General features: G+C 37.5%; 5 protein-coding genes across 8 annotated transcripts in view; all 5 read right to left on the bottom strand.

Moving 5' to 3' along the window:
- Positions 1 to 2923, bottom strand: part of LOC110776381 (ras-related protein RABA4d) — a 4755-nt gene extending 1832 nt beyond the window's left edge. The window contains exon 1 of the mRNA XM_021980937.2: positions 2294 to 2923. Within this exon, the coding sequence (XP_021836629.1) occupies positions 2294 to 2520 (227 nt within the window). The 5' untranslated portion in view covers positions 2521 to 2923. The remainder of the gene's footprint in view (positions 1 to 2293) is intronic.
- Positions 2924 to 4039: 1116 nt separating this feature from the next.
- LOC110776380 (transcription factor bHLH130) lies at positions 4040 to 8109 on the bottom strand. The gene is made up of 6 exons (XM_021980935.2): positions 7039 to 8109; positions 5208 to 5473; positions 4962 to 5132; positions 4813 to 4878; positions 4660 to 4728; positions 4040 to 4446 (listed from the first exon to the last, which is right to left on the bottom strand). Exons 1-6 carry the CDS (start codon positions 7496 to 7498, stop codon positions 4405 to 4407), a joined length of 1074 nt encoding a protein of 357 aa, XP_021836627.1. The 5' UTR covers positions 7499 to 8109; the 3' UTR covers positions 4040 to 4404.
- A 12911-nt stretch (positions 8110 to 21020) lies between these two features.
- On the bottom strand, positions 21021 to 26642 carry LOC110776379 (10 kDa chaperonin, mitochondrial). 3 transcript variants are annotated; one of them, XM_056840161.1, is made up of 3 exons: positions 25180 to 26145; positions 24516 to 24655; positions 21021 to 21301 (listed from the first exon to the last, which is right to left on the bottom strand). In XM_056840161.1, the coding sequence occupies exons 1-3, from the start codon at positions 25282 to 25284 to the stop codon at positions 21190 to 21192; spliced, it is 357 nt and encodes a 118-aa protein (XP_056696139.1). In that variant the 5' UTR covers positions 25285 to 26145; the 3' UTR covers positions 21021 to 21189. The 3 variants fall into 3 exon arrangements, 2 of the variants coding, with proteins under 2 accessions (XP_056696139.1, XP_021836626.1); XR_008930341.1 differs by lacking the exon at positions 21021 to 21301 and adding an exon at positions 26182 to 26642 and having other exon boundaries at positions 24596 to 24655; positions 25180 to 25252; XM_021980934.2 differs by lacking the exon at positions 21021 to 21301 and having other exon boundaries at positions 24512 to 24655; positions 25180 to 26169.
- A 5516-nt stretch (positions 26643 to 32158) lies between these two features.
- On the bottom strand, positions 32159 to 39015 carry LOC110776378 (receptor protein kinase-like protein ZAR1). Its single transcript, XM_021980933.2, has 2 exons — positions 37059 to 39015; positions 32159 to 33060 (listed from the first exon to the last, which is right to left on the bottom strand). The coding sequence occupies exons 1-2, from the start codon at positions 38422 to 38424 to the stop codon at positions 32426 to 32428; spliced, it is 2001 nt and encodes a 666-aa protein (XP_021836625.1). The 5' UTR covers positions 38425 to 39015; the 3' UTR covers positions 32159 to 32425.
- Positions 39016 to 42895: 3880 nt separating this feature from the next.
- LOC110776376 (OVARIAN TUMOR DOMAIN-containing deubiquitinating enzyme 4) lies at positions 42896 to 60029 on the bottom strand. 2 transcript variants are annotated; one of them, XM_021980931.2, is made up of 7 exons: positions 59905 to 60029; positions 59446 to 59543; positions 48293 to 48977; positions 46061 to 46182; positions 44669 to 44709; positions 44184 to 44282; positions 42896 to 43572 (listed from the first exon to the last, which is right to left on the bottom strand). In XM_021980931.2, exons 3-7 carry the CDS (start codon positions 48894 to 48896, stop codon positions 43398 to 43400), a joined length of 1041 nt encoding a protein of 346 aa, XP_021836623.1. In that variant the 5' UTR covers positions 48897 to 48977; positions 59446 to 59543; positions 59905 to 60029; the 3' UTR covers positions 42896 to 43397. The 2 variants fall into 2 exon arrangements, with proteins under 2 accessions (XP_021836623.1, XP_056696138.1); XM_056840160.1 differs by lacking the exons at positions 59446 to 59543; positions 59905 to 60029 and adding an exon at positions 56643 to 56744.
- Between the last annotated feature and the right edge of the window lie 11857 nt (positions 60030 to 71886).

The raw sequence follows: 71886 nt of genomic DNA, 5'->3' as shown, positions 1-71886 counted from the left end.
AAGGAATTTGGAGGGAAGAGAGATGAAGGATCCATTATTCGTTGGTTGGATATGGGATGGCGAATGGGAAGAGGATTGGAGAATTTATCATTTCCTTTTTAATAAAACCAAATCTTTTTAATGTTAAAAAAACAATCTTAATACCCCTCCCCCATCCCTTCTATTTTCTCTTCCTCCTCTTCCCTCCCATCCCCTTCTCTCTAAGATTGTCAGCCAAAGACGAAGCAGCAGTTATACGCCTTCCTTTTTCTCTAACTCAAGCTAAGTCCTGAACATATTCATTGTTGTTTCATTCTTTCCAAATTCCAGGGATCCTCTTTTGTTGCGATGTTGTCTGCATGTCTTTAAGAGTCGTTCTCAAACTCAGATGTTCTGTACATCCTAAGTCAGAATCTAATGACTGATGATGCAGACTTGATGTTATGATGCCTAAATCAAAGACTATGAAATAAACGACACCAGTGTTAACTGGAAATCAGTATGTGTTCTGATACTTGGAACAGCTACAAAAGCTAGTTTTGCTAAACTAGTCCACTGATCAATGATTCAATGGTTTAGCAGAAACACAAATTACAAAGACCTAATATTTTTAATTTCAGTTGTAGGAAGTACCAAAAGTTGTCATAGACGAAAGTCCGAGAAATGATGAATGTCTAGCTGCTTAGGAGGGAAAAGAAAAAAAATTGCCAGGGTAAATACAAACTAGATTTCTCCGGCTGTTTAAACAAAAAATACACTATTCCATATCATTCTTTAAAAGTTTCAGGCGAGTTTAATGTTGACGATTAATTTTCTCCTTAAAACACAACATATCTCTGAAGCTGGCACATTAAGAACTATCTGGTGTTTGCATAATACATCAAAGTATGAAACAACAATTGAAAGCGTCTTGCTGTTTCGGGAAATAAATTAATGTTATAAGAGATAAGGAACAAGATATTGAGGTTAAGAACGAAAGGAATAACAGCTAGAAATGATAACACAAGCCTTATCGCACCCACAACTGCAACCCAAAAAAGGTCAGAAACATCTTCAGTAGAGATAAAGAACATAAGCAAATGAAATGAAGAGTCAGAAGTGAAGATAGAGAGATGCAATAAAATTAAATCATCAACACTTCTAAAGAACAATAAAATGAAGCCTTAGGTCATGGACCATACTGGTGTAGACAAATGACATATTGTCTTTCTTATGAATCAGTAAATACTTATCTCATTTTTCTGGGGAATTATCACAATCATATCAGTATATATATTTTCTAAAGAATACAGCAAGGAAAAAAGTTATAACAAAAAGAATACAGAATCCCAATATGAACATTATGAAAAGGGAGCACGCAAAACATGTGCAAAAGATGAAGCTAAAACGAAGGCCACAAAAAACCTAACAAGAATTAAAGAAAGAATTAAAGAAAACATGTGCTCAAAACAGCCAAATCAGAACAAGCTTCCAACAAAATCTACTCTGTATATAGCAAGAGGATATGGCAGCTTTCCACTTTCCTCCCAAAAAAAGAGAGCTCTTATCCAACTCTCTCATCAAAATCTTTATCCCCACACAAAGCACACTTTGTTTATCAACGCCCCACGTGAACATTAGAGCCCGCAAAAGGTACCTCATTGTAGATAACATAGAAATGGATGGAAACATGATATGAGTACTACTAGGAAGACAAGTATAAAGCAACATGATGAAAAGAATGGTGGATTTCAACTTTTCCATAAAAAAGTTTAATCTTTATCCAAAGTTCCTTCTTCCCAATCTTTCATTTCAGCATTGAAAATGTTTCGTACCTCTATTTCTAACAAGAATATAAAACACCAGGTACCTAAAGCCAATTCTAGTGCTCAATTGGCCTACTACTAAAAATCAGTTGTATTATGGGAAGAACTATGACATTCTAATGGATTTCAAATGCTCCTAAAAATAAGTACTCATTAATAGCTAACCCAAATGTATCCCATGTAGTAAAAACTCGATTCCCATGTGACACAGACACCCCCAGAAAAGCAATTTGAAACAAATGGCTGAGTCCAATCATCACCAAGAAACAATCATCCAAAAATCTTTAAAAGGAGAAATACTGCAATTCTTGGTCAACATTACAAAAGTTCCACACCACAAACAAAACAATAACCCGAAAACCACCACAAACATACAGCAACAATGATCATGCTGAAACGAGAAGAGACACAAAATGCGCTAATCAACCAGAACAGGCGATAAACATAAGTGATCACAAAATAATTTAATGACATCGCAAGAAAGTGAAAGTGAAAATGAAAATGCAAACCTTTCTTGGCCAGCAGTATCCCATATCTGAGCCTTGACGATCTTCTGATCAATCACAAGGGTTTTGGTCTGAAATTCAACCCCAATTGTTGCTTTTGAATCAACACTAAATTCATTCCTCGCAAATCGAGCTAAAAGCTGGGATTTCCCCACAGCTGAATCCCCAATTAATACCACCTTAAACACATAATCGATTTTCTGATTAAAATCTCCGTATAAATTCGACATCCTTTATTCAATCGAATATCAAATGCAAAAATTTGACCTAAATCCCCTAAATTGCTTTTCAAAATCGGTTATTATTGATCGCAGATTTTATGATCGTACGACAATTAATTTGTACAGAAGATCGGTAATTGAATAGCTAAAATTTCTGGGTATTAATGTATGATCGAAATAAACATGAATTGGTAGAGGGTTCGGATCGTAGAATAGGGTTAGGGTTCGAATCGATAAAATAAAATTGAGAGAATTGGAGCGAAGATGATCAATGGGAAAACTGGAAGAGAAAGAGAAACAGAGGAGGGAACGAGGAAAGAGAGATCAACGGCTGAAGCGGGCCCAATTTAACGGCTTTTTACTACCTGCCTTTGTTGGAAATTTTCAGAGCCAAGCTCATCTCACTTGATTATTATTATTATTATTATTATTATAAACAAATTATTTAAAGGTTGGCCAAAGTCATCTAGCAATTTTTTAAAAAGGACATATGGGCCAAATGGCCATATTTAGGCGGCTAATGATGTGATTAGAGTTTGACTCGATTTAATGTGTGTCTCTTCACCTAAAAATTTTACAAAAATGTTTTATGTTTGAAATCATATCTTATCCGGTTAATGAGTTTCAATTAGATCTTATAAGTTGGCACTCTTAAGTTAATTTACTATCTTGTAATCAGGTCTGAGCAAATGCAATAATTTCTAATCATATCAAGTCAATCAGATTTAATCAATTTCAATAAATTGAGATAAATTCCTTTCATATAAGTTTAAGTTTCGGAAGAACACACCCTTAATATACATAGAGTTCGAAAACTTATAACGTGACTCGATTTAATAGTTAGAAAGTTCAAAAATGTATAACTCAACTCAAACTCGTAACTTTAAAATCAAACAAGATTTGTTTTATGTCTATGTTTGTCCCAAATGAATAGGACAATTTCAACTATCTTGGTCTAGTTAACTTATCAAGATTTAAACAACGCAAGTTCTTCTTATTAGAGTCTGATGATGATATAAATTTTTATATTGATTTACCAAAAAAAAAAAAAAAAAGTTGTTTTTGCGATGGACACTACTTGGGGCATGAGTTATATTAACTTGCAACTAGGAGTAAAATCCACAAGTTGTCATTATTATGGACAACTTTTGTTGATCACAGCTTGAAGAAAAGAGTAAAAGGAAGTTGGAAACTCAAGTTCTACACTACAAGGAAACCATAAAAAAAGGAAATGAGATTAAAGTCATAAAACCCATTTTTGTGAGAGGTTCAAGTACTTATTGATCTAACCCGGCCTAAACTAACCTACACCCGTAACCGTAAGCGACCCAATCTAAAAGGTACCTGCTCCAAATATGAACTAGATAGAGGGGAATTAGATATTGTTCAACCATCAAATCTTAACTGCTCTGGGAATTATTAAGGTTGTTGTTTTGTTAAACTTGTACTGCTTCCATCATCTAGTACGAGATCTAAAAGGCAACAGAAAACTTTAATAAAGTAGTCCCTCCTATTATTAAGATATTAGTGGATCCCAAGTAGGGAAATTGCTAGTTTCTATACATATTTATTGCCATATTTTTGATCCTCAAGTATTATTAAGTTTTCCACCTACATGGAAATAAGCAACAATAATTCATCAAAATCTACATTTCTAAGAAAGGTATCAAAGATCCTCCACATCCTTTGGACGAGAGCAGAAACACCCTGAAGTACAGTCCAAAACTCGGAATACCCTACTTGTTATTATTATGGAGTATATGTATTTATGCTACTCCGTATATATAATATATTATGCTGCTACTACTTCTCCTCTTCATCTTCCATCTAAAGGTCTAAGCCCATCGTTTGCGAGGAAACTGAATTGCTATGCTATGGTTGATGATTGCTGATTTAGTTAATGCACTTGCACTTTGCTCGATGATCACTTAGAACCTGCAAACAGACATAAACGTTGATAACTGTTGGATGAAACATATATGCCTTAGAGCCATTTTGGTTGTTTCTTGAAGACCAAATTGTAATTAGACAACAGTAAGAGCTTTTGAGGATCATATATACTACCTGTAGACTGTAGTGGCAATAAGCCTGAGTTTTTTACTAGAAAATATGATTCTATGAGCTGATATCGATGAGAAACCTTCTTACCTTATACTGGTCTTGAAGGTTTTTGATGTAATCAACAGCTAAATCCAGCATATCAGATGTGTTGGTTTGCTATATCATAATTCATAAAAGAGATGTTTTAATAAACACAAGTATCATGTTTTTGAAGCACATTCTACATTCACATGGACCAACCTTGTCCATGTTTGGAACGAGTTCTTGCAATTTCCTCATACGTTCACTGATTCGGTTTCTTCTCATCTGAAATCAAATACAAGTAGATAATTAAGTAGCATGCATGATTACTTTTATTAAAAACCAAAAGTTTCACGTACTAAGCTTACCCTCTCAGCAATACTTCTAGGGTGTGTTGCACAACCCCTTTTGGCTCTGACCTTACAAGGAACCACATCCTGGAAATGCAGCAGCTTCTCAACGGCAGCCATTTCAGCTGAAGTCTTAGGCAAGCTCAAATGATGCGCCAATACAGCAGGGCGGTTTGTGAGCCCACCATTCTAATAATCATTTGAAACAACAATATTAGAGAGCTATAAAGCAAGAATGGAATATTCCACAGTATAGACATTAACCTCGGAAAGACGGTGAGAAGCATCTGAGGTAGAATCATTCCAAGAAACATAAGAGTATCCTGTGGGACTGGTACTGTCAAACCCAGCATCAGTCTCATGGTTTCTGAACTTGACTCCGTCTGGACTTGATTCCTTGACAATTTCATTCCCGAGCTCAGGAATTCGTGGCAAGTGGCTCATATTCAGCCTAATAGCACGAGGACTAGATTCACCACTAGTACCATTCGCTACTCTCAAGTTCCCGAGACCCCTCATAACAGTATACCCTACAAGTTATTATCAACATCTTAATTAATCTAAATACTAGTCATTTAATTTTATTCTTCTACATTAGCACCATATGTATAGTGTAAAACTACCTTAAGAAGGCACAGTCACACAGACTAGAGGTCTAGACTCTAAAGGTGGATGCATTCAGAATCGCTAATAATACTAGAGGTGGAAGTACTCCGTATGTAGTAGGTGGTAAATTATACGCTAATACATTCTTAAATCTTAATATAATCCAAACATATCGATCAATTAATAATTAAGATTTCACATAAGCTTAAGATATTAAACAAAGCTCTGTAGTAAATCACAAAATCCAGGTATAAGACACCCAACAGTCCAACACAGCTCAGAATAAGAACTGATATACGTGGAACGAACAGTACGTGAGCCAACATATACGGATATACCACACATTTCAATCAAAATACTAGGTATCTACAATAGATAGTTTTAGTGAAATGACGACAGTAAACACAAAAAAGGATATGGCACCAAGACTTGCTGAAGTGACCACTTGATTAATTGTTCGAAAGTCAAAATGGGGATACATCATACATACATGACTGATGACTATAAATCTATGGCGCACAAACAATTCAAAGGTCCAAATCAAGGACATCAAAAGAAAGCAGCTTAATTAATTTATTGAGCTCCCATGATGGGAAGTTGGGAAGTGACTGCTACATACTGATTTAGCCATAAAAATCCATTTCTACTTTCTGCTGATCCTACCTACTAATAGTAACATTATCATTTCCGTCATTTTTACCTTGTTTTTTTTAGCTTAAAGTCACGTTCAAGCTTTTCTTACTTTTGCCACTAATTTTTTTTATGGTTAATACTCCGTACTACGGTTACTACCAAGTACCAACCCAACAAACCCCACTAGAAGTCGGGGCACTTTCAAAGGGCCTTGCCAATGCCAACTGAGTCATGTTAACCCATACGAGTTTACGACCCAATGGAGCCTTCTACTTAACCCCCCAAAAAAAAGGTACTTATAAATTACTTTTATGCAAATATAGAAAAAGGTTGTATTCCCTTTTAATCCTAAATTATGCAAAATATAGAAAGAAAAAAAATAAAGTAGTATTCCCTTTTATTATCCTAAAATTAAAAAAGTTATTGCAATAACAATCAAACTATTACCTCGAGTAAATTTGAGAAACTATGCAACAATAATCACACTGCATCCTATTATAGGCCAATGTGAAAACCAAGCTAGTTCACTTAAGGCGGTGGCGTACTACACTACTGCATTTAAAAACAATAAAGAACTCGAGGCGGCGGTGTTAAGATTTAAGATAACACTTCCTATCATTACCCAGCCATTACTCCCCCCGTCTGAAATTCATTGTCATGTTAGATAATGTAATCCGATTACTCCCTCTGTCCGGAATTAATTATCATTTAATTAATATTTATGTCCGTCCAAAATTAATTAATTAATTATCATGATAATGTAATTCGATTCAGTAAAATGACAACTGAGGTAGTACTAGACCAATACTCAAACTAGAAACTTGAATTGGTTTGCAAAATTTTAAAAAAAAATTACCATTTTGGGTGTTATTAAGATGATTGAAAAATCCAGCAGGGGAGCTATTCTGGCGATTAAGATTCAAACCACAGTTCCCCGGTCTCGTCACCGCCGCCGTTGTTGAGAGATTGATTTCCATGGAACTTGACCTTTCCAATGAAGAAGAACAAGTGCTTATACCACTCTGCTTTGGATATTGAGGAGGCAAATGAATACTCTGTTCACCCGCCGCCATTTGAGCTGAGCTTGAATATCCATTTTGAGTATTCAACCTTGGTGGCTTTCTTTCATATGATTCATAATCACCGCAATTGTGGGTGTATTCGTTGAATAAAGAACTCGGGGCCGAACGAAATCGCAACAACCCTGAACTATTATTATTAGTATTATTGTTCTGCTGCTGCTGCTGCTGCTGCTGCTGCTGATGATTATTATGATGATTATGACTAAGAAACTGGGTTTCCATATAAGAATCCATAGCAGACAAAATCTAGAAGAGGAAAGTATAGCCGCAAAGTAATCTTTCCAAGTTTAGGAAATTCAAAGTACAAGAAACAATGATAGGTTTCTATAATCGGAAATTTCTAAAAGAAGAAACGGATCTAAAAAATGGGGCAAATTTGACCTGAAAAGAGGGAGATGAACACAAAGTTGACATGGGTCAACGAGTACATCTTAGAAAGTTTAGGAAAATAAGAGAAGGGTCATTAGTCATTTGGGTAAAGTTTTTGGGAATTAAGGGGTAATGAGGATTGAGGAGAGAGATTAGATTTTGTGTAAAGCGAATCTAATCGCTAGATTTGGAAGAGATATGAAGATGGTTATGTATTTGGTTATTACTATACTGGTCGCGCCGCTTTAGCGAAATCAGAGAAAACAGTCGATGAAAACATTAAAAGAGAGGCGGTAGGCGAAAGCGAAGGCTTGAAGGGTGTGGGACTTCTGTGAAAGAGGGAGGAGAAGGAGGAGGGTGGTGGCCTGGAGGGAGAGTGTATTAATGAAAGTGATGACGGTCAAGGAGACAGCCACAGAAAATTAAACTAAAAAAATTATATAAAAATGAAGAATTTGTTGGGTTGATTTTCAATTTTCAATTTATTTGAACATTTCTTTCCTAAAGTGGAAGTGATACGGGTACATCCACTTAGATCGAACATATCTTTCTCTCATTCCTTTCTCCTTTGGTTGTCACCGTGTTTTGCCTCCTGCCGCCGCCCTTTCCCATAATTTTAACAACATTTCATGCAAACTTTATGTTCCGGTGTTGTAAAGATGGAAACAATGGGCTTCGAATGAAGGCCCTTTTGTATGTGTTGAAGATCTTGCTTGTTTGAATGAGTGGAGTCCGAATTCACCTGCACAAGAGCAAAGTCACTAGCCTCGGGGGTGTTTCCGAGGAAAGCCCCTCCGATGCCTAAGTAAGAATGATGCTCGGATTCTAGAGAGAAGTTCTCTAGAAGAGTAGTCTTAAGGCGGTAAATTGGACGTACCTTGAGGTGTGAGCCTTGGCGGCCTATTTATAGTGTTTGCATAATAAATGCTCATAGGTCATTTATTGTTATTGGGCCTTGGGCCTTAATGGATGGCTGAATAGCCATTGGTAGGTTTGATGTTGTCGTTTAGAGCCATTGGGCTTTGGACTTAGTGGCCCAATTGAGAATCAATTGGGAGCCCAAACAACATGCCCCCCAGACCCGGTCCATTTAGAATTAAATGGGTGGGTTTCCAGCTGTCAGAAGTCCGAAGGTTCCCTCTCTTTTTTGAAAAGGGATGATTTGCATTGATGACAAGTGTTGGGAATTGTAATGTGTCATGGAGATCGTGGGTTTGAGGAAGTTGATGCGCCCTTTATCTTTTCTATAAATACTGGGTGCTTTGCTCCCTTTGAACTTTTTACTCCTTATTTCAAACCCATTCTCTCTCTAAATTCCGGCGATCGCAGTGCAATTTGCTTCTTCAGATCTACGAAATTCGGCCAACTTTAGACTTCGGGAACTTGTGTTGTTCGCTTTATCGGCGAATTCCGCTTCGGAAAAAGGTAATTTGCTTCTGAGTTCTCCTTTTTTTCTTCGCTCTTCCTTCTACCCCTCAATCTAAACCCTAGATCGAGATTTCGCGACCATGGCAAAGAATAGGGGCAAAAGCAAGTTCGTTGTTGGTTCCTCTAGTGAGAGAGAGAACGTGCCTTCGGGGAGGTTACCGAAATCTTCGAGGGGTCGACCTTCGGAGAGGCCGTTGGTGAAGAGTTCGATTGGTTGGGATGCTTCCGAAGATGAACGCGCAACCTCTGGTGAGAGAGCTGGCTTTTCGGGTGCTCGTCGTCGTTACTCCGAGTTTCCAGTTCATTGGACGGAAGCTGATCCGAAGGGCAAGTATGCCTCAATTTTGCATGAGACCACGCAGATCGACGGTCCGTTGGAGAAATCGGTCAGCGGTGACTGGTTGGTGGAAGCGAAGTTAGGGAATTATCATCGGAAGGCCGAGGAGCTATACGGAATTCAGCATGCCTTGGGGTACTGGTGCGAGCTTCCTGAACAAGAGCGTCCTCGGGTGACTCATCCACCGAGGGGGTTCATTTCCGTGTATACTCACCATTTGGAGAATGGTCTCCGCTTTCCTTTGGATCCGTTCGTATCCGAGCTTTTGGTGTCGTACAACATTAGTTTGGCCCAGCTCACACCCAAATCTATGAGGCACATAATCGGATTTAGATGGGTGTGTGACTTCGTCAATTTCCCTTGCTCTGTCGCTATTTTTCGGGATCTTCACGATCTGGTTCTCAACCATGCTTCCAAGGGTGATGGGTATGGTTGGTGGACCATTGTCAACAAGAAGTCCCGAAAGAGGGGGGATCCGAACTACATCACGGCGTACCCCTACCTTAGCTCTGACCACAATTGGAAGACGGAGTGGTTGCTCGTCCGTGTGCCGACGGATCCGAAGCATCCCAACTTTTATCGTCCTCCGAAGTGGTTCGTGGCTCCTGATCCTGATATGAGGGGTGTGGCAGCTCCAGATCGGAACCATCGCCACTATGTGGACCTCCTCCAGTGGTTCTTGGCTCAAGAGGATAACCATCGACTGCCGTCTAGCTGGCTCCCGAATCTCAATTACATTTTGAGGGAGGACATTCTTGCTGTTGCCGGTCTCAGCAGGATTTTTGACAGGGGTAGGTGTCTTTCGGCTGAGACCGTTTTTTCAGTGAGTTTGTCCTCTTTCCTGTTTCGTTTTGCTGACATGTTTTGTGCTTTGTTTTTGCAGAGTACGGCTTTAGCTGCATTGATCCTAAGAAGTTGGGCATTTCTTTGGATTTGAAGACTATTCACGACCCGGCTCCCGAGTACAAGTTCGGAAAAGATAACCCTCGTAATCCTCGTCTGAAGGATTACGTGTTGTCTCCTTCGGGGGTTGCTCGGATATCCGAAGTTCGAGCTGATCCGTGGGATTCCGCCTCTTCTGTTGAAGCTGTTCCTGTGAAGGTTGTGCTTCCTGAGTTGAAGACAACTTCGGACCCGGTGAGTGTTCATTTATAAGCTCGATTTTCTGTTTATCTTTTTCTTTTCGGTTGGCCGTCGGCTAACGTCTTGGTCCTGGACCATCTTTTTAGGGTCCTGGGACTGACGCTGTGCCGCGTGCCGTTCCTTCGGTTTCATCTCCGGCTCGGATAGATATCACTTTATCTAGGAACCGGGTATTTCCCGCTTTTTTCTCTATTTCTTCCTTTTTCTTCTTTTATATTCGTTGACCCTTGGTCTCCCCTTTTTAGGATCAACGCAAAAGGAAGGGTAGCACTCTTTTGAGGCCGTCCACGCATCCGAAGAAAGCGAAGGCTTCTCAGCCCTCGGAGAAGGTATTTGTTCTGACTTGGATTTTTTGTAGTTCGTTTCTCCCTTTTTCGGAAACTAATCTTTGAACGCTTGCTATGTAGGAAGCGGTTTCGGAAGTCATGCCTCCTCCTAAGAATCTTCTTCACTTCATGCCCTTGCCAGGGCAGAAGTTAAAGAGTGTGGTGGTTGCTGAACCGCCGCCCGTGGATCAGCCGCTGGTCGAGGAAGATATCATCCCTTCTCCCCTTAAACCATCTGCTGCTTTGGGGATCGAAATCCAGGATATCACCGAGGTGATGGAGGCGATTGAAGCCGATTTTGTTTCTGGTTCGGATGTCCCTGAGGTAGCTGGGGAGAAGAAGGAGTCTGCTGATCTTCCCTTCGAGAGGGAGAAGAGTCCAGACAAGGAGATGATAGATCTCTCGGGCCCCGAAGCTGCGGTCCCCGAGGTTCAGAAGGAGGTTCCCTCTGCTGGAGAGGAGGAGCAGCCCGAGCAAGGTTTGACGAGGAAGAGGCGCCACTCAACTTTGGGTTCTACTTCTACCTCGGCCCTGGATAGGCTGATCCATGCTGATCCCTGTTCGGATGTTCCGCTAAAACGGATCCCCGAAGAAGTAAGGGAGGCGATGGCTCGATATGCCAGGGCTCCGATTTTGGGAGAGGACCCCTTGGCTCACGTGGGATCCTTGGTGGGCCCCGAGGCTGCTCGGGAGAATCTGCTTCGTGCTAACCCGCAGTGGAGGGTTCCTGGGGCCGAAGAGAGGAATCCGGCTATGATGGCCCAGTACTATCTGAACGAGGTAATTTGCTAGATTTTTCTCTTTGAGTTGTGTTTTTGTTTTATGTTTTTCCTATTTTGCTCATCTTTCTCTCGTTCCCAGGCTGTTTTCTGGTCTTCGTTCGCTTCCGAGTGTAGCTCGGTTGAGGAGAAACAACTGAGGAAATATCGTGAGGCTTATGCTCGTGATATTCCCATTTTGGACCAGAAGGCTGGGCAACTCCTCTCCGAGCTTACGGAACTCAAGCAGCTGTACCTTCACTATAGTCGCGAGGCTAGAGAGTCTGCTGAGAAGATCGGGACCGAGGTTGGCCAGCTCATCTTCCGAGTTGAAGAGGATGCTGAGAAGATCGCTTCCTTTGCTGAGGAAAAGAAGGATATGGCCGCTAAGTTCGCTAGCGAACTTGAGGAAAAAGATAGACTCTTCCAGGAGGTGAAGTCTAAATTTGAAGCGGCCGACAAGGAGCATAAAGAGGCGGAGTTAAGGCTCCACCATTTTGTCCAGCATCGGGAGCTGATCCAGCAGCAAGCTGATAAGGTGCCTGTCCTTCGGCTGAAGCTTCGGGAAAAGGATGACTATATTCGGAAGCTGGAGCAGGAGCGAGTCAACCTCTACACTGCTGATCAGTGTAGAGAGCAGTATTGGAACGGCATCCTGGGTGCTCGGCGCATGTTTGCGAAGCACATGCCTCACTTCCCTTGGAACGAGAAAGTTCCTCTATGGATGCAGGCCGAGGACCACTTGGTGGAATGCCAAGCTGATCGAGATGAAGCTGAAGCTGAACGCCAAGCTGCTCTTGCAGAGGCTCGGGCCCAGAAGGCAACTTCCGAAGGTGATACCACTGCTGGGGGTTCTTCGAAGGATGCTCCCCTAGGGGCCGCTCCTGAGACTCCCAAGAGTTAGGGATTCGGGCAGTCGTCTTCTTCAGAGTCGGTCGGTTCCAGTTGAGGACTTCCGAATATGTGCCTGCTTTTCCCCCTTTTGCCTCGGCGCTGCGTTGTACTCATTTCTTTTTGCTTTCTTTAGTACTTCGGTAGGCCGGTATTGTCTGTTGATGGCTGCCGATTTTAACTGTTTCATTTTGTTTTCAATTTTTGAGGTTTTCAGTGTATTTGTACTCCCCCCAAATATTGAATAAAAAATGAATGTTTGTTACTTGGCTGCTTCTTTTCAATTTGTACTTTCGCAATTTTAGGTCTTTAGATCCGTAGATTTCTCGAGCTCCTCTTTCTGTAGACTTGCTAAAAACCTTTTGATCTTGCGAGCTCTTTAAATCCGTAGATCTGTTAAGAGACTTTTTAACTTTTGCGAGTTCTTCAAATCCGTAGATCTGCTAAGAGACTCTTTGACTTTGCGAGTTCTTCAAATCCGTAGATCTGCTAAGAGACTCTTTAGTTTTGCGAGTTCTTCAAATCCGTAGATCTGCTAAGAGACTCTTTAGTTTTGCGAGTTCTTCAAATCCGTAGATCTGCTAAGAGACTCTTTAGTTTCCAGACTCTTCAAATCCGTCGATCTGCTCAGAGGTTTGGATTGTTCTTCCGATCTCTTGTGGTTCGGAAACCTGGGCAAGAGATCGCTAGTCTGCCTCTTTAGTTATGCCTTCGGCGATCCGTGGATCTGAGCCGGAGTTTTATAACTTGATTCGAGCGACTGTTTGTTGCGAACAAATTTTATTAGGGTACCGCGAATCCGAGGATTCTGGACGATTCCCTGAAGTGTATGATTTGGTCATTTCTTGCATTTTATCAAGGAATGGGCAAAGTCAACCTGTTTTTAGTCTCGGATTGATCAGATCCGAGGCTGCATATATATATAAAGGGACAATAATTATAGAGATAAGTTTAATGAAACACATGGTGCCAATGGCTTTCCTCTTCTCATTAAACAACTTACTTGGTTTACAGACAGAGATCATACAAAATATTTCTTGAGAACATCGGTATTCCAATGGTTCTTCAGGATTGTTCCATCTAACTGTTTCAGCATATACGTGCCTGGCCTTTTTTCGGAATGGATGATGTATGGTCCTTCCCAAGTGGCTGAGAGTTTGCCATGGATCCGTCCTTTCTGAACCGAGGCGGCGTTTCTGAGTACTAGATCACCGACTTTTAGAGGTCTGGCGTTGACTCTTCGGTTGTAATGCTTGTTGACCCTCTGCAAATAGGCTGCGTTGAGTGTCCTTGCATCGTTCCGAGCTTCGTCCAGTAGATCGAGAGCTTCGGATAGAAGTTGATTGTTGCTTTCTCCTTGGAGCCCATCATATCTGTTGTATGCCTGGATCCTCAGGCTTTCTGTTCCGATTTCCACAGGAATAACAGCTTCGGATCCGTATACAAGGTGGAACGGTGTTTGTCCGGTAGCTTCTTTTTCAGTGGTCCGAAGGGACCATAGCGTTCCGGGTAGCTCTTCTAACCATTTGTTTTTGTCATCCTCGACTCTTTTCTTGAGTGCGTTGAGGATGAGTTTGTTAGCAGCTTCGGCTTGCCCGTTGCTTTGTGGGTGACAGACTGCCGAGTACGCTAGGTGTATGCCGAACTGTTTGCACCACTTTTGCAACGGGGTGTTGTCGAACTGTTTCCCGTGGTCGAAGACCATCAGTCTTGGTATGCCGAACCTTGTGATGATGTTCTGCCATATGAACTTGCGGACCTGAGGTTCGGTGATGGAGGAGACAGCTTCGGCTTCGATCCATTTGCTAAAATAGTCGACTCCTACAATCAACCACTTCTTCTGGTTCGTCGCTGAGGGGAAGGGACCAATGATGTCTAACCCCCACTGTGCGAATGGTAAGGGATACAGTGTTGATTGTAGGGTTTGAGCTGGCTGATGGATGGCTGGTGCGAACTTTTGGCATTTCTCGCATTTCCTTGCCATCTGCTTTGCCTCGGAAACCATAGTGGGCCACCAGTACCCAGCCCGAAGGGCTTTATGTGCTAATGTCCTACCTCCAATGTGGTTTCCGCATATCCCGAGGTGGATTTCCCTTAGGATGTAGTCAGCGTCTGTTGGACCCACACATTTTAGCAGCGGAGCAGAGAATGATTTCCTCATGAGCTCTCCTTCGGCGCTGATGATGAACCATCTGTTGAATCTTTTCAGTTTTCTCGCTTGCAGCTTATCTTCGGGAAGTTCTCCCCTTTCTTTGTATGCAACTACTGCGTCCATCCAGCTAGGTTCGGTACGTAAGCTGCATACTGTGGTGGGTAGCAAGTCGATGCTTCTCTTTTGGTGAACTTCCACGTGGACCGACCTGTTTAGGTCGATGAGTGTTGAGCTTGCGAGTTTTGACAGTGCGTCTGCTTGCGTGTTCTGTCCTCGGGGAATGAGGATGACTTCAAAGGATCTTAACTTTGACGTTAAGGATTTAATTTTTGCTAAATAGGCTGTCATGCTGGGCCATTTGGCCTCATACTCCCCTCGGATCTGGTTGGCTACAAGCTGGGAATCAGTTTTGAGGCGAACATGTTCGGCCTCCAGGGATAAACAAAGCTCTATCCCTGCGATTGCGGCCTCGTATTCGGCCTCGTTGTTGGTTGCTTTGAAGCCGAACTTCAATGCATACTCTATGCTTTTCCCCGTCGGGGGGATTAGTACAACTCCTGCCCCTGAGCCGTTTACTGTGGAAGATCCGTCAGTGAAGACCTCCCAAGTGCTTTTCGTATCATCCAACATTTCCTGGTATGAGCACTCGGCCAAGAAGTCTGCCAATGCTTGTGCTTTGATTGCTGTCCTCGGCTGATATTTGATGCCGAACTCTGATAGTTCGAAGGCCCAGGCAGCCAATCTTCCTGACCTCTCTATTTTGTCGAGTACTTTTTCGAGCGGTTGGTCAGTTAGCACTGTGATCTGGTGGGAGTCGAAGTATGGCCTCAGTTTTCGTGCAGCTACCACTACTGCATATGCGACTTTCTCGATGAGTGGGTACCGGGTTTCGGCTCCTGTGAGTGTTCGGCTGGTGAAGTAGATTGGCTGTTGCTTCTTTTCTTCTTCCCGAAGAAGCACTGCGCTGACGGTTCCAGGGCTAACTGCGACATATAGGTACAGGGTTTCCCCCTCCTTTGGTCTGGCCAGTGTCGGCAGTTGAGCTAGGTGGGCTCTGAGTTGCTGAAAAGCTTCTTTTTGCTCCTGTTCCCATATCAGTTCGGGATCCACTTTCCTCGGGACCCCCTTTTTCTTGACTGGTTCTGCTTCTCCTCCGGGGAGGTTCTTTGGTTTCAGTGCCTTGAAGAAGGGGGCTCCCTTGTCCGAGGCTTTTGATATGAACCTTGTTAGTGCGGCTAACCTGCCGGTTAGCCTCTGCACATCTCTCTTGGTCTTCGGCTCGGGTAAATCCAATGCCGCTTGGACTTTGTCTGGGTTCGCATCAATTCCTCTTTCGCTCACCATGAATCCGAGGAACTTCCCTGACTTCACCCCGAAGACGCATTTTTTTGGGTTCAGCTTCATGCTGTATTTCCTCAGATTTCCGAAGGTCTCTGCCAAGTCTTTGACATGGTCTTCCTCCTTGATGCTTTTTACGATGGAGTCATCCACGTAGACCTCCACATTCCTCCCTTTCTGGTCGGCGAAGACGTGGTCAACTAACCTCTGGTAGGTGGCTCCGGCATTTTTCAAGCCGAAAGGCATCATTTTGTAGTTGAACACTCCTGCGCTTGTGATGAACGCTGTCTTTGCCCTGTCATCGGGGTGCATGAATACTTGGTGGTAGCCTGAAAAGGCATCCATGAAGCTGAGCAGTGCATGGCCGCTGGTGGAGTCAACCAGTTGATCTATCCTTGGCAGGGGATAGCAGTCTTTGGGGCAGGCTCGGTTCAGATCTGTGAAATCTACGCACATTCGCCATGAGCCGTTCGCTTTCTTGACCATCACCACGTTGGCCAGCCACTTCGGATACATGCATGGTTCGATGAATCCGGCCTCTTGCAACTTTTTAACCTCCTCGGCGATGGCTTTGTTTTTCTCCGAGGAGTAATTTCTGTTTTTTTGCTTGATTGGCCGAGCTTCAGCGTTGACATCCAGCTTGTGACAAATCAGCTTCGGATTTATCCCTGGCATATCTGCTGCTGACCATGCAAAGATGTCTTTGTGATCCCTGAGTAGTCGGATCAAATCGATTCGGAGCCCCGAGCTTAGGCCCTTGCCTATTCGGACGCTCCTGTCTGAATTATCTTCGAGGAAGATATCCTCCATTTCTTGATCTGGTTCGGGAGATGGGGTTTCGGGGCGGGCATCAACTTCTGCGGGAGACAAGCTGCTCGTGCTTGCTCTTCTCCTTTTTGCCTCGCTTTCCTCTCCCTTAGCTCCCTTTCCTTCCTCGGGGCCGTCCTCCAATTTGGGTTTTCGGACAGCAGTGTGGCAGGTTCTTCTCGCCACTTCTTGATCACCTCTGATTCGTTCGGCGAATCCTGCATCCGAGACGTATATCATCAGCTGGTGGTATGTGGAGGGGACTGCTTGCATCTTGTGAATCATGGTTCTCCCCATGATTACGTTGTATACGGAGTCGCAGTCCATCACCAAAAATTCGTCCCGAAGGGTTTTTGCTGCCTGGCCTTCGCCCACTGTGACTGGCAGGGTGATCTTTCCTCGAGGGATAGCTGCGGATCCGTTGAATCCGATCAGAGGATAACTGACTTTCGTCAGTGCTTCCTCTGGTTCTTCGAGGATCAGCTGCTCGAAGCAGTTTCTGAAGATGATGTTGACGGCACTTCCTCCGTCGACTAACACTCGATGTACGTTGTGGTTGTTGAGGTCCATGGAAATGACCAGAGGATCGTCATGTTTGTACTGGACTCCGAAGCAATCATCAGCAGTGAAGGTCATGTTCGGGGGGTGTGGTTGGTTGTCTCCAACCGCGCTGAAGTTGACCCGATGGGAGAGGGCTCTTAGGTGTTTTTTGCTGGCCTGGCCAGACTTCTGTCCTTCGAACACCACTAGGATGTCATTTTTCTTGTGCCCTGTTGCTTCGTAGACCCTTTTCTGGGGTTGCTCGTGTTGTTTGCCGCTTGCGGCCTTTTCTTTTTCCTCCCTTCGGTCTAACAAGTATTGTTTCAGGTAGCCTCGGCGAACGAGGTCCTCAATGTTGTCTTTCAGCGAGTTGCATTCTTCGGTATGGTGACCGAAGTCATCATGGAACTCGCACCATTTGTTCTTGTTTCTCCGAGCTGGGTTGGACTTGAGCTTCCCAGGTAGTTTCCACTTTTCGTCATTTCTATTGAGGCTGAATATCTCCTTTCGGGGCAGAGCTAGTGGAGTGTAGTTGGTGTACTTGGGTTGAAGTTCACCCCTTCTCCCGTCTTTCTTCGGGCTCATCTCTCTAGCTCCTACTTTCTCTTTCCCCTTCCTTGAGCCGCCCTCGGGCTTGCTCTGAGTATTCTTTGTGTCTCTCGGATCCGACGATCCTTTCAGTCTTGCAGCGGCCTTGTTGAACTCTTCGGTTCTGATGAACGCATCAGCCATTTGGAGCACGTCAGCTATTCTGGAGGGGTTCTTCATTGAGAGTTCGTCACGGAACTTCCCTTCCTGGAGCGCGTGCTTCAAGGCGAAGATGGCCACGTCTGGCTGCAAGTTTGGTATGTTTGTTGATTCCTTCATGAATCTGGCCATGAATTCTCTCAGACTTTCGTCTCTTTCTTGTTGGATTGAGGTCAGTTCTGCTGTGGTTCGCTCGGGGCGATTGTTGCTCACGAACTGTGTGCAGAATCTCTTTTTCAGCTTTTTCCAACTCTTGATCGATCCCTTCGGCAGCGATCTAAACCACTCTCCCGCCACTCCGGTTAGCGTGGTTGGGAAGTATTTACACCAGCATGCTTCGGAGTAGGGACTCAAGAACATCTGCTGCTCGTAGGAGATGACATGATCCCTCGGATCTGTGATTCCGCTGTAGGTTAGGTGAGCTGGCAGCCTTACCTTCGGTATTTCTTCCATGATCAGCTCGTCCGAGAAAGGGGATGACGTAGGAGTCATGATTCTTTTCCCGAGTCTAGCCCTGATGCCTTCGTTTGCCGAGGCTCTGTGATTAGAACGTTCGGGCGTACGATGGGGGCTAGGGGTTCGATCATGCCTCCCGTCTCTTCTTCTTTCTCGGCTACTGACCTCGGGTCGCTCGCCAGATCTGCTCGACTCACCTACCCCGAGTCTCGTATGGATCGAAGGTCTTAACCTTGAGTGGACCGAGGGCCTCAACCTGCTGAGTACCGAGCTTCGGATCCGAGGATTACGAGTAGTTGATTCGCTTTGGAGAGCTGTTGGAGTAGGCGATGGTCTCGCAAACCAATCTGGTTGCTGTTGTGCCCTTTTTTGGGTGTCCCACGTGCTCTCCATCCACCTCGACGTCAAGTGTGTACCTGTCAAGGGAAGGAGTTCTCGTTCGGGTCTGGACACTTCCACACTGGGTGGCTCGTTCAGCCTTCGCCTGGTCCTCCTCTCTTCTCTGCGGTCATTTGCCAGTCCTTGCTGCTTCTCATTGAAGAGGAAGTTTTGCATGATGGTCATGGCCGCAGTGAGCTCTTCCCTAGTTGGAATCGGAGGTCCTGCATTTGTGGCGGTCGTAGCTCTGCTTGGCTGTGACCTCGCCATCGATTGAGGGTGCCCCTCTTGGTCAGATTCTGAATCTGACCGCACCATCATATCGTCGTCATTGTTGTTAACAACATCGTTCACCATTTTCGCGGAAAGAGGTGATTGATGTCTTTCAAAGGCTTTGAAGTGTTCTTCCCCACAGACGGCGCCAAATTGTTCCGGTGTTGTAAAGATGGAAACAATGGGCTTCGAATGAAGGCCCTTTTGTATGTGTTGAAGATCTTGCTTGTTTGAATGAGTGGAGTCCGAATTCACCTGCACAAGAGCAAAGTCACTAGCCTCGGGGGTGTTTCCGAGGAAAGCCCCTCCGATGCCTAAGTAAGAATGATGCTCGGATTCTAGAGAGAAGTTCTCTAGAAGAGTAGTCTTAAGGCGGTAAATTGGACGTACCTTGAGGTGTGAGCCTTGGCGGCCTATTTATAGTGTTTGCATAATAAATGCCCATAGGTCATTTATTGTTATTGGGCCTTGGGCCTTAATGGATGGCTGAATAGCCATTGGTAGGTTTGATGTTGTCGTTTAGAGCCATTGGGCTTTGGACTTAGTGGCCCAATTGAGAATCAATTGGGAGCCCAAACACTTTATACGGTATATTTCATAATTAGGGAGATATAACTTTTGTTTTAATCCGTTTTATACTTTCTTCATTTTTAATAATTGCACCATCTTAGTTTTAGCACTATTTATATATTCTTATATAATTATTTTTTGTGATTTATATGTAAAGAAAAATATATTCATGTGGGATCTGGTTAGATTCGTCTCTAAATATACTTTCAAATCATCAAATTTTTATAATTTTTTAAAATGTACAATGAGAGATATTAGTGATTAAAATAGTGCATTTGCAAGCGTGAAATCTCAGATGGTGCAATTAAAAAAAATGGAGGATGTAATATTTTTTATACTTTGATTCATTCTATTTTTTAGATATGAAAATTTGCTACCTTATCGTTCTTGAGAAACTATATTTCAATCTCACATATATTTTGACAAAAAAACATATCAGATCAAAATAAGTTCAAATATGGTACTCAAAAATTCAAATATGGTTTTCATTTCTCAAATATGGTATTCAAAAGTTTTCAAAATAATGGTGAAATTACCGTGTATCCCTCGGATATGTGTTTGAAACACTTCTATGATATGAGATGGGCCTCTCCGCCCTCATCATTCTTACCCCGCATATTTAAAATTTTCCAGTAACTTTTTCTTACTTTATTCATTTTTTTCTTACACTCATCCACATTTCTACACATTTCTCTTATTTTATCCATATTTTATTATATTCAACTAACCTTTCTACTTTTGTCTTAATATTTGTGCAAATAATGATCGTAAAGATCTTTATGAAACGGAGGTAGTGATACTTATTTTGTTTTTGTCATAAAAAAAACACATCTTGTTTTGGGTTGACTTTGGAAGATACACTATAACGCTCCGACCTTTTGGTACCTTAATTCACTAGAGGAAAAAACATCATAAGTTGCCCTTAAAATAGGCTTATAGGTTGCCAATTGCAAGGGCAACATATGGGGGGGGTCACTTTTGTGAAATTATCAAAGGTTGCCCTTAACAAGGGCAACTTATAATCTTATAAGTTGCCCTTGTATGCAACAAGGGCAACTTATGTGAAACTTATAAGTTGCCCTTATCGCATACAAGGGCAACTTATAAGCTTCACATAAGTTGCTCTTGTTTGAAACAAGGGCAACTTATAAGCTTCACATAAGTTGCTCTTGTTGCAAACAAGGGCAACTTTTGAGTTTTTTTTTTAAAAAAAAAAAAAAAAAAAAAACTGCAATATAATTCCTGATATTTCGCAATATAAAATTCTGCATTATAATTTATAGAATACTGTTTCACCTCAAAAATGATAAATTTCAAATTTCCAATAATATTTCCGAATTAATTCAAATGTAATTAATTAAATCGATAAATAACAAAATAATGTAAGAGTCACGAATAACTACAAGCCTGCTCTAATTATTACACTGAGGGTAATTCACAATCGTTGAAGTAAGTAGCTCACTTGTCTCGAACTTCATCCAACTCCTCTTTGGTGAAGGGCCCCTCCCTTGGAGTTGTGAAAACCTTTAAAAGAACAACGTACATGCAAACCAATAAATTAAATTAAGTTTCATATGCGAAAACAGAAATTATATTGGTCGCGAAAACAACTTTCTGAGTGTACTAAGATTCATTTCAAGTTCTTTATGCACATCTAAGGCTCACTTAGCTCGATATAGATCATATTTGGCCAAAAATGACATTTTCGATCCCAAATATCAAAAAATGAACCTAAGTACACTTTTTAAATCTTTTCCATGATTTATATGATTAGTTATATCTTTATAAGACTCATTTCAAATTCGTTATGCACGCTTATGGGTCATTTGGGTCGATATAGGTCATTTATGGCCAAAAATGGCATTTTCGATCCCAACTACCAACAACCGAACTATTTCCATATTCTAACCCTTTTTCATGATTCATATGATTAGTTATATGTTTATGAAACTCATTTCAAGTTCGTTATGCAAGCCTAAGGGTCATTTGGGTCGATATAGGCATTTATGGCAAAAAATGTCATTTTCGAAACCAACTACCAACAAACAAACCTATTTCCAAATTCTAACCCTTATTCATGATTCATATGATTAGTTATATGTTTATGAAACTCATTTCAAGTTTGTTATGCAAGCCTAAGGGTCATTTGGGTCGATATAGGCCATTTATGGCCAAAAATGGCATTTTCGATCCCAACTACCAACAACCGAACCTATTTCCATATTCTAAACGTTTTTCATGATTCATATGATTAGTTATATGTTTATGAAACTCATTTCAAGTTCGTTATTCACGCCTATGGGTCATTTGGATCGATATAGGTCATTTATGGCCAAAAATGGCATTTTCAATCCCAACTACCAACAAACGAACCTATTTCCATATTCTAAATGTTTTTCATGATTCATATGATTAATTATATGTTTATAAGACTCATTTTAAGTTCGTTATGCACGCTTATGGGTCATTTGGGTCGATATAGGTCATTTATGGCCAAAAATGGCATTTTCGATCCCAACTACCAACAAACGAACCTATTTCCATATTCTAAACGTTTTTCATGATTCATATGATTAATTATATGTTTATAAAACTCATTTTAAGTTCGTTATGCACGCCTATGGGTCATTTGGGTCGATATAGGTCATTTATGGCCAAAAATGACATTTTCGATCCCAACTACCAACAAACGAACCTATTTCCATATTCTAAACCTTTTTCATGATTCATATGTTTAGTTATATGTTTATGAAACTCATTTCAAGTTCGTTATGCAAGCCTAAGGGTCATTTGGGTCGATATAGGCCATTTATGGCCAAAAATGGCATTTTCGATCCCAACTACCAACAAACGAACCTATTTCCATATTCTAAACGTTTTTCATGATTCATATGATTATTTATATGTTTATGAAACTCATTTCAAGTTCGTTATTCACGCCTATGGGTCATTTCGGTCGATATAGGTCATTTATGGCCAAATATGGCATTTTCGATCCCAACTACCAACAAACGAACCTATTTCCACATTATAACATCTTTTCATGATTCATATGTTTATTTATATGTTTATGAAACTCATTTCAAGTTCGTTATGCAAGCCTAAGGGTCATTTGGGTCGATATAGACCATTTATGGCCAAAAATGGCATTTTCAATCCCAACTACCAAGAAACGAACCTATTTACATATTCTAAACGTTTTTCATGATTTATATGATTAGTTATATGTTTATGAAACTCATTTCAAGTTCGTTATTCACGCCTATGGGTCATTTGGGTCGATATAGGTCATTTATGGCCAAAAATGGCATTTTCGATCCCAACTACCAACAAACGAACCTATTTCCATATTCTAAATGTTTTTCATGATTCATATGATTAATTATATGTTTATAAGACTCATTTTAAGTTCGTTATGCACGCCTATGGGTAATTTGGGTCGATATAGGTCATTTATGGCAAAAAATGGCATTTTCGATCCCAACTACCAACAAACGAACCTATTTCCATATTCTAAACGTTTTTCATGATTTATATGATTAGTTATATATTGATTAAACTCATTTCAAGTTCTTTATGCACATGTAAGGCTCATTTGGCTCGATATAGGTCATATTTGGCCAAAATGGCATTTTCGATCCCAAATATCAACAAAAGAACCAAAGTAGATGAGAATAAGGATTGGAAACCAAAGTAGATGAGAATAAATATTGGAAACCTAATACTAAGTATTTTAAACATGTAAAGGGTTAAGAATTCCTATTTTGGTTCATTAGTTGAGAGTTGGGAACGAAAACGGCAATTTTAGTCAAAATATGACATGTAAGGATCGGACGAGCCTTAAATGTGCATAAATTGACCAAAGTAGATGAGAATGAGGAGTGGCAACATAATAATAAGTATTTTAAACATGTAAAGGGTTAAGAATTCCTATTTTGGTTCATTAGTTGAGAGTTGGGAGCGAAAACGGCTATGTTAGTCAAAATATGACACATAACGATCGAACGAGCCTCAAATGTGCATAAATTGACCAAAGTAGATGAGAATGAGGATTGGAAACCTAATACTAAGTGTATTAAACATTCAAAAGGCTCAATATTCCTATTTTGGTTCATTATTGGAGAGTTGGGAGCGAAAATGGCTATTTTAGTCAAAATATGACATATAACGATCAAACGAGCCTTAAATTTTATATTCCACCCAAGTTAAGGATGGTAAATACTTCGAGAATTGTTCATATCTTCCCTTTTATATTATCAACCAGCCTTATATTTTATATTCCACCCAAGTTAAGGATGGTAAAAGTAAGTCACTACAACATCCTTATCAACCCCTTTAATTTGTATGTAGGGACATGGCACGTCTAGCAGATTATTAACTTCAACAAGAATCTAAAAGAAGACATCCAAAGAGAAAATTTTCTAAATTAAAACTTGTATATATCATATAGAATTGTGTCAATTCTCTGAGAATAGTCTGAAGTAAATTATCACCAGGAATGTTGTTAAACGAAATCTAACTTTTGGCGCTTAAAATCAAGATAAATATTAAGCTCCCAACTAAACTATAGGTATGCAAGTTTGGTATGCAAGTTTGTGAAGTCAAGATAAATGTTAAGCTCCCAACTAAACTATAGGTATGCAAGCTCCCAACAAAGTTGTTAAAGAATCTAGGGATAAAGCACTCAACTAATCGTAGATTCTTAGCAAAAAAGAATTATGGAGGACAATAAACTTACTCTTTTTCACCATGCTTCACTGTAGTTCCTTCATATTCAGGCAGGAGTACATTATCCCCTTCTTTGACAGCAACAGGAACATGATTCACAGACTTGTCGCGAAGGCCAGGTCCAACAGCAAGAACTTTTCCAGAATTAAGCTGAATACCCAATTCAATTAACAAATTTCAGCAACAACCCTTTACAGGAGGAACAACAACTGACACCCCCCCTCAAGAAAAAGTATCACAATCAGAGTTGACACACTTTACAGACAGCACAAACTTGGAAATAATCCTCAATCAACCAATGAAGAACAATTATATGATTATTCACCGTGATAATCCGAAAATTTTCACATTAAATCAGATAATTAACAGGCATCACTGACAATAAAATCAACAGATGATCTAATCAACTAAATAGTTAACTGGAGGGATAAGCCCCACTAATGTAGTACACTTTTCAACTAAAATAAGATAAACCCATTCATCTTATTCGCATTTCTGAAGTACATTTTAGAAAATGGGAAGAAATCTACCAACTTACGTAATACCTATTTCAAAAATCAAGAAGAAAACCAATTTATTGGATAAAAAACAACAATGTTCCCACATGAATTAGACAGATAAAGCAGAAAACAAATGACAAAAGCCAAAATGAGTAAAATTGTAAGGAAGTATACCTTGTTGCTGGTCTCGGGGAGTAAAATGCCGGCGTGAGTCTTTGCAGGAGGAACAATCTTCTCCACCAAAACTCTGTTCAACAATGGCGTCAAACGCTTAGCCATTTTTCAGTTAAAAATTAAAATTTGCGATAAACAAAGGAGGGTGAAGGAGAACGGAAATAAAACCCTAGATCAGGTGATTAGGGTTTATGAGAGAGAGAAAAAGGGAGGGTTTACGGGAAATCTGACTGAAATTGCAGAAATTCCATAATCTGGACTCTCTGCATTCTGGGGTGGGGTAAGCAGAAGCAGAAGCGTGCAGGAAAAAGCAGTAACAAGCTGCACAACCAAAAGCCTAAAACCAGAACCAAAAACAACTTCCAAAAGCCTGAAACCAGAACCAATAACTAGCTAACAGGCCACTGAAAAAGCAGGAACAAGCTGCACAAACAAAATAGATAAACAAGCCACAGAAAAAGGCTCTAATCTATTGGAAACTTGAAACAGAAACAACAAAACAGAGCTAATCATATGAGTGTCGATTACTACCCTTCAAGCTCCTACAAACCAGAACTACAATCAAAACCAAACTAACTCAAACCTGTTTCCAAAAGGCTGGAACTAGAAGCAAAAACTACCCAACAGCCTACAAAAAAAGTTGCACCAGGTAGCGCAGACAAAACAGAAACAACTCCATACTTATTCAGCTATAAATAGCAACAAAGTTATAAAATTTTATTAACAATCTCCTCTACTAAATCATACCCTCTAAACCCAACAAAATAACATTAATATTAACATGAGTTCAAGATAGAAGCAACAAAATCAAGACCAGAATTCTAATGAGTAATGAACATCACGCTGGAAAATAAACATCCTAATCTAACCAAAGAGAAAAAAAATTAGAGAAAAATAAACCTAATTTGAAATTCTAATTCAAATTACACCCAAATCGAACTCCATAATTAGCTCCTAATAAAAAGAATGCAAATTTAAGAGAATCAATTCAGAGAAACATACCGTCAAATTAGTCGTCGTTCAACTTTCAATTTCAGACAAATTCGCATATCTATGGGCTCGATCAACCGCTAAAATGATGAAGTTCCATATCTTAAGAAAAGGAGTTCCAGTTTCTATGAAGTTCCAGTTCCATAATCGAGCAAAAACGATGAAGTTCAAGCATCTTTTGCTGCGTCTCCGCTTGAGTAATTAAAGGAGCTCTTTATAGCTGAGAAGTCGAACGTCGCCGGTGGAGTTTAAGGAGAGTTGAGGCGAACGTCGCAGGTAGAGTTTGGGGAGAACTGTGAGTGAATAAGTGGGAGCAAAGAGGAAGAAGTAGTAGCAGCAAGAATGGTGAGTGGATGAGCGGGAAGAAGCAGTAGAAGAATGGTGTAAATTGAAGAAGCTAGGTTTCAATTTTCAAGTACAAAACCAAATAAAAGATGCGCTTGTGTGTTCCTTTCCCCCAAATGAGGATGTCAGTGTTTTTTTTTTGTTTTTTTTGATTTTTGATCAATTAAAGGTTGCACTTGTTAAATAAGGGCAACCTTTAAGTAGCCACCTTTGATGTTTTTTCCACTAGTGATTATTGGTAATAAACTGCAATTAACTCATCATTAACAGAAGAATTAGGCAAAAACAATCATGAGACCGGTGGTATGGAGACACAAATAAAATAATCCCCAATAACATTCCTTTAAATAAACAATTACTCCCCTCAAAAAAAAATACAATTACTTTCCCAAAATAAATATAATTCAATATTCTCATAATCACCTCAATAACAAAATAAATAATATCTCATCTCGATATCTCGATATCTCCATATAAAACACGGACTCTAGTAATAAATTTCCTCTTGAGCAACTCTAACTCCTTAATCGTACATGTACATCAACATTAAAATAGAAAATGGGGAAAATACAAAAAAAATCGATATCTTAATTATCGGTAATAAACCGTACTTAACTCATCATTAGCAGTAGAATTAGGCAAAAATCATCCTGGGGCCTGTGGGTATGGCCCAGAAATAAAATAATCCTCAAATAAAATTCATTTAAATAATACAATATTCCCAAACTATAATTCTATATGCTCATATAAAAAAAAACTCTATAACAGGATTTCCATATATATATAAAAAAATTATCATCTCAACATCTCCATAATAAAATATTGTCTCTGATGATAACTTTCCTCTTATATCACTGGTTGTGGGATCTTTTACGGTGCTGACGTGGCACGCGTTCCTCGGAGGTATCAAGTATGACCTGGCACGAACTTCTGGCAACCTGCAAAACAAGAATATTCCCGTAGGAATATTCTCTCCGATTCTTAAGTAAGTATAAGCTAGAGAGATAAGTAATTTGTAGAGAGAAGGTAGAGCAAAGATAAGTTTTTGTTGGTGGGAATGAATTCAATGCCCTTTTACCTTGGGATCTGAGCTATTTATAGTGCTAGGGTTTCTTGGGGATTGTACCCTCAACCCTAGCTGTGGGGTGCGTGCCCCTTGGGGATTTAGGACACGTGGCATTCGGCCCGCAATGATGAACCTTCTCCATTTGGACCTGCCTTCTCAGAGAGAATGGGCCTTCCAAAATGGGGCTCTGCTCTTATTTCGGTTGGGTACCAAAATTTGGGCCTTCTTTCTAGGTTTGAACCCAACTGGCCAGTATTGATCGTCGACTGCCTCTTTGGGCTTTGTGGTGGAGATATTCAAGCCCACATCATCACTGACAGGCTAAATTCGTATCACCTAATCAAAAATAAAATCTAAGTCCACTAACAAGATAGTAAGGGAAGTAGGGATCGTATCCACAGGGAAACAGCGTTTTTTCTACTATTAAAACTAAGGTCTAGACTATTGTGAAACAAGAAAGTTGGTTGATTTGTAAATTAAAACTACGGCAATAATTAAACAAAGAGGAATTCATATATTAAAAGGTCTAGGGCATAGGTTCACCAATGAACAACAATCCAGGATGATAAACAATCATTAATAATCAATAAAGCAATTAATTAGACTAGCATGCTCTCTCGAATCGATAATCATAGACTTAGAATTAACAGGCTCTCGCTACGTAGTAATCCCAATTCTACCTATTGAAACAAGCCTAAATATCAAATTGCATCTCTCGAATCTTAACCTGATATTGCTAGAATAATACAATTAAACCTGCGCAAATCTAATCACATAGTAAATGAAACCAATCAATAGGAATTAACCACAATACCAACAATCAACAACATTCAATCGTCCCTTCATATTAATTCATGGATTCCCAAAACCCTAGAATATAAACTACTCACACATATTTAATTTTAATTTATACAAAGAAAACATGATTAATGAAAACAAAATTAAAATTGAATAATGAAGGAAAGAAATAAGAAATAGACCAATAACAAATTGAAGAACGAATGATGAAATTTAAAGCTTGAAACTTGAATTGAATAATAAAAGTAATAACAAAAGTTTAGAGAGAGAATAAAACTAAGTAATAAAATAAACTAAGGTACTAGAAAAATAAGATGCTGAAAATAAGATGTTTAACTAAATAATAAGGGCTTGGTATTTATAGTTTGCCCAAAAAACAAGCGAAAACCGAAAATAAACTAAAATCCGCGCTCCAGGGGTTGTCCTCACCCGATCGGGCTGCTCGTCAAACTGCACGATCCCGTATCTTAAAAACATCATATCTCCTTCGTTATAAGTCGGAATTAGGCAAGTGACCACTCGTTGGAAAGAAAATGAAGTCTAGAATCTAACCAATTTGAATCGCTGCATTTGGAGTTGTATAACTTGAGTTATGATCAAAAGAGTAGACGAGTCTCGATTTTCTACTTCATTCACTATTCGCTTTGCTCGAAAACTCTTCCAACTAAATATTTGTGCTCTCAAAAGCACATAATCTCTTGTATTGATTCAAATGAGTAGGAAATTCACAAAAATATGCTAATTCCTACAATGATGAACCTGAAACTACAAACACACTACAAGGTGCACATTAGTACTAAAAATTGTTCCGAATAGCTCATTTGAGATCAAAAAGTACTAAGGAACGGGGGTAAAAACATTATTAAATATGAGCATATCAATCACCGTTAGAAGTAACTTCCCTACGGTCTTGTACTTCCCCCATTGTTTATACGCAAGGTGCATACGTTCCAAGAGTTTTGAAACTTATTCGGTATCGCTTTCCAAAAGTCGACTCAAGGCACAATCAAATAAAACATTTAATTAAACAATTAATCAAACAACGCTTCTTTTAAAATCATTTAGGACTTGTGAGCAAAGCACTTGACGTTAACGTCTAATTATGCTAATCCGTTAATGATGTGGTTTTAATTAAAACCCTAATCGTAGTTTGTAATTAAAACCCTTAAAACTCATAAAAAAATAATTAAAAAAAATCTAAAAGTTACAATCTTATTAAATATTTAGAATAACGTACCCACATTCAATCATCAAAATTCATAATTCAACATCCATAATCTCAACCCCAAAATCAAAAAAAAATCATAATCATAATAGTAATCATAATTTAAAAACAATAATTAAATAGAGGAATAATTAGGGAAGAAGAGAAGCAATACCAGCCGACCAATAGGGCACGACGGTCGAGCATGTGGTGGTGGTGGTGCACAAGAAACCAAACCGAGAAGGGGAGATGAGGAGAAGCAACGCAGCAGCCCGAAAGTTGTTGATGCATCTGTCTTGGCTCGACAACGTGGGTAGCGCAGGAGTGCAAACACCGTGCGCGGGGGCTGCAGCACACGACATGGGACGCGAGGGCGAGGGCACGACGGGTTGGCCGAGCGCTGGCCTGCTGCTGCTCGTTGGTGCTCACGACAAGGAGACGAGAAAAGAAAGAGAGGAAGAAAAAAAGGAGTCGTGAGGGAGGAGAGAGAAAATGATAGAGAGAAAACTTTAGGGCTTAGGTAAATTAAGGGGGGATTTGTGAAATATTGATGAGTATTTATAAGTTTCGGAATCCCATAAGGGTTGGGCTTTGGCTTTTAAGCTTTCGGGCTTTCATTAAATGCAAATGGGTTTGCATTAATGTGTTTGGACTAGAAACTGAATTTGAACTATGCTAGAATATTTTTAAACTCGTTTTCTTTTCTGGAAACCCAATAAAATTCTCCAATTTAAAATAAAAATCGTTTTATCTCCAATTAAAAACAATAAATATTTTTATTTAATAATATACATTTAAATAAATATTTAAATGCAACTTTAATTTATAAAATTTGTAAAATACTTTATAAATATAATTAAATACTTTGTATATTTATAATTACTTAAAAATACGGGGTATTACATGTCTAGATCAGAACCAATAAGTCTAGATCATATCCAGATCAGAAACGATCATCCAGATTATGTCCATATTAGAATGTATATAACCGGTTTGCTAGATAAAAGAATGTGTCTAAATCAGAACGAATATGTCCAGATAATAACGGATTTGTCCATATCATAACGGATATGTCTAGATTAGAACCAATTTGTCCTGTCCATATCAGAATAGATATGTCTAAATTATGTCCATAACAAAACGAATTTGTCTTGATCAGAATGGATATGTCCATATCATGTTAATATCAGAAAGGATATGTCCATATCATGTTAATATCAGAATGGGATTTATCCATATCATGGCTAGATCAAAACGGATCTATAAATATCATGTCCAGATCATTTGTAGATGAACTGATCTATCCATATCATGTCTAGATCATCTCCAGATGAACCGATCTGTACAGATCATGTCGATATAAGAACGGATCTCTCCATAACTGATTTTTCCAGATCAACACCTATCAGTCCAGATCATGTCCAAATTAGAATCGATCTTTCCAGATCATGTCTAGATCACAATCGATCTGTATAGATCATGTCCAAATCATAATTGACTTGTCTAAATCAGAACCTATCTATCTAAATCAGAACTGATCTATCCAGATCATGTACATCTAAATCAGAACTAATATGTCCATATTAGAACTATTCTGTCCAGATCATAACTAATTTATCCACATCAAAACTAATATGTCAAAATTAGAACTGATATATCAAGATCATATACGACCAGATGAGAAACAATATGTCAAGATCAACACCAATATATCCATAACATACTCTATGTTTCCAGATCATGTAGAGATCAGAACCGATCTGCCTAGATCATGTTCAGGTTAGAATAGTAATACAATATTTCATGTTATATCAATATTAATACATTTTGTTCTTGTTTATTAGTCCCTTATATGTGAATCTCTAAATAATCTCATCCATGTGGGTAGGAGAGAAAAAAAAGTTAAGAAAATATGGGTATGTGGAGTGTTTAGTGTTGTTAAATTAGAAAATAAAGGGACCACTTGCATATTTATTTGGGACGAAAAGAGAATTATAATTGTAATATAAGGGTAAAACGGGAATAATTGTTGAACAAATAAGGAAATATTCTAAAAGGGACTAATAAAAAAAGTATCCCAATACGAAAAGAGGAATAATAAACAAGAACGGAGGGAGTACCATATTTCATGTTATATTAATATTAATACAATTTTTCTTTTTTTCATTTTGTTTATGAAAATCAATATTAATACAATATTTTCTTGTTAATTCATATCAGATTAGGAGAAATAAAGTGAACTAAACGGGACCTTAAAGCATGAACCATTTGATAAATTAAAAAACCTATAGAACTTGAAGATTGAAACCCATCTAGGCTTCGTTTGGTGGGCGTAAAACGTTTTCATGGAAAATGATTTTTCCCTTTTCAGTCATTTTACGTTGTTTGGTTGGGTAAGGGATGAAAACCAATTTTCCATTACTACCTCAAAGGTGGAACACCATTTTCCATTTGAAAAGGATGAAAACCAATTTTCCTTCTTTCCTCCTTACATCCCTCTCCTTTCTTCCCCTCAATCTTTACCATCTTCTCCCATTTTCCTTAAAGATATCAAATAAAGAAAAACTAGTTTGGAATTGTGTTTTCCCTTAAAAAATGTTTTCCATGGAAAACCATTTTACAATAAAAATGTTTTATGCCCCACTAAACGGAGCCCTAATCGTCACAATCTGTGCATACATTAGTTCATTTTCAGGTGAGATTGAAAGTGAGTAGGGAGATAAAATGAAATTAGCAAAAATAAACGGCGTTAGCAGTCCTACTAGAAATCATTTGTACCTCTACACCAAAAGGAATCAACAAAGTAGTTGTAGCATTTACATACTATTTACCATCTTCCTCATTCATTGAAAGTTGAGGCGATCAAGGCTCTCTGAAACAGTTCTCATCCTTGGCCTCAGCTCAGGGTCCAATTCTGTGCAGTTTAGAGCAATATGAAATGTAGCCAACACCTGCTTCTTAGCATAAACTTCATGCAACAATGCTGGATCTATAATCTCAGATAAAGCTCTCTCTTCAAGGAAAACCTTTCTAACAAGGTGTTCCAATCCTTTCTCATCATTGTCAGGCCCCGCACTTGGTAGCTGACCAGTTAATATCTCCATAAGCACAATCCCAAAAGAGTAAACATCGCATTTTTGTGTGAGCTTGCCACCGTTAGTTTGGGTTTCTGGGGCTGAATAGGCAACCACAGATGGACCCAGGATCTTGGAGGCAGTTAACAAGGATTGGCTTAAACTGGGCCTTTTTGATGACAGATTTGCTGATTTCAAACGCCCACATTGAAGACGGTTCAGACCAAATCCAGATATGTATGCATGAAGGTCCTCGTCAACTAGAATTTTGGATGATTTGATATTTCCATGAACATATCTTCTTGGGCTGCACTCATGTATGTGCATCAAACCCTTTGCAGTTCCTTGTGCGATTTTCAGTCTTGAACCCCATGATAATGGTGATAAATCATTGGAGGATCCACCTACAAAACCAAATCACAGCATTGAATCACCAAATTGAAGGAGCCCACAGCTTAGATCGTAGCATTGAACCAGAATCTGACTACAGGAATATCTCCTAGAACATCTAGATTACCAGTTAGTTTAACATAATATCTTAGTTTAACCATGTAACATTACCAGTTAGACATCTAGATTCTAGTGTATATTGGACGTGGAAGCAAGAAGTATACTGGTACAACAAGATAACCCGAGCAATTCCAGGAAAAACAAAACCACTCAGGTTAACCCGAGCATCAGTATATCACATGAACGAATCCATAATCAGATGTACAGGGAAGACATGAAATGCAATTGCAGTAATTCAACAATAAAATACTCGAGTCATCCAATCAGTTCAATGCAAGTAAATTATTGCCCCACATTTTGCAGCTACTGCACTCCTGCTGGCCAACATCCCCAGGCGATGGGAAGTCATTTCACTTTCTCAACCCAAATCATCCATGCCCCCCTCCTTCGCGGAAACCTCGCTTTAAATATTGGCCCAAAAACACATGAATCCACTTCAAGGTGTAAACAACTAGCATGTGCTACTTTGAAACAAAAGAAGGCCATGTTTCAAAGCACGAGCTGCAATTTAGTCAGCATCTCCTACTGGCTACAGTTTACACAGCAGTATGTTACTTTTCCCACATTATTGCAGTGGGAGTACACTCCCACCTGGGCCTGGTCCTCCAATGGTCAGTCAGCTAGGAGGTGGAAATTTGTTATGTGCTCCTCTTGCCAACTCTACCCAATGCCTCAAAACCCCACCCCCACCCAAAAATTAAGAAAAATTATGCACTACATACATGCAGCCTAACTCAACAACTATTATGTGATAAACAAGCATAGCCTACCTTGGCGGGTCACCACAAACCTGACGAGTGTACACCACCCCGAACCAATTACCAGCTTACCAAGCCATTATCTCCATGTTTCGTACTTCATTACTCCCTTGCTTGTTCGGGGATTTGAATAAGAAAATGGGACAGTTTGTGGACCAAGTGGTGTGGGCCTGTGAGGCATTAGGGGCAAGGTCTCCATACTAACTTTCAAATTTTAAATTTTTTGTTCTTTCTCACATTTCTTTACAGTCTAAACGTAATGTGCAGTACAAATTGAGAATTGCTCCCTGCACCACCAGTTGTCCTCCAATATCTTGATTCCTTGAATTATATCTTCCCAGAAATTTGCTTATATGAGACAGGTGACTATTGAGCAAAGATTAAAGAGAACTGTGAAGATTTCGGAGAACCAGTTTGGATTTATGCCTGGGAGATCGACTATGGAGGTCATTCATCTTATAAGGCAACTAATGGAGAATTATCGTGATAAGAAGAAGGATTTACATATGGTTTTCATTGATTTGGAGAAGGCGTATGATAAGGTACCGAGGAAAATTCTTTGGTGGGCATTAAGTAGGATAGGAATTCCGATGAAGTATGTTGATATCATCAAGGACATGTATGAGCGAGTTAGCACGAGTGTGACAACTAGTGTTGGTAAGACCGAAGAATTCCCCATTACGATTGGAGTGTATCAAGGTTTCGCACTTAACCCGTTTCTTTTTGCTATAGTCATGGACGAATTGACGAGGTTAATACAAGATGGTATACCCTGGTGGATGATGTTTGCAAATAATATTGTATTGATTGATGAAACAAAAAAGGAGTGGAAAGTAAGTTGGAGTTATGGAGACAAACTTTGGAATCTCGGGGTTTTAGGCTAAGTAGAATCAAGAAGGAATATATGGAGTGTAAGTTTAGCTGAGTCCAAGACAGAGAGACAGGGGCGATTACCTTAGATTGCAAAATTGTCCAAGGCTCTGAAATGTTCCGTTATTTAGGATGTATTATCCAAAAGGATGGGGAATTAGATGGCGATGTGGCTCATAGAATCAAAGCAGGTTGGTTGAAGTGGAAAAGTGTCACGGGCTTCCTATGTGATCCAGGCATGCCCCAAAGTTGAAGGGAAAATTTTACCGCAGAGCTATTCGACCGGCGTTGTTATACGACACGGAATGCTGGGCAGTGAAATATTGTCACGTGCATAAGATGAATGTGGCGGAGATGCACATGTTACGTTGGATGTGTGGGCATACAAGAAAGGATTGTTTGCGGAATGAGATTATTAAGAAGAAAGAAGGGGTTGCACCGATTGAGTTTAAGATGATGGAAAATCGTTTAAGATGGTTTGAGCATGTAAGCAGAAGATCAAGTGATGCCCCCGTTAGGAGGCTAGAAGGGTGGCAAAGTGATAGAATTGCAAGGGGTAGGGGAACACCTAAGAAAACATGGAGGAAGGTGATTGAGCACGATATGAGCCTTCTAGGAATTGAAGAAAATATGGCATTGGATAGGACAGAGTGGATGGAGAGAATATACATTGATGACTTCATTTGACTTATACAACTTCTTTTTTTACATGCTATTTTGAAATGTATGTATTTTACTTATTTATGTATTTTAAACTTTATTTATTTTTATTATCTCTTATAAATTATAATATTTTTTTCTGTAATATATTTATATTTTGGACAAATTGTTTTTTACCACCTATAAAAATCGAAAAATTATTTTTTACCACCTAAAAAACTAAAACTTGTATTTTACCACCTGAAAAATAATTAAAACTTGTTTTTTACCCCCTAAAAACAAAAAAGTAGATGCAACATTTATGTGTGACTACCTAATTCAATTTCTCTCCTATTTTTTACACTCCCTTTATGAATGTCTTTAACTCTTTCACCCTTCTCTCTTTATTTTCATTAATTTTTGTTAATTTTATGAATTAATAATGGTGAAAAATTATGTGAATTCATGAAAAATAAGAAAGCGGAGGAAGAGAAGAGAGTTAATTACATGAAATAGTGGAAGAAAAGAACATATATGAAATATTACCGTTATTGTGCCTGCCCACACAACATTTTCATCTATTTTCCCATCTTTCAGGTGGTAAAAAACAATTTTTAAAAAATATTTAGGTGGTAAAATACAAGTTTTAGTTTTTTAGGTGGTAAAAAACAATTTTTCGATTTTTTTAGGTGGTAAAAAATAATTTATCCTTATATTTTACTCTTATCTTACTTTCTTTAATTTCACATTCTCCCTCTTCCTTGTTTATCCCTTTAACTTTCGGCTCCTTTCTGGTTTGATTGGTGACAATGACGATCTCCTACGATGATTCATGCTAGCCGACCCCAAAACATTTTGAGACTTAGGCTTTGTTGTTGTTGTGGTTGTTGTTGAGACATGTGACTATTATGTTTATTCAGGACACAGTTATCAAGTTCTTCTGTTTTGAACTTTGTCCACCTTCGGCTGCAACCATGGAATTAATCTACTGTGGCCATCCTTGATAGAATGGTTCTCCTTTGTTTCAGAAAATTCTCACTCAAACGTGGCCCCTCATACAAAGACTAGGCTTTAGGATCCCTATTGCATTAGTGCACCTTGAGCCTTTTCAAACACTGAATGCTAGGCAAGGTTTCAATTATCACTACGTTTTTCATTATACTATACGAGTAGTTTGTTAGAAAAACACAAGCTGGAAAACCTCCTATGAACTGGTGTTAAACCAACTTTTACTACCACAATAACAAGCACATAAATAATTCAACTTACAACACTTCCAAATGAAACTTTCCCACCACACACATCTTGTATTCACAGGTTTTCACTTCTTTGTCCCCAGGTCTACAATGAAGGCATCTATGATAGTGATAATATGAGTTTGATCAAAACAATGATATCTACACCTATGTCACCAAGATTTCACAGAAAAGCAGGCTGCAGACTCTTTCACTCATGTTACCATTCATGCCAAGCAGTATATACTCATTTATTGATGTGTTAAAGTTCAAGTCTATACTCATTTAAAACGAGATTTGGACAAACGTACATACTTGAATTCAAATTTAAATAAATAATTGCATTATCAAGAAACAAAGTAACATAACGGGAAGGAAGAGTGATTGTACCATGCAGTGCAGTGTACAAGCTGCCATTGCGGATGAAATCAGAAACCAATAGCTTCTCATCTTGTGCATAATAATAAGCCCTCAACCTTACTATATTAGGATGTTGGACCCTACTAATAGCCTCCACCTCAGCCTCAAAATCCCTGAGCCGCCACGTGACATCATCAGCCTCGCTCAACCTCCTCACAGCAACAACCGTTGGTGGCACCACACCTGACCCTTTACCACCGCCAACCACCACTTTGTACACTATCCCACTCCTACTCTTTCCCACTACATAAGCTGATGCCCTCAACAAATCCTCTAATTCCAATCCAAAACCCTCCTCATCCACCACCACGAATTTACTCCTTTGCCCTTTGTCAACGTCGTCGTCCTCCTCCTCCCCCACCACTACCCTCACGTGACTCACCACCTCCCCTCTCCCCATTTTCTCCTCATTGTCATTCCCCATTCTACCCTCCCTTGCCCTCAAGTTCTTCCTCACCACAAACAAAAACACCAACACACCCCCAGCTATCAAAACTGCAAAAACCCCTAAAATCAACGACATTGAAATTTTCTTTCTCCCTTTTTCTGTATTCTCCTCACCAATCAAATCAGGGATTTTAGGGTCGCCTGGATTTTCAGGATTTGAAGGAATTAAATTAGGGTTTTGTGCTTCGGGGCACGGCGAATTCAACGGAAAGCCGCACAAATTAGGGTTTCCGGCAAACGCAGTGGGCCCCTGATTCAACAGCGACCCCACCTGAGGAATTTTCCCGGTTAGATTATTATGCCGGAGGTCCAAGCTAACCATCACCGGGAACCTCCCAAAACTCTCTGGAACTTCGCCGGAAAACTGATTAAACGACAAGTTAAGCGTCCCTTCCAATAAGGTCAGCCCACTGAGCCCACCCGGAAGAGACCCATTAAGAAAATTCGAGGAAAGGTCCAAGAAACGAAGGCCCACAAGGGAGCCAACCTGGGCCGGAATAGGGCCGGAGAGAGAGTTGTGAGAGAGGTCGAGGGAAGTAAGAGAAGTGGCATTGAAGAGACGAGTTGGGATAGTGCTGGAGAAGTTGTTATAGGAGAGAGAAAGACGGCGAAGAGAGAGAATGGCGCCGAGTTCAGAGGGGATGTAGCCGGTTAACTCTTTGTTAGAGAGAGAAAGGTCAGTAACGCGGTCACGAGTGCAGCGTACGCCGAGCCAGTGGCACGGGGATGAATCAGACTCGGACCAAGTGGAGAGGGAGCGAGTTGGGTCGGAAATGATGGCGGATTTGAGGGCGAGCAGAGAGAGTCCGTCCGAGTTTAGGGCGGCAGAGGAGAGAGAAAATGAGAGGTGGAGGAGGATGAGAAGACGGATGAATGTGGTTGTTTTCATGGCTGGTTTATTAAGGGGAATGGAAATGAAGGAGGAATGCAACGAGGTGTTGCAGGTGTAGTTGCAGCAGAGTGAGAGGAGTGAAGCCAAAGAAGGAGATGAAAGGGAAGCATAGTTTTTGGATTTGAATTGAAAGAGAGTGTTAAGTGTGTGGATTGTTGATTTCGATGTACTTTTTTAGTTAGTGACTGAGATAGTATGAATGTGTATGATAGTGTGATTTACAAGAAAGGGGACCCAGGTCATTGTTATGTCTAGAAAGGGCACATGTTTGAATGTATGGTTCGATTTTTGAATTTTGAGAAGCTTACAAGGGGGTAAGGTAAGGTGCTTGTGCAAATGGTAGTTGTTCTTTTGGGTTGAATTAATTACTTTCTTTGTTCCTTCAAGTTATTCCCGGTTGGAATCGGGGAGTGAATTAAGAAAAATATAATCTTGGTTTGTTTAGGTATTTGTGTAATGATTGGGTGTAGTTCACCTTGTTTCTCCTGATCTGATCTGGTCTGATCTGATCTGGTCTGATATGATCTGAACTTATCTGATCTGAACTTATTTTTTCTGATATGATCTGGTCTGATCTGATTCTTCAGAATTAAGTTTAAACAAAAATCAACATTTATTAATATTAAACGACTTACGTGTAAAATAAATGTTACACAAATTTATAATATTTTTATTATTTATTTGACTTTTCTCATGATTTAACTATTACTTATATTAGATAGACCTATATAGGATCTAGATAGATCGGTTATGATCTGGACATATAAGTTCTGTTGTACAGATCGGTTCTGATCTAGACATGATTTGTACATATCAGTTCTGATCTGGACATGATCGGTATATGATCTGTACAGATCAGTTCTGATCTGGACATGATATGTACAGATTAGTTTTGATCTGGACATGATCTGTACAGATCAGTTCTGATCTGGACATGATCTGTACAAATCAGATCTGATCTGGTCATGATCTGTACAGATCAATTCTGATCTGAACATAATCTGTATAGAGTCGATATCTAGACCAGTTATAATTTGGACATATCGATTCTGATCTGGACATGATCTGTACAAATCAATTTCGATCTGAACATATTGGTTCTGTAAGGATCGGTTCTGATGTAGACAAGATCATTGCAGATTTGAACATGATCTGAACATGATCTGTACAGATCAGTTATGATCTGGATATTATATGATCCTATCAGTTCTGGTCTAGATATATAATGGTTCTGATCTATAAAAATCAGTTCTGGTATGGAAATGGCCTGATCATATCGTTTCTATGGTTTTAATTTTGACATGATGAATTTGAATGTTTAGTAAATTGTTCTTTTATGCCTTAAATAATAGATTTTAATTGCACCGACAACAACATTATTTTTTATTAAAGCAATAATAGTAATAAAATATTAAATATAATAACAATGATATAAACATATACCAAAAATAATAATAATAAATAAAAATATAATAATAACAATAACAATAACAATAACAATAACAATAATAATAATAATAATAATAATAATAATAATAATAATCTGGTCAGGTCTGATCTGGTCTGAACTTATTTTTTTTGATCTGATCTGATCTGAACTTATTTTTTCTGATCTGATCTGATCTGGTTAAATCTGAAATAAGTAATAAGGTCCTGAAATAAGGTGAACTAAACAGGGCCTAAGAGTAAATAATTGAGTGTAACTTATTCGGATAAATAAAGGAGAGAGAAAACAATAAAGAAATAAGAGAAAAGGTAGATATTTTATTAAACAATTCATAAATGAGAAATGAAGAGAGAATAATGATAAGGATGGGCGATAAAGGAGATGAGAGAATGGGTATATGGGAAGGGAAAATAATTAAATAATAGGGGTTGAGAACTTTAGGTAGGAATTTGGATAGAATCTTTACGTATTTTGGTAAATAGAAGGAGATATAAGAGATAGGAAAAAAAGTATGTCCAAAAATAGTATAGACCAACTGGAAAGAACATTTAGGAACGCCCGAAATAGAAACGGGAAGAACATTTAACGGAGGAAGTACAAGTGTATAACTAACTAGTTAGTGTCTGGATGATGCCCTGGATAGTAGAAAAATGGACAATTAAATTACTGTTTTTTCACCAAATACCTATGTGGTTTAACTTAATTTATCAAATACTCTAGTGTTTTCAATAATTCGCCATATACCCCCTAGGTTTTAAATAATTCGTCTTATAACCCTGAGGTTTTCAAAACCATCATCAATTGCCTTTAATGTTAAACGTCGTCAACTTTCCTTTAGTTTATACTATCTTCTCCCTCGGTCCCTTTTTTGCCAGCACCATCTCAACTCTTTTTTAGTCATTCTCTTTCCCGTTCTCTTTTATGTCCAAATGAGTTGCATGGCAGCCATGTAGCTCGTTGCCGATGTTCGATGTCAACTCTACTCTCGTTGTGTTGTCATCTCGAATGAGAGTAACCATAAGCACCAGGAGGAGGAGGAGGAGGAGGAGGAGGAGGAGGAAATAACAACAATTAGTGGGTATCATCGGCAGATTATTTTGGTACCAGACTCATGGAATTTTCCTCATCGTAGACCGTCTTAATTTCGCTTGGGAACAATTACATCGTTTGGGGTTTAGAAATAAGCATTGGCCAAGCTTCTACAAAATTGTTTCTGTTTTTTAGTAGAAGTTTTTCAGAAACTATTTCTAGAGAAACACTTTTGAGAAATTCAAATGTTTGGCCACAAAATTTAAGAAGTGCTTTTGAAAAACAAAAATTATTTAACATTGTTTGGCCCATTCTTTATCAATAAGAGCTTTTGGACAATTGTTCTATAGTTGTTAGTATTCGTATTTTTTGTAATTATATTCCACTAATTCAACCGAATATTATATATATACTTTAATTTATTTGCATATTAGAGTTTTTCCATTAAATATAACAACTACTCCGTATATTTAGTTATGAAATATAGAAGTATAATTATCAAAATAGAAATAATAAAAGGAAAATTACCTTGATAAAAGAATACATGTCATTTTTTTAATTATGAAAAGAGAAAATCAAATTTAAAATTTTAATTTAGTGGGTTACGCAATCCTTAGATCTGGAAGCACCGATCAAACACAAATCCTATCTTTTCTTTCTCTTTTCATCTAAACTTTGATCCTATCCTTTTCTCTACTTCTTTTAATATCTTCACCCAACTTTCACACCTCAATAACCTCACTCAAGTATCTAAAAAAAGTTCAAAGATCAAACAGTAGTCTTGATCCTGAAAAATGTGTTAATTGGCCCAGTGATGTCGCCTGAAAATTTGTCATAATTCTCTTGACAACTTGACTAATTGCTTTCTCTTCCCCCTTCCTTTTCCCTTTTGCATTGGTATTGGTTGATTTGTTAATAAATATCAATTGCTCGCCAGCTTCACCCGACCACCTTGCATCGCCGGCTTTTTTTGTCGACGCCAAGATTGGGGAATGGGGCATGCACAGTTGGTTTTGGGTAGGTAGCGATATTCTTCATCATTTGTCTCTCTATTGTAGATCTCTTATGTCTTAAAGTGTTGATGGATTGTAAACCTTTGTATGTCTGATTTGATTTCTTTTGCCCTCAATTTTACCATAATAAGAGGTGATAAGGGTGGACTCATCATAAGTCATGTGGTTTTACTCTTCACATCGAATGGGTTTTCCACGTATAATTCATGTGTGTTGATTGCATTTTTGTTTTACCGCATTTGATTATTAGTTGATTGCTAAGTTGTTTATTTGGTGGATTATTTGCGGTGTAATGGATTTGTATTGTTTGGTTGATTATCTTTGAGGTGATCTATATGGGTAGTAAATATACTAATAGGGTTGTATCGCACACATGTGAGCGACGCTCGTCGTCCTCTCCAGGTTCCACTAAAACCAACTTCTTACTAAACTCAACGCATAAAAAAGTGGAGTACTCCGAGATATTATTATGACTATGTGCCCTTCATTTCAAAGCTCGAAATCACATCCACACTCACGGATCAAATTCTAGTAATGGCCCGGGTGGGGGTACTAGTGTTATGTTGTTAGTTGACTTTTAACATCTTTAACTACTTGTATAATTTACCAACTTCCTGGTGTAGTCACTAGTCAGCAGTGGCGGAGCTAGGTAGGTGTATGGGGTCCACCGACCCCCCAAAAAAAATGGAAAAAAAAAAACTTATAGCTGAGAGCTAATAGACCTGGTATTATAAAGTACCGATCTCTTAGGTTATACTTAAAACACCCGCCCCACACGTAAGAGATAGATAATCCTAAGAGAACAGTCTTTAGAAAAAATCGTTCTCTTAGAATTTTGAATAACTATAGGGGGATTATCTTAAGAGAGCAGTCTTTAGAATCAACTGGTCTATTAGAGTTTTGATTTTAAATATCCACCCTCTTAAATTAAGTTATTCTTTTCTGTTTTCACCGCACATATGAAAATCGTAGAGAATAATTGTAAAAACTTTATACGATTGTAATATGAATATTGATTAATTTTAGGACGATACATTTTTTTTAGTAATATATTGTGTGGTGTGGAGGATCACCCGACACAATACTCTAAAAATCCTGGGAACATCACTGCCGACACCCCAAAAAAAATTCCTTTACTTTCCATGTATTTGGAGGACAACATACAACAAATTAGAATTATTACTCCATAAAAACTAAAGAGAAAAAAACATGAAGGGAAACACGGAAATGAAGTAAACTTCAAAGGAGTAATTCAGAGTCGTCCTATATTTTTCCATCACATTTTCATACTAGTACTATATATGTAATTTGTATTAATCGTAAACAAAGAAGGATATATGTCACCTGTGCTTGGAGATGGTCAACATTCATCACCAACAATTCATTACTGGAAGATCGCTCCAGGAGCACAGAGACAAATAATACCGTTTTGCTCGTGAACTTGCAACTGGCAGCTCAAACTGTTGTCAATAGAGAAGAAGCTACAGCCTAGATTTGGTACCTTTCTTTCCAGGCATTAGTAACGCATCATAATGACCATAACCATGATATAAAACTTGTACTGGGTGGTTGTCTTTGCCATATTCCTGGCCATACTCGGCAATAGATATCAGTCCGCCATACTTGTCATCGCGCATATAAACCGTAATCGGCATCCTGCGATAAAGAAACCTGTTAGAACTTAGAACCAACGTGGGCACTCAAAATAGCATTATACAAAAGTTAATTGCATTCTCAGAAAGTCAAGTTTCTGGGGGTGTTAAAAGTAGCTAAATTTGACAAAATAATGTATCAACATTAAGCAATGACGATGGAAAAATTAAAGGCCGCGATGATATAAATCAGTACGAGAAAAAGTAAGATAAGCATTCATTAGTTTACAGCATTCTATGAAAGTATTGTTTGTAATTCAATTTGTTGTACCCACATTCAAATACATTCAGAAGTCCATAGAATATTGTCATTTCCTATCTATCCTATTGTGTGAAAATATTGTGAGCGCGCACCCTGCTACTAATAAATCCGTAACAGAGCCACGTTGATAAAAAAAAAAAGTAGTAGCTTTTCAATATCCAAGACTTACAAAAGAAAGTTATGATAAGTGGTGTCTTAGAATGAAAACAACTCATGCAGCACACTGACGAGTCAAAAACCTTAAATGCACTAATTTGCCACAAAGACTGGTTACACTCCGTATTAAAAAAAGAATGAAGCACAGAAATAATCTCTGTTAATAAGCCTAAGTGGAATCACATTGAGAACCTTACCTTAAAACATGGGAGAGCATCAGCAACTCAGGCTCACCTCCCCATACATGTGGCTTCCTTATTTGTGAAATGTAAGTGTCAAAATCACCTTCAATAAACCTGTCATCAACATGATACAATGATACCATTAAGAACTTTCACTTTTCCAGAATCTTAGTTATTAATACAAAGATTAACAGCAATTTTAAAACCGGGGGATAATTCTTAACCAAACTGTCAATCTAAGAAGGAAAAAGAATGTAAACAGAAGTTTTCTCCAAATATTCCCCCTTATTCAAATGTGATTTCATTTTTCCAATAGTGTACTTGTATAAGACTACATAAAACATTTCCCCAACACATCCAAGAGACTCCCTCCCATTAAGAAGTTACTTTTTTATTTGTACTTTCATCCCATAGGAACCCATCAAACCTAGCTAATCTACTATAATAACAATAAACATGGAGAAAAGGTGGCCACTTAACGATAAATCACAAATGCTTACCACTCAGTTTCTTGTCGCCTTCTGATAAATTCATCTGCAACCTGAAACAAGTCACTGTTATTCACATACAAGCTTTTAATTTTCATAACCTATTTAATCATGATTTGGCTGATCCTAGCAACTAGCAGATTTTGGTGCCATGTAAGAAAATACATTCTAAATATTGTTAAATAATTTATATCATCGTGAATTCACAAGAATGCCCCAAAGATTGAAGGGAAAATTTTACCCCACGGCAATTCGACCGGCTTTGTTATACGGCACGGAATGCTGGGCAGTGAAACATTGTCACGTGCACAAGATGAATGTGGCGGAGATGCGCATGTTACGTTGAATGTGTGGGCATACAAGAAATGATCGTTTGAGGAATGAGATTATTAGGAAGAAAGTAGGGGTTGCACCGATTGAGTTTAAGATGATGGAAAATCGTTTAAGATGGTTTGGACATGTAAGCAGAAGATCAAACGATGCCCCGGTTAGGAGGATAGAAGGGTGGCAAAGGGATAGAATTGCAAGGGGTAGGGGAAGACCTAAGAAAACTTGGAGGAAGGTGATTGAGCACGATATGAGCTTTCTTGGGATTGAGGAAAATATGGCGTTGGATAGGACAGAGTGGAGGGAGAGAATATACATTAATGACTTCATTTGACTTACACAACTTCAATGTTTCTGATTCTCTTTATTTGTATTTTAATTTTTATTTTACTTTTATTTTATTTTTAAAATTCTTTCAATTTTTTTAATTTCACATTCTATTTTGAAATGCACTTATTTTACTTATTCATTTATTTTAAATTTTACTTATTTTTATGATCTCTTACAATATTTCTTCTATTATATATATATACATTTTCTCTTATCCTACTTTCATTAATTTCACTTTCTCTTCCTTGTTTTTTTCTTTTTACTTCTTGGTCTTTTCTGGTTTGATTGGGACAAATGACGATCTCCTACGACGATTCATGTTAGCCGACCCCAAATCATTTTGGGACTAAGGCTTTGTTGTTGTTGTTGTTGTATCGTGAATTCACAAGAAGAGAGAAGTTTAGCAATAGAAAACTGAACTTGACTGAAGCATATCTGTGCCTTGAGGATCAAATCAAAAGTGAAACTATATTAATTATGATCTCTACTCTATAGATGTGAAAGACTTCACTCATAACTTAACATGGAGCCTTTTAAGAAGCAAGGAAACAACAAAGTATTCTTCCCCTACCTAGTGTACATGTGCATTGTGGTGCATTTACCCACATAACATATTCTGAGTTTCTCTTCAACAACGTAACAGTTGTAGATTCTGATGACCTTATCAGTTCAATAATACAATCCTGATAAACCGAAGCTAGAAAAATATAAAGTTGATCAGGGATATCATACAATTCATAGGCGTACCATTGCCCGCAACTCGTCAGCTAATTGTTTCTGAAGGCTTTCACTTGGGGCAGGTTTTCCGCGTCTTAAACAAGCACCATGAGCAACAGAACGAAATAAACACCTTCCATCTCCAGGTATGCCTGCAATACAAGCAGCAGTTAATCCATGTTGGCCATGCTGAAGAAACTAATCCAGAGCAAAGCATATATAACTCCCAACATTTTTTACAGAGTTCAAGGTACAACCATGACCATTATAAACATAAGTATACGCGTATGTATAGAGATTTTCAAGATAAATCTTTAAACAGTTTTTTGCTATGAAATCCAATCTATACTTCAAAATAGCAGTTAAATTTCGTATCCTTTGACTCGAACAGTCAAATCACTCAAATGGGACATATTATTACTCCGTAGAACATAGGTGAACTAAGGAATGATATGCATGGGTGACACATATGAATCCTCTCTATACACAAACAAAAAACAGAATCAAGAGTCTCCAACAGCTCAATATACATGTGAGGGAGACATACATGTCTGCAGTCCGCAATAACTCAATAACGTTATCAATTACAACCTCCATGGTTCCATCTTATAAAGTTAACAAATTTTTCTATTATTGGCTGCCTCAAAATGCAAATGAATTATACGTGAGTAGCAAAAATGGTACACATAACACCAATGCATGTTTGCTTAGTTTTTTTATACTTGCAAACTATTACTTGCTTCATTGACCGAAGTAGTATGAGAGGATCTGGTCCACGGAATAGGATATACCTCCGTAATTGATGTGCCCATTTTATATAGAGTTTCTACCCCGTCCCTCGTTGATTATTGGTATTAATTGTGCTCTTCGGAGCCATTTTTATTACTAATGTGCTCCTTGTAATGTGTGTGTAGTTTCAGGTTTATCATTGTAGGAATTAGCATATTTGAGTGCATTTCCTACTCATTTGAACCACTACAAGAGATGATAGTACTTTTGAGAGCACGAACATTGAGTTGGAAGAGTTTTGAAGCAAAGCGAATAATGAAAGAAGTAGAAAAATGAATTTCGTCCACTATTTTAATCACAACTCAAGTTCTACAAATCGAAATGTCAATATTCCAATTGGGTTGGATTCTAGACTTCAAGAACTTTCCAGAGTGATCACTCGCCTAATTTCGACGAATAAAGAAGGAGATATGGACTATGGAGTTCTGAAGATAGGGAATTGTGCAATTTTGCAAGCGCGCCCGATCGGGCGGGAGTTATTTCGTTGTTTTGAAGCGTCAAGTGCTTCTCGAGCTCGATCGCCCCTGATCGGGCGACGACAACCTTTTCTGTGTTTTCTTAGTTTAATGCCTTTGTTTTTGTAATTTTTAGTAACACTATAAATACTAAGTCTTAAAGACTTGGAAAATACTTTAGATTTTCAGAATTTTTATGCAATTAGTTTATTTCTGTCTCCAGAAAACCCTTGGTAGTTACTTTCCAATTTCAATTCAAGTTTCCAATCTTTCAAGTTCAATCCTTCGTTCTTCAATTCGGTATTGTTTTATTTTCTATTTCAATTACTTAATTTCATTTATGTATTCAATAAATATGTTTGCTTTGTTTAATTTAAATATGTGTGAGTAGTTTAATTTATAGGGTTTAGGGGATCCATGAATGTTTGATTGGGATTGGATTGGCTTTGATATTGGATTATTGATCTTAATTTCTATAGTCTGTCTTGATTGCTCGTCAAGTATGTTCGGCCGGACTAATTTGATATTGAGTTTGATTAACGTTAAATTATGCATCGAGAGGTATAAATATGATGTTTTTGATCTGGGACTATTAGATAGTATTATTTCTAGTACATTGCAAGGACCTGCTAGTTATAATGCTAGTTATAATTCCTAGAGGATTCATAAGATTCGGAAGATGCATGTTATCCTTGGTTATGATTATTAATTGTTTATTATTGTCCGTCGTCCAATCCTAGTTGCATTCGTGTTGAAACGTTGCTTTAGACCTTTTAATATTGATATTCCCTCCATTTAATTACTGTTGTAGATTAATCTTTCAAACAACCAATTTTACCAGTTACCCATTGTTACCCATAGTCCACACCTGTCGATTAGTAGTAGGAAGAACAATGTTTCCCTGTGGATACGATCCTTACTTCCCTAGCTATATTATTAGTTGGTGAACTTAGGTTTATCTTTGATAGAAGTAAGATTTATCAAAACTGAAACAAAGTACAAGCATTTACTCTCTTACCTATGACAGAATAATCAGTGTGAACTTTCTTTCCATGGGAAATATGGTCAGCCGATGAATTAGCGCATTCCTTATTGTCCCCTGTTCCCTCTGACGCTTCAGCATGCGCTGAATTTGAAGTTGAATAACAAGCTAGTAATCCCGAAATCAAACCAACAGCACCATATCCTTTCGACCAAGAAAATGGTCCCACACTTAATTTAAGGTCAGACAGCAGTCTTCTTTTCAGCACCAAATTTTTTACAGTTGCATCTTGAGGCCAGGATGAGAAACCAATTGATGTCTCTTGAGAACCCCTAGCATTTGCTGAACTTTTAACCGTTAATAATGGATAGGACACTTTCTTACTGGATACACCAGATTTGTACTGAAACCATCGAAATGCGCGATAGCTACAATCAGAAAACCATGATGATTTTCTGAAGACTGAAATTCGAGAATATCTAATTCTGGAAATTCCCTGTTTTAAAACAAAACAGCATGAACTGGACACAATTGGGGACCCCAAATTATGTACATGTCTTCTCATCTTCTTTTGAAAATGCCCACTAACAGGAAGCACATTTTTGGTGCAAGTCTTGATAGGAGGGCAAACTATCATCATTCTGGGGCCTTCACTAAAACTCCTTGAAGTTACAATATTCCAGAGCAACTTAATGCCAGAAACTCCCCATGATAATGCCACCTGATCATCAGCATATAAAATTTTAATAAGTAGCAGCAATGTCATAAATCAAATGAAAAACACAAAAGAATGTTAAGTAAACTAATGAACTAACTAAGCAAGCTCCTTAAGTTCCAAGGTCAACTATAGCTCAGTTGAGTTGAGAACAACTCACAAGTAGTCCAGCAATAGTTTGAGATAAACTAGAACGCTTGTGGAGCTACTTCATTTTCACAAAAACTGCAATTTTATTACCATATGAGATTTAACATATTGTAAGTTCTTGTTAAAAAGAATCTAGCTGTATCAAATACTATAGAGCGCAGTTAGAGCTTAGAAATTCTGAGGCCTATTCAAACTCAAACTCGAATCTAGGGCAAACCTCGATTTTACTACACTTAGATTCAAGCTCAACTCGACTTCTGTAGCCCTACTGAAATCTACGTATATAGATACTATTAAGGAGAAAGATTATTTCAAGTTATTTTGGTTAACAAATATAGAAGTACCTAAAACTGATACTACCTATTCACCCTAAAAACTCAACTATTTAGACAAATGAAAAAGTCTAAAACACTAAGAATTAAGAAGCAGGGGATGTTCCCCTCAAACGAAAAGAAACAAAGGCAGGCGGTGTACTTGTTATCGAAAGTTTGAAACACACCTAATTTGTTTATAAGAGAAACAAAGGGAGACTTTATAGAAGTACAATAAGAAAATCAAGGAAACAAACACTCAAGGAAGACAAAGCTTTAAAATTGTAAGCAACAACTACGGGGTAGTAATAGTATTTACTGAAAAAAGAATGGCGAGAGCACGTCGAAAATAGTTTTTTTTTCTCTGAAGGGACTGCTTGATACTATGTTCACTATCAAAAAGTTTGTTCTTCACTTTAATTTGACCCCCTACCCACTACATAGACTTTTCTAACCCGTCAAGGAATGTTTGTTTGTTGCCCTAGCCACATGCTAGAAATATTATGTAGTACTACCTCCGTTTCTAAATAGTTGCATCGTTTTGACTTGTGGCACTCTTCACTTATCTCAATTTGACCATAATTTTCTACTAACAAGTAAAAACAAATCTTATTTTATAAAATGTTATTATGTTTATCTCAATTTATATTTTAAATATATCAATTTTTAATAAATACACAATTATAAATGTTGATGGTGTATGTGAAAAATGCCACATCATTATTTTGTCCGGAAAAGTAAAGGTTGACTTCCATTAATTAAAAATGACAAATAAATCAGTTAATTGGGTTTTAAATCAAACAAGCTCATATTAATTAAAGATCATTTATTTTTTAATGGATTTGGGTTATATAACTATATAAGTAGGTTTAACTGTTTAAGTTATGAGGCCCATTTACTTATTGAAGGGGAAAACCCTACTCTAGGAGAATTATATAAATAACTCTTTCCAAGTCTTTTGCCAAACACACTGAACGTAGTACACAAAAATACTAACATTGCTTGGATACTACTTCCAAGCAAACAAATCAACATCAAATCCCGGTGAAAGAAAAACAACAAGCACAAGAAGTCGACGTCCCGTTCTACCTCCATACAATCAAACAAGTTGTGGGGATCGAATCAGTGTATCGAATTATTAGAGATTGTACTCGAAATTAATAAAATATTACTTTGTTCACATTATTTTGAGTTTACTATTTTTTAGACTTAAATTTGTGATTACAAATTTAGTACTCCCGGTAGGACGTTTTCTACCATTCGTCTCTTTCTCAACAAAAAATCAAATTTTCAATCAAGATGGCCGCTAGACAAATCATTTCCCAGTTATTGAACTGAGAAAGTCGTCTCAGTGAAACAAAGGGCGGCGGAACTGGTTGAAATGATGAGAAGGTGTGCTGATGGTAGATGGTATACGTACTGGGGGAATGAAGAACGCTAATCTGAACATGGCCGCTTCAAGACTACGATCGACGCCCATTGCCACCAAGACACGCAAGAAAATCCATGTTCGTGCCTCCTTCGATTTGTCCCCAAGCCGTATTTTTGCAAGTCCTACGAAATCCCTATGTTCGAGTCATTTCCTCCCACTGAAGAGGATAAATATCCTCACAAAAAATCTGACAAGTTGGATATCCACACCAGTCCATTATTTGATGTGTTCTAAGTGAAGAGTGATGCAGATAGTAGTACCGGGTTATCCCTACACCACCCCCGAAAATATCAAATTTTGAAGAGCATGGGCAGTCCTCACGAACTAACGTTTCCGTCGTGATGGAGAGGAGAGGGACACGGAAATCAAGAAACAAAACGAGAAGATTTCCTTTTTTATCAGGAAACTCGAGAAATGTCCACAAATGATACTGACGAGAAGGACGACGATTTTGAAGGAAGTAAGGCCTCGAGACCTGGCAAAAAGAGTGACAAACATGGTGGCTCGTTCATTGTGAAGAAGATTCAAGACATGATAAAAACTGCATCCTGCGATAGCCAACTACATGAGAAACAGTACACCAAAAGGATCGATCATTTGTGGATGTCTATTGGTTCTCCCCCCCCCGTTCCAGCAGTTTAATGGAAAGGGGAACCCAAAGAAATACATAGCTCAATTCATCGAAACATGCAACAATGCTTGGACCGGGACTTCAGGGAATCTACTTGTCAAGCTGTTGATTCGTTCTCTCAAGGACACCGCGTTCTATTGGTACACATGTCTTCCCCCGAAAGCCATTGATAGTTGGGCGTAAACGGAGGAAAAATTCAAGGTCACGTTTTACAGCACACGGCATGTCGTTATAGTGATTGAGTTAACCAACCAACACAATGGAAGGATGAGACGGTGATAGATTATATCAAATCGATAGCGTACCTTAAGCTTGGAGTGCAAAGACCGTTTATCAGAAACCTCCACTGTCTCAATGTGCATCCCAGATATGAATTGGATTTATTGTACATTATGCATGGGATAAATCCGAGGTCCTTTCAGGAGTTGGAGACTCGAACACATGACATGGAAATCAGCATTACCAACAACCATGTTGAAAGTTAAAGAACTCTCTTCACGGTTAAAATCAACATGGAAATCAGCATTACCATATTGGTCGTTGGTCATGCTGATTTCCATGTCATGGGCTCGAGCCACCAACTCTTGAAAAAGCTTTGATTTTATGCCTTGCAAAATGTACAATAAATCTCAATTCATACCTCCGATGCACATTGCGACAGCGGAGGTTTCTACAAACGGTCTTTGCACTCAAGGCTAATGGTACGCCATCGAATGTAATCCATCACTAGCTCATCCTTCCATTGTGTTGTTTTGGTTAACTCAATCACGCTGACCACACGTCGTGTGCTGTAAAATTTGACCTTGAAATCTTCCTCCAATTGCACCCAACTATCAATGACTCCCGGGGGAAGATCTGTGTACCAATCGAACGCAGTGTCCTTGAGAGAACGAATCAACTGCTTGACATGTAGATCTCCTGAAGTCCTAACATTGTTGCATGTTTCGATGAAATGAGCTATGTATTTCTTTGGGTTCCCCTTTCCATCAAAATGCTGGAATTTGGGAGGTTGATAATCAACAGACATCCACAAATGATTGGTATACTGCTTCTCATATAGTTGGCTATCGACGATGTGACTTTAATCTCCGACGATGTGACTTTCAGTGCAGTTGTTTTCATTTCCCGAATCTTCTTTATAGTGAACGAGCCACCATGTTTGTCACTCTTTTTGCTCGGTCTTGAGGCCGTACTTCCTTCAGAATCGTTGTCCTCCTTATCAATATCACATTGTGGACATTTGTCGAGCTTCCTGATCAAAGAGGAAATTTTCTCGTTTTGTTTCTTGATTTTTGTCCTTCTCCTCTCCATCTTTCATGAGTTTCATGATCATACTCTTCATATCTGCAAGTTGCTCCTCAATGGTCTTGGACTCAATCACTATCAGCGCAGAAACGTTAGTTCGTGAGGACTGGTTAGTCCCTTCAAATTTTGATATCTTCGTGGGTGGTGTAGGGGATGACCCGATACTACTCTCTGCATCGCTCTCCACGTAAAACGGGTCAAATAATGGATTGGTGTATGGATATCCAACTAGTCAGTTTTTTGGTGAGGATACTTATCCTCTTCACCGAGAATAAGAAACGAGGAAATGACCCGCACACATGGATTTCGCGGGACTTGCAGAAATACGGCTTGGGACAAATCGGAGGAACAAACATTGATTTTCTTGCGTGTCTTGGTGGCAATGGGCGTCTATCGTAGTCCGCGGCCACGTTCAGAACAGCGTTCTTCATTCACCTGGTACGTACACCATCACCGCGTCTTCTCATCATTTCAACAAGTTCCGCCGCCCTTTATTTCAATAAGGCGACTTTCTCAGCATTGGAATGGGAAATGATTTGTCTATCGACCATCTTGATTGGAAAATTGATTTGTTTGTGGAGAAAGAGATGAATGGTAGAGAACGTCCCACCGGGCGTGCCAAATTTGTAAACACGTCTACAAAATAGTAAACCCAAAATATGTGAACAAAATAATATTTTATTTATTTCTTGTAATTTTAGGTACAATCTCTAATTATTCGGTCCACTGATTCGTTCTCTAGAGCTTGTTGGAACTTATTTGATTTGTCGTCTTGAGTGAGGGTCGTCGGGCATAATCTCTTTCGAGGACGTTGTATTGAGGCAGAACGAGACATCTACTTCTTGTGCTAGGTGTTCTTCTTCCACCTGGATTTGATGTTGATTTGTTTGCTTGGAAGTACTATTTAAGTTTTCTGGAGTGTAGTATTTTTGTGTACTACGTTCAGTGTGGTCTAGCAATCACTTGGAAAGAATTATTTATATAATTCTCCTGGGCTAGGGTTTTTCCCTTCAACAAGTAAATGTGTCTCATAACTTAACCCACTTAAATGACCCAAACCCATTAAAAAAAAGACATCTAAGTAAAATGGGCTTATTTGATTTAAAACCCAAATGAACCGATTTATTTGTCATTTTTAATTAATGGAAGTCAACCTTTGACTTTTCTGAGACAAAATAATGACATGGCATTTATCACATTTTTAATGCCTACTAATGGTTAAAGTAATGCGTTTGAAAACGTAAAAGTCAAAATGGTGAAGCTATTTTAAAACGAAAGAATTACATACTTGGCAAGTCCGAGAAAATTAATTTACAAAAGAATAAAAAAAGTTTCTGGACAGCTAGTAAAAATAGGAATACCTTCAAGCAAGAAGCAAACAAGAATAAACAGATAATTGATAAGAAGTTTAGAGAACCTAAAGAAGATGGTTATTAACAATCATAGCTTCTTTTCCAGGCCACCTTAAATTGAGGTCATAATGCTATGAAATGTCATTAGACTTTGTTAGAATATCCAACCAACATTTGGTTCAGAGAAAATAAGGATTATCCCCCAGATTTGAGCAAACATAGATGCTCCTTTAGAGCTAAACCAAGAGAAACCTTTTATTCCATAATTGTTCCCAGCGCATACCTTAATAATGCGACATGCCAACTGCTCAAATCAAAAGTTTTCCAAAAAGAAAGCACAAAAATGTACACCGTGTACTGAATCCAACTATCATCCAAATTTGAAAATTTCTGCTTAACACAATCAAGTTGAAGAAAGAATATAACACAACCACTCCTTACAAAATTCTGTAAGAGAAACTCTACAACAACAACAACAACAAAGCCTTACAAAATTCTGTAAGAGAAACTCTATGAACATAAATACTTCTCAGACATATCCATTTATCCAGCTTAGGGTTCACAAACTCTTGCATCCATTATAGGCAAGCGTTACCAATGAGGCAATGACATTGAATTTGCATTGCCAAATCAAAGTAATCAGGTAAATTTTTTATAATGGGATAAGCTATATACATGAACCAGCATTTCATCCTAAACCCAATGTCTAATTTAAACAATAAAATCTGTCAAAAGGTCTTGCATGCACAAGGTGTCGGGATAACTTTTACAAAAAAAAGTTATAACTTTTAATATGTTTTGATTAACTTTTATATTATAAAAAAAATATAGATAGATAAATATTTTAAAGGGTTAAATGATTAATTTATGCATTATTAGTGATTTTGAAGATATAATTTTTATTAAAATGAAAATTTTATCACTAAAAAATAGATAACTTTTACACAAATAAGGGTAAATTTTAAAATTTATGAGTTAACTTTTAATCCGATGTACAATGTTTATTGCACACCACTTTTGAATAAGAATTTGTGCAAATCTGATAGTTCCCTCAAATAAGTACAAACATTATATCTACACCTGATGCATCTATGTGAATGACAACTAGCTTGGTTGGCTAGCCTTGGTGGGTGGTAATATTACCCAAGACCTTAGCATCAAATCCCGTCCAAAAAAACTACCCTTTGTGGCTCTATAAATTCATTAAACCAAAGAAAAATGGGATTCCATTTATCATATCTCTGCGCTCTTAAATGTTCCATGGTGTAAAATATTTTCCTTTCAATCATTTTTTGTTCTTTGTACTGGAAAGGGGTGAAACACATTTTTCCAGTGAAAACAACTCTATCAAGGGTCGAAAACATTTTCCATTTAAAAAGAAGGGAACCAATTTTCCTCCTTGCCTCCCTTTTCGCTCTCACATCAATCCATACCCATGCATGTAATTTTCCTTATTTCTATGACTTTTCATGTATAGAACCAAACAAAGGAAAACTAGTTTGGAACTGTATTTTTCCTTTACTAAAAATATTTTCCGCCAAACCAAAAGGAGCCTTAAACTTCCAAACTTGTCATATTTACTTAAAACTTAATACAATGGAAATCCTTAGCTGAAAATCTATCTTAGAACATGGAGTACTGCATAAAGTGTACAACACAATTACACAAACCACAAAGGTGCCATAAACCCTTAACAAGAGAGAATGCGAGTTTAATGACTGAATACGTAGTTCGACAACGTTTTATAAACTCCACAAATATGTTCCCATTAATAATTGTAGTTGTTCCGGCCATTACATCATAGAGAAAAGGCAGCCATAAATCTTAGGGTGAGTTTGACCAAACTCAACCCCAAACTTCAAACTGTGCCACAACAATTTTCCACTTATCCACTTATTTTTATTATTCAGACTTACACAAAACTTTTCCTATTTTTGCACTTTATCCAAACTCACCTAAACTCCTAAACAATGTGTACTAAAAGTTTATTTATACAACCAATTTGTGGCAAACCCCTTAATCGGGCCCACCAACTAGTCTTGAGTAGAGTTTGTAATCCACAAACCCACCTTCAGATTGTATTGAGTTTCTCTTTAGTTTATTGCAAGAGTCTTGCATGAAAATGAGAGAATCATGACTCACAGGGGCGTATCTATATTGCAACAATTTGCTGCATATAATAAGGCAAAAGGCTTAGCTAAGTTGGCATTTTCCCTCACGCAATGTATTCAAGCAACTCGAGTTCAAACCCTTAAACCAGTAGTTTTTATTTTTATTTTTCCTCTTTTCTTTAATGGGCTCTAAGCCTCTAGCTAGTTCGTCAATGCATTTACTTCTTTAGTGTTTCATTATTTAACCTTTATATTAAACTGACGAATTTTGGAGCTCTGATAATTATTCACACAATAATTACTTGTAGTTAACTAGTTAATTACGGCTGCTATAACGAATTAGAGGTAGAAATGTTAGGCTAAATCAAACATTACTTACACCAATTGACGCGGAATTTTATCGTGCATTCCTAAATTAGTGCATTTGAATTGGAAACAGCCTCTCTGCAACCGCAGGGTAAGATTTCCTACGTCCGACCCCCTTACCCCGCAAGGTAATGGGTTAATGACAATGATGATTCCAAAATTAGTATGAATTTAAGAAATTTATAAAAAAGCTTATATGCATCCCTTACATCATCAATTCATCGCCCTTAATCAAATGCTAAAGGGAAAGAAAATCAATAGGGCGAAATAAATAGAAATTGATACTTACAGGAGGAATGGAAATTCAAATTTAAAATGAATTTCCGGAACAGTGAACAAATCAAATAGAAGGAGAAGATTTTAGATTTTAGATTATGCAAGGAAAAAATCCAGAGAATAGTGGAATAAAGATTACACAAGGAAGGGAGGCAAGGAATACCTGGGTTTTGTAGACGGAAATTCAGAGGTAGCTTAATGAGATTGTCAATGGTGGATTGATGAACAAGTTTTGAATGAGGTTGTCTCCAGAGTTGGATTGTTGAAGTAATTGGAGAAGGTGCGAGAGCAGCGAGAGAGCCTTAGTTATCAACTCACCCACGGGCTTGTTACTAAACGATTGAAAACTCCATTTACAACATACTCCGTATTACTCAATTTTATTTTATTTAACTAGATTTTGATTTAAATCCCGTGCGATGCACGATGCACGGGTAAAATTCATTTTTTTACTAAACTTTAGCCCCGTGCGACCCGTGCGATGTACGAATTTTATTAAATTGTTCAGTTAAAATAAAACTCATATGTATATCGGCTGTTATATTTATATATTAGACTAGTTTTGATGCCCGTGCAATGCACGGTTTTTTATTAAAAAATCCGAATTACTACATATGATATCTCGGGATTTGCATCAAACAATCTATTATCTACAATTCATATAACTTTAACTTTAGCACTCAATGTCATATTATTCATAAAACCAAATGTTGAAGAAACCATCCTCACCATTCTATATACTCCGTGTTTAAATATTACTCGATCATAAGGTTTGTATTTAGAAAACCGCAATTCAAATTAAAGGATAATGATTGTTTCTTTTATATACTCCCTCCGTCTCGGAATACTCGACCGGGTTTGACCGGCACAGAGTTTAAGGGACTTGAATTGACTTATTTAATTTAATAGATAGTAGTTGATAGTGGGGTATTATTTTAATGTAGTTAGTGGGAGGTGGGTTAAGAGGTGGGGTTGGGGGAGAGTAGGGGTTGAATTTTTAATTATTTTTTGTATGGAGTAGGGGGTAGGTGGGTTAATAGGGGTGGAGTGAGAAATAATATAATATTGTTAGAATATTTCCATTTTTAGAAACAGGTCAAGTATTAAGGGACGGCCCGATAAGGAAAACAGGTCAAGTATTCCGGGACGGAGGGAGTATTCAACAACAATAAATACTCCGCGTAACAGAATATAGACGGCTTAAGATAGACATCTAATTAAATTTACAACATGATTCAATCTTTATATTTTTGCATTTTTCATATTATTCTTTTATTTTTTCCATTGAGAGGGAGACAGTGTAATACCTCGTATTTTTCTGTATTTATAAATATATTTTATTATATTTATAAAGTATTTTTATGATTTTTAAAATTTAAATCGCATTTAAATATTATTTAAATGTATTTTTAATTAATTAGAATATTTATTATTTTAATTAATTACAAAAATAATTTATTATTTCATGTTGGGAATTTAATTGGGTTTCAAAAGTAAAACGATTTTTAATTAATCTAGCTCAATTCAATTCCAAGTTCAAGTCCAAACAAATTAAGCAAGCCCATCTTATGTTTTATGAAGCCCGTAAGGGAATCCTAAAGCCTAGCCCATATTTGAGTTTCCTAAACCTATAAATATAGGTGTTCACCCTCAAAATCCCTCACTATTATTCATTAAACCTAAAAGTAAAACCCTAACCCTAAATTCCTCTTTCTTTCGTCGAACTTATGTTTGGCCGTTTTTCTCCTACTTCCGCTCGTTTTCAGAAAAAGGTTTCTTCTCCAAAGTTGTAGATCTCGAAAAGTTCTTGAACTTTGCTTCAAGAATCGATGGATTCCAAGTTATAGATCAAAAGTTATGAGAGTTCTAAAATCCTGCTGCAGTATTTCAGTTTCTCTTTTTCTCTCCCTTTTCTCCGCCTTCCCTTGCGTCGTGCCCAGCCCCGAGCACTCGACGCCCATCACTCATTGCTTTTCTCCATTGCTGCCTGCTTCCCCTCACACACACTCGCACACTCGTGCCTTGTGGCCTCGCTCTCTCGCCCTCCCTTTGTCGCACAGCACTCGCGCCTCACGCCGAGTGTTGTTGTTGTTGTTGTTGTTGTTGTTTGTTGTTGATGTTGTTGCCTTCGTTGCCCGTACACACCCGCAACGCATACACACCCCTAGTGTGTGTTGCGTGTGTATTGTGTTCCGTATATTCCGTATACTTTTATCCCTATTTCAATTCCGTTTTTAAATTATTATATTATTAATATTGTTTTGGATTATTTAAACGGGTACTAAATGCAGGTAGTTTTTTACCTAAATGCAGAATAACTTAAAATTACTTAAATACTATCTTTTCTAAATTGCCCTTGTTCTAATTTATATGTTTCTCCATCCAAGAGCTATATAATTACTCTGAATGAAGATAAGAAGTCTAACAAATCACAATGACAAAATCAGCTAACAAATTACAGTGACTAAATCATCTAACAAATCACAATGATTAGATGCAAATTGCAAAACCATAAACAAACATGAAGATTTGATTCTTACCAATTAATAATTCTTATGCAACCAAAGTCACAGTCAGAAAAGCTCAAATCCCAGCAGAAACAAGCTTCCAAATCAATTACTCAATCAGAATACTCGATCTGAAAAAGGAGAAAAACCCACACATTATTACATTTGAACAACTAATGAATTCATACACCCAGAAAAAATAAAATCACATATTAATACCATTTGAGTGTTAAAACATGAACACAATTAACCAACAAACAACTCGCCGGAACAATCAGCCGGAATCCGGAGTCAACTTCCGGCGGTAGAATTCGGTGGTACAAACCGACTTCCGGTGATAGTACCCAATAGTACAAACCGACTGCCGGAAACAGATTACGGAAATTACAATTCTAATTTTTTTAACCCTATGATACACGAATTATCAGGCAACATCAAAGAGGGAAATCAAATTGACAGAATTGACAAAAAAAAAAACAAGATATGACATACCTATCTTCAAGGTAGAGAATCCAGAGAAGCAAGAGGAAGGGTGAAAACCCAGAAATACGTAGAAGGGTAGAAGGGTTTTTGAACTTTTAGTATTTCTTTGGTTTTGGAGAGTTAATAGGGGTTGGTTCAAAAAAAAAAAAAGTTAATAGGGGTAAGGGGCGTTTTTGTCTTTCGTTTATTTTTTAAGTCATTAAATGATTCTGCATTTAGGGATTTTTGTACTGCAATTAGTATTATAACACCGTATTTTATTATTGTCGTATTTAAATTGATGAGATTGATTTTAATGTTTGAAATTATTATTTTCAGATTTAATGAAATAATAAAGTGTCAATTTTTAAGGTCAAAACATGATTTTTATGATAACCTATTACTAGGGTTTTAATTTCAATTGATTAAGTGATTGATTCACATAATTTAATGACGATTTAAATTATAGGAATCAACTTAAATTTTCAGATTGTTTATAAGCTTTAAAAAGTTGGTTTTTAATGATTTTAAAGCTAAAAAGTCAATGTTTTTATACTAGGACTTGAGTTGACTATTCGAGACTATTAAATTAACAATTAACGATTGATTTCTAATTAAACTAAACGTTTTAGTTTCTTAAATAGTTGCTGGAAATTTAGTAAACATGGATAATAATTTAGTTTCTCCTTTGTGTTTATAGGAGTTGATTTCTAGTGAGTCGTGATTCGCACAGTGGCCCCCGTACTTAGGTATTCCAGGTACGTACAAGACTAGGGTGACCACCCATCCCTTGAGGACTTTGTGAAGTGTATTGAATGCAAATCATGTGAACTTATATGCTATTATGAATTCATGTTTGATGATTGGGAATGAATATGTTGTTATGAATTCATGTTGGATATTGAGAACGAGCATGTTATTATTATTATTGAATCTATGTGAACGAGCAGGTTATGAATTGAATTATGCTTTATAGATTCTATTGAACTATCATGTTATGGACTTTTATAATCATTGAATTATGTCAAGCATGTTGTTCAAGTTGGTTTGCATGTATGGGTATTGCGCATGCAAGTTGTTATTATTATTATTATGCTATAGTACAGGACGTCTAGCATAATTATTGAGCCAGTCGCGAATATTGCCAGTGAGCAATATATATTCTACCAAAGGGGTAGAATATGTTAGAGAGTCTATGTGAATTGAATTAAGGACAATTCGTGCTAAGGGCACACCCCGCTTGTTAATAGGCAATGTCGGGTTATCTCAAACAGTATTTTTGAGAAGGAACAATGGGAGTAATTTCACTTGAGTCTATGTTTGATCACAAGTCCTAAAGAAGTAAAATAATGAAGTGTCATTGTTGAATTGTTTAATTGCTTAATTGTTTGTATGTTATGTCTTGAGTAGAGTCTTGAGTCGCCCTGAACATAATATACTAATTAACGTAAAGTGTAACCCAAAGAGCTTCAAAACTCTTGGAACGTATATACCTTGAGTATGAACAATATGGGGAGTCTTGCCGGAAAACTTGTACTCCTAGAATGATACAAGACGTTGTTTCATTCTCTTTTATGCCGTTGTGCATTGGAATTCCTGTCGGTATGGCCCGACTGTCGGTAGTAGCCCGACTTATTTTGGTGTATGGTTGGTTCCCATCACCCTTTTCTTTCCTTTTAAGGATACTTTACTTTAGCCGTTCGAAGCTACTTTTTATTAAACTGTGAGCCAAGAGTCGTGTCAAGTGTCGAGTCCTGTCTCCATGTTTATTTGTTTATTATATGGCTTTTGCATGTGGATTATTTATTCGTCGAGTTAAGCATGTTATGATAATGTTATTCTAGCTTGTTCGTACTCAGCTTTTGCTGACTTCGTGCTTCATGTCTTCTGGTCATGGCCTTTGCCTTAATGACCCTATGATGATCCATCAATTGCATTTGCGTTGTTGGGGAATAGATTTTTAATAAGGCAGGTTTGTAGAGATAACTTGCGGGAGACGTTATCATGGGATTCGAGTTGAGAGTTTATTCTTCCGTATTTTATAAACACTATTTTTATTTATAGTCATGACTAATATTATTTACAATTAATGGATTTTAAATGGTTTAATACTTTGGATTTGGGCCTCAACGGTTCCAACTTGTTTTAATGACCTTTAACTATTTATTTAAGATGTTTTGAAAGTTAGTTAATTCCGCTGCGTAATTCTGGTAAATAGCCTTAGCCGTTATCACGGTGGCGGTAATATCTTGGTAATTCCTGTGTTTTAAGTCGGAAAATATTTTATAAAAAGCAAGGAATTATTAGGGTGTTACAAACAGTGACGGGGATATTTATCTTTGATGTCAACTTTTTAACCACAAATGGCTTTGCCTCCCTTCTTCAACAACAACAACAACAACAACAACAACAACAACAACAACAACAACAACAACACAAATATGTTATACGTTTCATGAAATTTTTATCCTATATTTTTTTGTAATTGGATGATACTAAAGATAAGTATAAAATTAATCATACCTAGAAGTACATAAGTAATATTTAATAATTTTATAGGATTCCATTAAAAAATTATAGAATATTTTTGTTTAGTTGAGTTCTGGTTCAAGGTTACAACTGTAAGCCAAGAAGCCATGCTCCACACCTTCAAACTCAAAATACTCGACCTTGTTACCCAACTTGCTTATCCTGTATGCATAATTTTTGACTCGGTCTCTCATAAGATCTTTTCCACCCACCATGATCAGCATAGGATCGACATGTAAGAATTGAAGCGTAAGTCAATACACAAGAGATGAGTTGCATTCAAGCTGGGTAAAGCAATATTCACCAGTTGCACAACCAAGAAGTGGCTCTAGATTGGGGCTTCTTGGTCCAATCTTTCCAATCGGTACGACTATATGGAGAACTATCATGTACATAATTAATTAATAAGGAATGAGCAAAACACATAGTACTAAAATTTTAAACTCTGAGGTCCCTTAAAAATCTTGGGATGAAAGTTGAATTTTTGGTCAGTCGTCTAGAACATCTTCAAAGGATTGCCTCTGACACTGAGGGGCTAATATTTGAGCATGATGTCTCTGAAAATCAGATAAAAAATCTTGAAGAGAAAATTCGCGAGCTAGTAATTGAGTAAGAGCTTTCATCTTATTAGAATTTATGTCTGATCAAAATGCTTTTTGCCATCTTGGTTTAAACATCTGACCTTTTTTGTTTCTTTAATTTTATAAAAGAAGAATATGCTTGAGAAAGGGAATTGCAATTCGAGAAGCATAGTCTGTGAGAAATAGAAGGACACTGTAAAAAAGCTTGATGTATCTTTTTTGGATGCTTTAACCAGCCCAATACTTCTGAAAAATCTGAGCAACGTAGATGTAGGCAGTAGAAGAGTAGAAGATTATTCTTTCTTGACGACCAAATAATCTTTTTATTTTGAAATTGAGGGGCTAAAATTAGAGATTGAGAACCACGAGTCTAGGTTTCAGAAACAGGTTAGTGCTCTCTTCTTGATGCTTAGAAAATATTTTGTATCACCTCTTGCTTTATATATAGATCATCAACCACAAAAGAACCGTGTATTGAAAATCTGATAATTTTAATTATCTTCTATTAATTTGCAAATTTTTATCTTTTAGTTTATTTTACAAAAATTTATCTTTTTGTTTATTTTACAAAATTTAATTTTTTTGTTTGTTGGGCTCAGATTGTAAATAGATAATAAACTATGTCAAAGTTATTTTACATTTTTATTTGTATCTAATATTTATTTTAAATTATACTTAATGACATGGCCATCCAATGTGGCACTCCACCATACACCTTCGAACACTTTCTTGCCCTTAAGACACGGTGGTGTTTCGGTCGACAAGTTTAGTTGATCTCCGTCTCGCACAAAAGTAGGCATGATCATTCTCGTGGGTAGAATTGAACTTCGCTTTGATCTTGTCTTGCAACTCTTGTGGAAGATTTTTGAGTTTCTTCTCATCTTCCATTGATTTCTCTGGGTTTTCCATCACAAATTGTTTGTTTGAGTTTATGTTTTCTTTGCTAGGGATTACTCTCTGACCCGTGCAATGTGGGTACTTATAAAAAGAGAAGTAAACCTTTTCACAAGTAAACAACTGTAATTAGTAGAGTTTAGGAAGGTTTAGGGCTTCTACAAAACTATCCTTTTCTCAATTGTTATTATTTAATTTTTAATTTTTTTTGAGAGAATAATAGTGATTATGTTAATTAGATTATTTTAGGAAATTAAATTTTGTACCTTAAAAAAAAAAAGGAAATTAAATTTTGTTTTAGGGTAAGCTGTTTCGTACATAGGTGTAAAATTAAATCATCAGTTGACAGGTGTAAGCAGAGTAGTAGAATTTTTTTTTTTGGAAACTAAAATTTCAATTGCTTCGGAGATTTAATTGCTGTTAAACAACTCTTTTTCTTGGCTAAGTGGGTGTTAAATTAATCTTTAGAAGTACGAGTGTTTAAAAGTTGTGAAATAGTAAAGGATAAAATTACTTAGGCTAGGATTAAGAATGTGTACATTTTTTATAATCACTTTTTTATTAGTAGAGCTACTAAAAAGTGATCTGACTCAACTGTAATACATACAGGTACACTGGTCTGCAAAAGCCAATATCATATATACGAATCGACTACATCTGATATATTTTTTTGGTTCTACTACAAGGAGTTCTCACTACTTTCTGCGAGTGGACTAATCTCCCGTGGGAGTTTGCATGAGTACCTCGATGGGCAGCATCCCTCCCCATTTGAGATTTTTTTCATATCCAAGGCTCGAACCTGAGACCTTGGTTAAGGAGCAATAGACCCTTACTCGTGTCAATCTCAATTGGTACTAGACCTGATATGTATTAGACTACTGATCAAACATTTATTTTATGTATTTCAGAAAATATACAAAAAATCTAAATTACTTTTTTTTTTACGGATATATAAAAAATTCAAAATTATTTTCATTAACTATATTTATACTAATACATACGGGCATATAAAAAATCTAAGTTGTATTTTTTACTAGTTTTGATGCCCGTGCGATGCACGGATTTTTATTAAAGAATCCGAATTATTATAAGATATCTCGGGATTTTCATCAAACAATCTATTATCTACAATTCATATAACTTTAACTTTAGCACTCAATGTCATATTATTCATAAAACCAAATGTTGAAGAAACCATCCTCACCATTCTATATACTTCGTGTCTAAATATTACTCGATCATAAGGTTTGTATTTAGAAAATCGCAATTCAAATTAAAGGATAATGATTGTTTCTTTTATATATTCAACAACAATAAATACTCCGCGTAACAGAATATAGACGGCTTAAGATAGACATCTAATTAAATTTACAACATGATTCAATCTTTATATTTTTGCATTTTTCATATTAATCTTTTATTTTTTCCATTGAGAGGGAGACAGGGACGGGGATGTTTATCTTTGATGTCAACTTTTTAACCACAAATGGCTTTGACTCCCTTCTTCTTCAACAACAACAACAACAACAACAACAACAACAACAACAACAACACAAATATGTTATACGTTTCGTGAATTTTTTATCTTATATTTTTTGTAATTGGATGATACTAAAGATAAATATAAAATTAATCATACCTAGAAGTACATAAGTAATATTTAATAAATTTATTGGATTCCATTAAAAAATAATAGAATATTTTTGTTGAGTTGAGTTCTGGTTCAAGGTTACAACTGTTAGCCAAGAAGCCATGCTCCAAACCTTCAAACTCAAAATACTCGACCTTGTTACCCAACTTGCTTATCTTGTATGCATAATCTTTGACTCGGTCTCTCATAAGATCTTTTCCACCCACCATGATCAGCATAGGACCGACATGTAAGAATTGAAGCGTAAGTCAATACACAAGAGAGGAGTTGCATTCAAGCTGGGTAAAACATATATTCACCTGTTGCACAACCAAGAATTGGCTCTAGATTGGGGCTTCTTGGTCCAATCTTTCCAATCGGTACGGCTATATGGAGAACTATCATGTACATAATTAATTAATAAGGAATGAGCAAAACACATAGTACTAAAATTTTAAACTCTGAGGTCCCTTAAAAATCTTGGGATGAAAGTTGAATTTTTGGTCAGTCGTCTAGAACATCTTCAAAGGATTGCCTCTGACACTGAGGGGCTAATATTTGAGCATGATGTCTCTGAAAATCAAATAAAAAATCTTGAAGAGAAAATTCGCGAGCTAGTGATTGAGTGAGAGCTTTCATCTTATTAGAATTTATGTCTGATCAAAATGCTTTTTGCCATCTTGGTTTAAACATCTGACCTTTTTTGTTTCTTTAATTTTATAAAAGCAGAATATGCTTGAGCAAGGGAATTGCAATTCGAGACGCATAGTCAGTGAGAAATAGAAGGACACTGTAAAAATGCTTGATGTATCTTTTTTGGATGCTTTAACCAGCCCAGTACTTCTGAAAAATCTGAGCAACGTAGATGTAGGCAGTAGAAGGGTAGAAGATTATTCTTTCTTGACGACCAAATAATCTTTTTATTTTGAAATTGAGGGGCTAAAATTAGAGATTGAGAACCACGAGTCTAGGTTTCAGAAACAGGTTAGTGCTCTCTTCTTGATGCTTAGCAAATATTTCGTATCACCTCTTGCTTTATATATAGATCATCAACCAAAAAAGAACCTTAAATTGAAAATCTGATAATTTTAATTATCTTCTGTTAATTTGCAAATTTTTATCTTTTTGTTTATTTTACAAAATTTTATCTTTTTGTTTATTATTCAAAATTTTATCTTTTTGTTTATTTTAGAAAATTTTATCTTTTTGTTTGTTGGACTCAGATTGTAAACAGATAATAAACTATGTCAAAGTTATTTTTCATTTTTATTAGTATCTAATATTTATTTTAAATTATGCTTAATGACATGGCCATCCAATGTGGCACTCCACAATACACCTTCGAACACTTTCTTGCCCTTAAGACACGATGGTGTTTCGGTCGACAAGTTTCGTTGATCTCCGTCTCGCACAAAAGTAGGCATGATCATTCTTAGACCCGGCACCGTGGATAGAATTGAACTTCGCATTGATCATGTCTTGCAACTCCTGTGGAAGATTTTTGAGTTTCTTTTCATCTTCCATTGATTTCTCTGGGTTTTCTATCACAAATTGTTTGTTTGAGTTTTTGTTTTCTTTGCTAGGGATTACTCTCTGAGCTGTGCAATGTGGGTACTTAAAAAAAGACAAGTAAACAACTGTAATTAGTAGAGTTTAGGAAGGTTTAGGGCTTCTACAAAACTATCCTTTTCTCAATTGTTATTATTTATTTTTTAATTTTTTTTGAGAGAATAATAGTGATTCTGTTAATTTGATTATTTTAGGAAATTAAATTTTTTACCTTCAAAAAAAAATATTTGTTTTAGAGTAAGCTGTGTCGTACATAGGTGTAAAATTAAATCATCAGTTGACAGGTGCAAGCCGAGTGGTAGATTTTTTTATTGGAAACTAAATTTTCAAATGCTCGGGAGTTTTAATTGCTGTTGAACAACTCTTTTTCATGGCTAAGTGGGTGTTAAATTAATCTTTAGAAGTACGAGTGTTTAAAAGTTGTGAAATAGTAAAGGATAAAATTACTTAGGCTAGGATTAAGATTGTGTAGATTTTTTATAATCACTTTTTTATTAGTAGAGCTACTAAAAAGTGATCTGACTCAACTGTAATACATACAGGTACACTGGTCTGCATAAGGCAATATCATATACGAATCGACTACATCTGATATATATTTTTTGGTTCTACTATGAGGAGTTCTCACTACTTTCCGCGAGTTGACTATGTAGGGGAATACAGTTTAACATAATAACATGTGCGGAACAATCCCCAAAGCCAGGAAACATGTATAAAGCACAGATTAAGTAAACTTACATTCGAAGCGTGTTTTCCACAATAATCTGTCAACGAACACGAATAAAGAACTCCAAGTGTCGTTCCTCTACTTGGTTCACCGACATGTTGAGATCCGTCTTGATAATCGTAGCTTAGACAATCATTCAAGAGTTTGTGCTTTTGGGCAGAACACATCCATGGAGGTTGAGAGAGAATTAGGGTTTCTCTCTCCTCCTTAGGGTTTGATGTGTGTGGCTGATTTTTTTTTTACATTAGCATTAGGAAACACATAATAGTCTAGGTTATATCAATAACCTATTAAGTGAGCCAAGCCAACCGGCCAAGCATAGAGCCCGACCGGCCAGCAAGGCCCACGGCCAAACCACTGCACAGGCGCGCAACACACAACATGCGGTGGGCTGGGCCTACGCTGCTGTTGTTGCTGTTGCTTCTCCGTGCATGCACAGCCAAGGCAGCAAGGCCATGGGCCTTTGCTCCTTGCGCTTTGCTAGTGGACTTGCATTCGTGTTTGCTTCAATTAATTATCATCCGATAATTTATTTATCGTTTCGTACTCGACGATCCATTGTCATACGATACGATTATTCGTTTTGCCTAGCTTACGAATATATGCAATCACGATATACGATTTCACCATCTAATGTTAAATCGTATAATTATGTTTTCCGAACTAATTTCCCGAAAAGCTATTAAATGAATTTCCGATTCATTTAATCCGGTGATCTGTTACATGCCATTGGTGTGACCTTGTAGGTTCAGTCAAGAGTAAGTTGTGAGCTTAATATTCATTAGAACTCACTGATCGGAAACATTGCTCCAGCTAGCAGTTCCGATCACTTGATCTCACTGAATTAATTATTCGCAATTAATCTGAACCTTGGTATTAGACTTAATGCACCTTGGGTGAAGGACATATTTCCTTCAATCTCCCACTAGTCATTCAGACAAGTGTGCATCCACATTCCTTTGTCACTTAGTGTTACTTACTAAACATAAGGTAAGATCCAAGCCATCCTTATTAGGTCCAGAAGTGTTTCTCGGATTACAGAGCTCAACTGTTAAACTTTTGCAGAAGGTTAAGCCTAACCATTCTGAGCACGGCCATGCATTTTACAGTATCTAACTCTCTGAGAGGCCTTGTTACACAACAACACCATATCCTATCAAAGATAGGAGGACAATCCATTCTTGCAATCTATGAACACTACTTTGATTCATAGTACGCCCAATAACTGCTTTTATAGCCTCCTTTTACAGTGCGACGTTTAGCTAGTATCAAAGCGAACTAATTCTCAAACGAGCAGACATAATCGCTCATGTTCCGAGGAATGGTTCTAATCACCATTAATGAGAACTACTTATGACATGACTTTAATCTCTTAAAGTGTTCTCATGGTCAATCCGATACAAGATCCAATAAGTATCTATGCAAATGATTTCTGACATCCAGTCCATCTAGTTCAAGAAACAGAACTATAAATCAACTTGCAATCTAATCTTCATTAGTCATTGGTCATCCACCTTTCAATGACCTGGATTAGGGATCCTTTGTGACTTCAATATTCAAGTTCACTTATGGGTGTTTCTTTGTCGAAGAATCCATCTTGACATCCCATTTGAATGATTTGAATCACATGGACTTATCATTTAATACTAAACCAAGATTAAATGAACTATGAAATATAATTTCATAAATGATAAATGTTTAAACCAAATGCTTACCAATTTGTGGGCCTCTAACCCAAAATCAAGCATTTAATGTTTTACAAATACAGGCCTTTCACCCAATACTTAAAACATTCATGGAACTCAAACTTGATTCCATATCTGCATATGAATGTTGTGTATCATTCAATGCAGAGGTTTAGTTTATCATACTTTGCTATCCTTAGCATCTTTTCTATCGAAAACCTTTCGATGTAAGATGAAAAGATCTTTGAATATGTTTCTAGAATGATCTAGTCTTTCGTTGCTGTTTAGAATGATAATCATATCTAAAATAGAAAATCATCCAGGTAGCAGACTTGTGATCAACCTGAGTTCATTGAAGAACTCCCACTAAAAACAATTCCCTTTTATTGCTTCTTAGGTAACAATGAATTCATTTCAATTATGTAGAATTTCAAATGATGCTTCCCTTTTGGAATGCTCCAACCAGTTCACATAGACGTGGGAGATACATCTTTCAACTGAGAACTTGGAAACTAATCATTGATTCAGTTTCCCATGCATCACATATGGTTTAGAACCTATGTAACCACCTTTTAATCACGACGCCTAATTGCCCGTGTTTGTTTGTGGTTTGCCTAACAACAAGATTCAACTTTTGCTTAGGCAAATGCATGTAGCATCAAAACTTTAGTTATCTTCACTTCCTCTTATCAAGTGCTCATCCTACATTTCCAAATTTATTGGATGTTCTTGATACTGTTCTAATAATCTTTGATCCAGATCAATAGAGATTGGTATAAACTCGTCACGATCCAATGTTCACGAGTTATCTTGGCGATCTATATATCACATTATACATGATTGATTGTAATGCAAAAACCATTCGCATTTTAAAATCCATCCATGTAACTTTTAGCTTTATTTTGTTTCAAGAGATACTGAATCTTTGCTAAAATCTTGGCATTGCCATGTGACATAAGGTGAAGGCACCTCTTCAAGGTTCTTCATGCTTAACTCTAGTGATAACAACCTAGCTTTATACTTAGTTAAAGCATTCATAACTTAGACTTTCTCATATGGGTTGAGAGTCTCTTTTGAGTCTCTCCATTGTGTTTGATTTAGTAATTACTTTTACAGAATCCAAACAACGCTTTAGATCCTATCCAATAGATCTTTAACCCAGTATGTTCTAAGTTTCGCCTTGGTTCTAATATTGACAAATACTTTCAAATCTAACCATTTAGAATTTGAATGTCATTTTCAATACAGAGATATGTATCACATATATAGAACTAATAAACTGGACTTAGCACCCACTAAACTCCTCATCTATAAGATGATCCATATTTTCATAAAGCTATGATTGCTCAATAGCCTTTTAGACAAATATGGTCCAATTTCCACTTGCATGCTTCAATCTACGAATAGATTTCTTAAGCTTGCTATTTTATCTAGCACCCAAAACTTTTACATTGTGTGGTGTACACAATTCCTTTCTTCAAGTCCAATTGAGTAAGGTGTTTTGTTTTCCAATTTTCATATTGACATATGCAATGATTGCTAGATTTATCCAAAATAGTTCAAGCATTCCGACTTGGTGAAAAAGATTTCAACATTATCAACGCCGTGAAGTTGTTTACAATCTTTAACCACCAATCTAGCTTCTCTTTTGTATGTGTATACAATATCATCTTTGTATGTTTTGAAAACATGTTTGCAACCATTGGGAGTAAACCCTTTATGCAAATCAACGTTGTATGTTTAGAAAACATGTTTGCAACCAATGGGAGTGAACCCTTTATGCAAATCAACGTTCTATGTTTAGAAAACATGTTTGCAACTAATGTGAGTGAACCCTTTATGCAAATCAACCAAATCATATATTTGATTCTTTAAGATGAAGGTACTTTGGATGAAATGGCCTCAAACCATTTTGTATGGCCTCGAACCATACTTATGTTTCTGATGGCCTCAAACCATACTTGGGAATTTTTTAATTCGTCGTAGCTAACCTGTAAGTAGTATGTTTTTGAAGAACTTTCCAAAGTCTTCATAGTTTTCATTCCTCAAGATATCTATGTATCTATCTTGGTTGAATTCTATTCCTTATACGATTTACCTAGGTATTGAACATCAAACGTTAGTGTCTATAAAGACATTACTCAAGTCCTTTGAGTATTAGGATTCTCTTGAAGCACTTCAAAAGTCTTCCTGAAGCTCTTCCAAAGGCTTCTAAGTAAGGAGCTTTTCCAAAGACTCCTAAGTATCCTACATTTGTTTGTTGCTTGACTCGAAGTCCATTTGAGGTCAATTTTCTCCCACTTGCCTTTTTGGAAATATGATGGTTTCCTAAAAGACATTATCTTAAGCAACAACCATATGTTCTCAGATTTGTGGTAGAATCAATACCTTTTGTTT

Source organism: Spinacia oleracea, chromosome 3 (genome assembly GCF_020520425.1).
Source record: "Spinacia oleracea cultivar Varoflay chromosome 3, BTI_SOV_V1, whole genome shotgun sequence".
NCBI classification, from domain to species: domain Eukaryota; kingdom Viridiplantae; phylum Streptophyta; class Magnoliopsida; order Caryophyllales; family Amaranthaceae; genus Spinacia; species Spinacia oleracea.
This window is presented reverse-complemented; position numbering and strand designations above follow the sequence as displayed.

Excerpts from the sequence above, each read along its gene's own strand:
- LOC110776380 (XM_021980935.2), bottom strand. The coding sequence starts at position 7,498 with ATGGATTCTTATATGGAAACCCAGTTTCTTAGTCATAATCATCATAAT. Across the intron at positions 5,474-7,038 it reads TCTTAATAACACCCAAAATG|GGTATACTGTTATGAGGGGT; the intron begins GTAATTTTTTTT and ends AATAACTTGTAG. Across the intron at positions 5,133-5,207 it reads CTTCTCACCGTCTTTCCGAG|AATGGTGGGCTCACAAACCG; the intron begins GTTAATGTCTAT and ends AATGATTATTAG.
- LOC110776379 (XM_056840161.1), bottom strand. The coding sequence starts at position 25,284 with ATGGCTAAGCGTTTGACGCCATTGTTGAACAGAGTTTTGGTGGAGAAG. Across the intron at positions 24,656-25,179 it reads TCCCCGAGACCAGCAACAAG|CTTAATTCTGGAAAAGTTCT; the intron begins GTATACTTCCTT and ends TTGGGTATTCAG. Across the intron at positions 21,302-24,515 it reads GTGAAGCATGGTGAAAAAGA|GTTTTCACAACTCCAAGGGA; the intron begins GTAAGTTTATTG and ends GTTCTTTTAAAG.
- LOC110776378 (XM_021980933.2), bottom strand. The coding sequence starts at position 38,424 with ATGAAAACAACCACATTCATCCGTCTTCTCATCCTCCTCCACCTCTCA. Across the intron at positions 33,061-37,058 it reads CTTGTACACTGCACTGCATG|GTGGATCCTCCAATGATTTA; the intron begins GTACAATCACTC and ends TTGGTTTTGTAG.
- LOC110776376 (XM_021980931.2), bottom strand. The coding sequence starts at position 48,896 with ATGATGATAGTTTGCCCTCCTATCAAGACTTGCACCAAAAATGTGCTT. Across the intron at positions 46,183-48,292 it reads CACTGATTATTCTGTCATAG|GCATACCTGGAGATGGAAGG; the intron begins GTAAGAGAGTAA and ends CTTGTATTGCAG. Across the intron at positions 43,573-44,183 it reads ATGCTCTCCCATGTTTTAAG|GATGCCGATTACGGTTTATA; the intron begins GTAAGGTTCTCA and ends TCTTTATCGCAG.